General features: G+C 42.4%; 1 protein-coding gene and 1 long non-coding RNA gene across 5 annotated transcripts; one reads left to right on the top strand and one right to left on the bottom strand.

Annotated features, from left to right (window-relative positions):
- Nucleotides 1-574: 574 nt before the first annotated feature.
- On the top strand, nt 575-1,565 carry LOC309703885. The gene is made up of 2 exons (XR_014276069.1): nt 575-1,363; nt 1,457-1,565. It is a non-coding gene; the product is annotated as an uncharacterized lncRNA (long non-coding RNA).
- A 10,746-nt stretch (nt 1,566-12,311) lies between these two features.
- serpinh2 (serine (or cysteine) peptidase inhibitor, clade H, member 2) lies at nt 12,312-61,713 on the bottom strand. 4 transcript variants are annotated; one of them, XR_014275894.1, is made up of 7 exons: nt 61,444-61,713; nt 60,901-61,123; nt 59,605-60,260; nt 54,642-54,734; nt 53,807-54,039; nt 25,580-25,791; nt 12,312-12,378 (listed from the first exon to the last, which is right to left on the bottom strand). XR_014275894.1 is itself a non-coding variant. In XM_082528209.1 (6 exons), the coding sequence occupies exons 3-6, from the start codon at nt 60,251-60,253 to the stop codon at nt 25,678-25,680; spliced, it is 1,089 nt and encodes a 362-aa protein (XP_082384335.1). In that variant the 5' UTR covers nt 60,254-60,260; nt 60,901-61,123; nt 61,444-61,713; the 3' UTR covers nt 25,121-25,677. The 4 variants fall into 4 exon arrangements, 3 of the variants coding, with proteins under 3 accessions (XP_082384335.1, XP_082384333.1, XP_082384334.1); XM_082528209.1 differs by lacking the exon at nt 12,312-12,378 and having other exon boundaries at nt 25,121-25,791; XM_082528207.1 differs by lacking the exons at nt 12,312-12,378; nt 25,580-25,791 and adding an exon at nt 40,945-42,172.
- Nucleotides 61,714-72,089: the final 10,376 nt, after the last annotated feature.

The following is a 72,089-nucleotide window of genomic DNA, read 5'->3' as shown; positions in this document are numbered from 1 at the left end:
CGATTTGTGTCCACATCTTGCTTTTAAAGAATTTTGCTAAGTCTTCAGTCACATGGGACGTCTCCAGCCCAATTGTATTCCCTAAATGGTAGGCAAATTGTTGCTGGAGGTTGCTGGAGGTTGCTGGCTGTCAGTTGGGGAAATCGGCCACACAGAGGGTGCAGCACTGATTACTTTCATTGCCACAGTCAACCATGGCTTACATGGAAAGAGACGAGTTGACTTGTAAAAAGTGTAGCACCATTTACCACTTTGTAACAAATTTCACCTAGCGACAGCGGGCACCTTCCAGCAACCATTTGCTTACCGGTCAGGGAATAAACATTTTTACCAAGCAACGGTGGTTGCCAGGCGATAGCTACTGACAGGCCTGTGTGACTGTGGCTTAAATGGGTGAAGGAAGTATCTGAGTGGTGGCCATAAAAAGATTTAAACACTGTGAAAAGGTGCTTCAACACCTCCTTTCTTACCTCCTTTTCCAAAAGATACACCGAACCATCTAATCTGGAGGGAAGTAATGTTATCCCAAAATTCACAGCAACACACTCTCTGAAAAAAATGCTTAACATAACCATCTAGCTTTTCCAGAACTTGTTAACATACACAGGTGTGTTCTGAACAGTCAGCTTGACATAAAGTTTAGAAGTTTAACGTTATGAATAACGACAATGTTCAAATAATCAAAGTGAGATTACTATGTACACATAGTTAGTGCTGCATTATCAATCTTTTCAGTGTGGAGAGGAAGTTAGTGGCCAGCAGGGCAAGCATAATTTCTTAACGGTACTGTTACAGAGTATAGCATGGTGGAAAAGGATGGAGAGAATCCCCCACTAAGCTTTTGGGTTGGCATTTCTTTAGATTTTGTTTTGTATTAATTGCATGCTTTGGTGTTTTTTTTGTGTTTGATGTGAGGTGTGGGCCACACCCATGTGGGAGTGGAGATTCTACTCTAGTCCAGCTGCCAGCTATTTGGAGTTGAATACAGGGAGCAGCTGATTGGGGAGGATTGGAGCCCTTCTCTATAAAGGGGAGAGGAAACAGGAAGTAGGGGTTGTCGTTGTTTTTTTAGTAGGACACTGGTGAAGCAGGGAAGCCTCGAAGAGCCAGGATGAAGTGTGCACATTTTAATGGAGAAGATTTTTAACCTGGCCTGGTTTTGCTTTTAAAATAAACTGAGGATGTTGGAGGGAGGACTCATTCTTATTGGGATGTGAGTGGATGTGCTGGAAGGCAGGAAAACAAACACTGGACTGGAGACTCTCTGTGCCCCTGACAAGGAAACTGGACCAGTTTTGGGGAAGTTCCAGCTCCCAGGATGTGATGTGGAGACCCAGCCTCGAACGAAGTCAGGCCTGAAAAGGTGGGTGGCAAACCTTTTTGAGGAAGATGCAGGATTGATACGTTTTGGCTGCTTGTTCTTCCAAGTGACCACCTTTCCCCTGTTTGTAACCAGGCTAACAACCCTGACCGCGGTGGCTTTGGGCCTTGGATTCCTGGCCAGAGTTGTGTCTTCAGCCAGTAGTTTTACCCGGAGAAAGAACAAATAAATCTTGTGTAACCCATTACAGTGTGCGTGTGGTGGTTCGTTACTGGTCAATATTAGAGCTACTACTTTCTTGTACGGAGGCCATTTTGGGCCTTACGTAACAGTACCATTTCATTTTATTTGTGTGACCACTAAGCTGTAGTTTAGCCTGCAAAAAACAAATAAATACATTTTTAAAAAGCAGAAAATGTGATTAACTGTCCCGTTATTTGGATAAAGCTTGACTCTCTAAGGTTTCTTTAGATCCTTATTAAGATTCTTCTTTAGAGCCTTATTTAGCTCCTTATCCCCCCTTCACATCTTTCTTCTGACCTACACACTGTTTCCATCATTGTCAAGGGAAGGTACCAGGAAAAGACAGAAAAGCTAATGTTTTTGTCTTTTCACAGCCTGGTTCATACATTGTTATCACCTCCTTTTCTGACTTCCAGCCTGCTATGGTCACTGCAATCCCCCCCGCTCCAGTCTGTGGTTTCATCCTCCATTTACTCTGTTGAGACCACGATTGTTGTCATGGTCACCAACCTCATCGTTGTCACTGTAATCTTTCCCATTATCCACCTACAATGCGAGGAGTGACCACAGACCTCTGGCTGTTTTATTTTATCGCCTTTGATTGGGTTTCTTGTGATGGGAGTCCAGCGGTATATTTGAAATGATTAGTTCCTGATGAGGGGTGGAGCCTTCTACTCAAGTCCAAGTGCGAGTAACCTCGAGGATCGCAGAACAAACACAATAAAAAGAAGTAATATAAACCACAGCTCATATCAGCGTCACTCACAACCTTGGGCTTATTTTCTGGGTGTTCAATGGCTTCATAGTACATCTAATCTCTCGCCACGTGCCATCGTAACAAGATAATCAGTGTCATTCACTTCACCGGGCCAGTGGACTCGATGCTGTGGCTGCACTTACAGTATATTTAACAGCAAAGTGTGAAGGATGTCTCGCATTCATTTCAATCACACTGAAGAATTGCAGGGCAAAAGAAACAAGAAGGGGGGGAGGGTCCACATCTGTGACTCTGCGTCTCTAACTGCAGATGAAAGGAAGTCGTTTGAAGTTGATGTGGTGCTATTTCTCAGATGACTCAGATTAAACACTAATGCCCATTCGGAGCGGCGCATTCATCACTTCAATGATACTTTTAGTGGCCGCTCCCATGCTCAGGCGGAAATTAACAGCACTCTGGTGCCCTGTGTGTGTGCGCATAAAGACAACCCTCTCATTCACACACACACACATATGTACACGAGCACAATAATGCACAGTTCTGCTTGTACACAAAGAAATGCAGACTGTGTGTTACAGCTAATTTAAATTCAAGGAACATAGGATTATGATTTTTTTAAACCGCGTCAGCCTCATCAAACTCATTTACCGGAGGAGGTCGAGACTCTTAAACTATGCCATTAAAACATTATGATGACTCATTTATTTACCAGGTTGATTATAATTTAAATGACAGATGATCCTTCAGACAAATTTTAATGATGATATGCTCAGAGAAAATTAGTGTGCGCGGGAAGAGGCGCTGGCTAAAAAGAACTGAATGTAAAGACGGTGTGCTTGTGCTGACATTTTCACCGTCATTTTGAGATTAAAAACTAGTTTAGAGCCAACGTGTAAGAGAAGGCCACGCGGTCGCAAATTCAATCTCAGCCTGCCTGTCAATTTAGGTTCTCACAAAGAATTTAGGGCCGAGTAGTTGTAGCTGTGGAGTGCACAGTGACATGCACCTCGTGCACACAGCAAACTCAATAGAAGGGCGCAGCTCCACGGTGCCTTTAAGCTAGACAACACAGCAATGCTGCAAAAAAACAGAGAGAAAGAAAAGAAAGCGGATGCTGAAAGTAAAGGTGGTGGAATGAATTCTTCTTTGCTGAGAGTAAATAGAGGCTCGTGTATTCATTTGCCACGAGACAGTCTCGTGTACTTTACTTTGTGTTGCCATTTTGAAAGCACACACAGTGATATTGAGCCTAGATGGGGAACAGCTTTCACAGGAAAAATAAAAAAAGCTCTTTCTACAAGCCAAATCTCCAAGTGACGACGGTCTAAAACTACATTTCATCGTAGTGGGGGGGTCGTAAGAACAGAACTAAAGATACAGTGTTGTGTATTTACATAAGGATACATTTTATTAATGCTCATACAGCTGTATTTGTGTCATTAAGGTATGCTTTAGGCTTTTCGAAGGCATCATGGGCATTAACTTGACCCACGTGTTTTTTTTCTCATATTAAATTAAAGCATGTCAATAAATTACATACAGTTTGACCGATGGGATCCCCGTCTCTCGCTATGACACTCAATGCAACTGAGTTCAACGCTCGTTACTCAAAGCAAGCATTAAAATTCTGCCAGCTACAAATCCACTCCTCCATATTCAGGACAAATTTTGCAAACACATTCATTGCATGAAACATGGAATATAACTCAGCAAAATATACTAATTTACTCTCAGGCACTTGTGTGTGGTTGGCTGCAGAGAGAAGCCCGGCCTCTAGGGGTCTCTATTGGGATGTCAAGGCTCTTGCTGATGCTTGGGAATCAAAAACACATTTCCAATGTCTACCATATGACAGACTAATATGTATGCGTAACACTGTATGTGTGTGCAACATTAATTTACCCATGCATGCAACACAGACAGTGCATAGGAGAGTTAGTTAGCTATGCAGCTAACTCTGAATCAGTGTAATTTGATCGGTGTGGTCCTAACCTCATGGGATAAATACTCAATAAAAGACATTTTAGAGTCTGGATAAGCATAAATCCATCCAATTTAAGGCCTAATTAAGTAGGACTTACATAGCACCCTGGGACAGTCTGTTATAAGGGACAGAAAAATGACCGGAGGCATCAACGTCTGTGCCGTCTCAGGAGAGCACTAGATCCAATAAGGATGGAAATAAGAGAGGGGTCACTGTGGCTTACTTTGGTATGGAAGCACATCAGCAGAATAGACTGACAAACACAGCGGTGTGCTTGCACAGGCTCTAGCACAAAGACGAGACACTATGCAGTTCGGCGAAGAAAAGAGAAATGTTGACAGAGCTTCAGGGGAATCAGAGATGCAGGATTAAAGCTGCACTAAGTGTTTTTTCCTGCCATGTTTTCGCCTCACCACAGAGAATCATAGCTGCTACTTAACCCTGAGCAGAGGTTAAAATAATACTTTTCCCTCAAGATTTAGAAGATAAGAGTATATATTTCTGAACACCTAAATGGCTTCATTTGTGTATCGCATTAGATGATCGAATCATGAGCTGCAGCAGCAGTTTAAATCGAGCCCAGCGTAGAAGGTCGAGCTCAGCCAGCAAACCCAGCAAATCAGATGATCTCAAAGCCAGCACACTCCATCTGACGGCTCATCTGACACCCTATTAAATATCTAAATGGCAAATGTCAAATGGGATGTGTTACCGATGCTGATTTAGCTGCTCTGCAACCCACCTCTAGCTCCCCGTTACCTGACAGGGTTAATACTGCTCTCCCTGCATTTTGGGTTTTTGCATATGTGCCCCAAAAGACAAATAAATTATTGCAGACGGACTAAGAATAATATTTTGACTCAAGTGGTCCTGACAGAGCTGACTTTAACACAATATTCCTCATAAGCTCAGCTTGTTGCTTCCACTATAAACAGCTGAGGTTCCCCGCAAACATAAAGACCCATGATAAGCATTATCTAGCAATGATAAAAAAGTTGTGGCAAAAAATGTGGCTGTTTCTGTGCGGACAAAGATATACACGAGTCACGTCATGCCACAAAACAAATTAGTCTCTGTCAAAATCCCTTCACATGCCTTCCTGTGCATTTCCTGATTTCACAGGCGGCGCAAAGAAAAAAAGAAAACTCCTCCTGCGATAGAGAGACAGAGAGCCGTATCGGGAGGTCATCTGCGCTTCAAAAGGGAGATATATTAAATTCATTCATCTCAGTCAGTGGGAGTGCCAGTACCGAGGCTTCCATGTGATGAGGGATAGAGAGATCTCCCCCTCTCATTCGGCCTGCCTGGCTCCCCGCCTTCACAGGCATTGTCTGGGAAAATATCCTCTGTAACAGAGCCAATGATTAAATAAAGACAGAGAGGTGTGTGCGCATGACTGTATTTGCCTGCGTGCTGTGCATGGATGCACGTGCAAAGACCGCAGCGAGTAGTCGATGCTCGAAAGCAGTTTATGAGGTGAAGAAACAAAAGAGTAGAAAGGCTGAAAGTGACAGGGGGAGAGAAAGCAGAAGAGAGGCCACCGGGAGGTCAGAGAGGAGGGACGGGGGACTGTGGCCAGCCTCACATTCATCATGCGTTAGTACGCCACACACACACAAAACTTACACTGATAGTATCGATACCAACGCTGGTATTGATTCGGATCGATACTACAGTAACATGATAGGACAGATACTTTATTTCTATGCGCTAAGTTTAGTACGTAGCCCACTCAATTGTGTTAAATAAATATTGTTTTGGAAATGAAACCCAACAAAAATGTCTGAACCTTTTTGTACTGACTGCCTAAACCAGGGGGGAACTCAAGGGCCGGTGTCCTGCAGGTTTTAGATGTGTCCTTAATCCAACACAGCTGATTTAATTGGCTAAATTACCCCCTCAACATCTCATGAAGTTCTCCAGAGGCCTGGTAATGCATTAATCCTCTGACTCAGGTGTATTGACCCAGGCTGACATCTAAAACCTGCAGAACACCTGCCCTCGAGGCCTGGAGTTCCCCACCCCTGATCTAAACAGGCAACCGAAGTTGATCCAAAATAAAAATCATAATGATTTAGTGTTTATCAAAATGTGTTCACAATTCATCTCACAAATCATAAAACACTGCTCTCCCTTAAAAGTAACGGTATGGTATCGGTATCCACAATACCAAAAGCATCAGATTGATACCAAAATTTTCAGACATCGGAGGAAAAAACATGATGAAGAAGGCAAAAGCAAAAATAAAAAAGGCGACAGAAGTAAGTCCGAATGAGGAAATGAGGAGAAGAAATAGTGCGAGCCAGACGCACGTGCTTTATTACCTTATGAAGAGCAGGTGTTGTGTGATGATGTCAAAAGACAGACAGCCAAGCGCAGCACGAGTCTGGCTCGAGTAGAGATCATCAACATAACTCCTTAATAACCACATCTCATAACGGTTCCTTGAAGAAATTATAAAAAAATTAATAAATAAATAAACCCAAAAAAGAAAACACACATATCGGCACCCATTAATTTATACACATGACTATTACCAATGAGATTACCAAACTGACTCTCTGTCCATGAGTTAAACTGACTAAAGTGAGTTGAAATGTCAATTCTTCAGAAACAGACCTTCATAAATAACTAAATAAATAAATAAATAACAGATTTACTTAACTGCAATTACAGCCTGTTCTGCTGTGTTAATGTGCACTTAATACTGCGTAGGAGGGACCAAGTCATCGCTGCAGAAATATGAGAAAAAAATCGTGCGTGTCTGAGATGTGCTTTAAGAGCAGGAAGGTGAGAAGGACGCAAATGCTAGAGTCTGGCTACCGCGGTGCTGGGGACAATTTGCCAGTTCAATTTATGACTTTATTAAGCAGCTCGTTCCATTTGCCACAGAGGAGGCCGCATTCCCCGATGTATCCCTAATTCTGTGACAAATTCAGAAATAGCGCAATCCTTTGGGGACTGATAAATAGGTTTCCGAGCTGTCTGGATTGTTGTGTTGACATTGCATCTGATGTCACTTCACCTGTTTCCTAGAATTGTGCTTTTTACTGATTATTAACGCTGCATCCATTTACTGCCGTCGTCTGTAGCTCTATTCCAACGCTTCCATCGTTCCAAGACAATTTCTCTCCTTCCTCTTCCTGCATTTCATTCCTCTACCACCCATCTCTTATTTATGCGTGAACTCTGCTGGCAGCGTTAGTGTGTTAGCTCTTTATTTATTTTTTGCATGCATTTACAACATAACATAAAGGGTAGAGATTGGAAAGCCGCGGGTCGGGGATGAAACACGCTGCACTGCGAGCTCAGGGCATGTGTCCTGTTGCTCCGAGTTCCTGGGACACGCCACAGTGGCACATTTTTTCCCTTTCTCTTCGTCATTTCATCCTCCCTCCGTCCTCTCTGCTTTCTCTCCCTGCCCTGTGACTGAACTCAGTGTGTGGACTGACTGTGATATTGGCTGTGTGGGTGATGTGATATCTGAAGGGGAGAAAAACATATCAGCGTCTCTTTACTTAACACCCTTCCACTTTCACCAGCCGCTGATGGAGGAAGGACTTAGTGGAGATAGCAGGGAATGTTTTTCATTTATTTTTCAAACGGTGGCTATCTGTCTTGGAGAGCATTTTTGAGTTTAATGTTTCCTTAAATTTCAGTGAGCGGAGAAAAAAACTGATGCAAAAGGTAACAACTCTGAGTTTGAAATGTTTGGAACTTCTGATGTGTTCTCAACCTTATAAATCCCTCCTACACATCATTATACAGACCATCTACCAGGTTTTTCCATGCATAAACTGAGTCGCAACACCCGACACCGTGATTTAATTCCTTACCTTGTACTTGCATTCCTCTGCTAGTGAGTGCAAAAATAAAACTAAATTACCAGGCCACTCTTACTCATTAAAGCCTTGCAGTGTGTTCCTGTCTGCAGGGTTCACTGACTCAGACATCTCGTGACGACTTAACCTAGACATCACAATAAACCACTGGCAACAACCCGTCGTACAAGTGGAATTTGTCAGGCCTGCAGTGCATTATGAAGTTCTTCATTTCATATTTAGCAGTGAGCTTAGCAAAATTCAGTTGAGTAACTTGCGTTACACATTACACGTGGAACAAAAGCAAATGGAGAACGCGAACTCACATTCACAGGAGGGATGATGGATTTCAAAATGCTTACATTCGCAGCACGTTAGAAGATGTTAGAAACACGAGATTTGTGTGTTTCACAAAACAGCCTTTTGAAATCAGGTGATTCTTTTTGCTGCACTCTATGCACAAGTAAATCGAAAGAACTGGAATTTATAATAAATGTATAGTGAATATTTTTTTTTAAAAACATGTAGATGTACACCCTCTGGAGTCAACCGACAGGCCAGCACGTCCAAATCACATGACTGAGTTAAGATGACCTAATAGTGCCTGTTTCAGCTTGTGTCAAAGCGCAGACGTCTTTACCAGTTTTTTATTAAGACTGTCAGCTCGATGCATGTAATTCCTGCACCACAAAAACAGATCGAAGCCAACAAAATAGCCATGCTAATGCTACATAAAAAGCAAAAATGATCTGAATTGCATTTAGTGTTTCATATTAGATCACTTTGATATTTTTACTTTGATACGGTTTGATACGGTTGGTGCTGCTACCCCAATGTGTGAGGTAGGATTAGAGTTAGCGCTCGATGACTTAGACATCAGAGAGTTAATTATGTATGTGTGATGATGTTTCGAGGAAGAGGACATGGGTTACATACATGCATAAACATGCATATGCTGCAATCGTTATAGTAAGAGATCCTATTGCACGTTGACTCAATGAGTGTATAAGTAGTGAAACAATCACAGTTTCACTAGTTTAAGATAATTCCTCCAGAGAGAGCAGGTGAAGCATTTGGTACATTAAATGAGATTTTAGGGTGAAAAGCTTTACATAGTGACACCAAATAAAAACTTATTAGGCCATGGAGCGGATCTCCCCAATTACCCCCTCCCCCATTCACATACCCACCCACATCTGTCCTCATCCTGCCCCACACCAACCTCAGCCATCGATCAGGAACTAAGCGCTGTCTTTAATTGGTTGGACGAGGTCGATTGCCCGTGCAGACAGTGAGAGGCCCAAAGGGGTATTGGAGATTCTGGAAAGTGTGTGTGTGTGTGTCTGTGTGCGTCAGCCAGTGAAAACACTGCGAGCCCTTCAGACTCTCTCTTAGGGCAATCATAGTAATGAAGTGAAAATCTGCAGTTCAGAAAACCACTGACCCGCTGATTAACTGACAAGTGAAAGAAACAAATAACTTGAAGTGCTCTTTCTTGGTTGTCGTCTTCCACTGACCCGGTAAAAATGCTCTATTCTTTTTTGTATTGCACTGCATTTGCATTTGACTTTTGTTGGGAGTTTCTGAATTAATAATGTCGGGCGTCTAGTTTTGTTCTTCATTACTAGGATAGCTCGAGTGAGACGATGTAAATTAATGCAAAGACACAGCGAGGAAAGTAACTAGCTGACAGGACCGCTGCAGTGGATTTGACATCACTTTGAAGTAAGCAGGCATTCACGTCGAATATCACTGTGCACAACTGTTCTCTTACGCCATCATTTAGTGAAAAGAATGCGCCGTATCTGTCAATGCTATCAGTAGAAGAGGTGGGACAATTTTCCACATGGGATCATGAATTCGAGAATGTCGCAACAAGGCGAGTAACCGCAGATGCATGCATATTTAGAACTGTCAATACAGCCAATGCAAAGCTGCGAATTGCTTTAAAAAGGGAGATTCAATTACTATGGAGTGTCTTGACTGAAATCACATTTCTATATAAAGGCAGCATTGAGGCGGGCTTATTCTAGCTGCAACCTATTTTTATTGGGATAGGTTTTTCTTTTATCTGCTGAAAACTGACTTCCTAATTTAGAGTGCTCCTTCTCTTGCACTTCCCACAGATGGAAAAGTATTCTGTTCTGCCATAACGAAATAAATGACTGTTAATTAAATTAAATTAGCCTTTGGAATGAGTTGTTGAAGCTGGCTAATCGGACACACAAGTTTACTCCCTGAAAATCTCATGGGTGATGTGATTGCTTCCATGCTTTCAGAAAATCCGATGGAAAAAAAAACATAATCAAATTAAATAAGCATAAACACAGCTGATTAAAGTACTGAAATAATAAAACAACAGGAGAAGAAAGGTTCTGCATATGTTCAACCCCGTCTGTGCAGGTCTAGCCTCGTGGACTAGACCTACGTGTTAAGTAGCTGCAGATGGAACCGCACTAAACTATTTCAAATCCCAAAGGAACCCAAATTATGATTTTCTAGATTATCGTGTCTGCAGCAGCCTGCACAAAATAGGGCCAAGGACAGCGAACACATATTAACACTGACTTCAGATTCAAACACAAATCGTTTGTCTCCCAAATGAGGCTCAGGGTCAAACAACCCCACCACCACCAACACACACACAATAAAAAAAACACACTTCCAGTGAATCAGTCTGAATGAAAATATGTTGTCTTATATTTAGCTGAATGAGGAATAGCCCGCCCAGCAGATAAGCTGATCTCAGTCCTGATGGCTCAGCTGATACCCTTCCACAGCCAGCTGCTGTACAACTGCAAGCCGCTTTGCAACCCATCTCCACCTGACTTCCTGCTGTATCTAAAACCGGCTGTGTTTTGTGCCTTAGGGCCTCTCTGCTGTTTTGTTCCCAGAACAGTCCTACCAACTATATATAATCTCTTTAGGGGTCACCACAGTGGATCATCTGCCTCTAATCTCACCCTAGCATCCTCCTGTGTCACACCAACTATCTGCATGTCCTCCTTCATGGTGTCTCAGAGTAAAACCGCTATATAGAAACTGTATTTTCAATATTTCAGCGCACTTAAAATATATGTTGTCTAAATAAGGTTGTAATAAAGTAGATGAACAGTCTGTCGTTGATGAGTCGTTTGTAGCTGTAATGTCAGGATTGCATTTACTTGTAATGTTTAGTTTTTAACTGTTGAAAATAAAGTGTTACCATGCAGTGATTTGTAGGGTTTTATATATCAGGACATAATAAAACTAATCTGGTGTTTAGCAGGTCTTAAAATTAGGTAAATACTTCCAGAGATGAACTGCAGAACGTGACAGATTCCACTGTGTCATTATTTCTTTAACGAAAACTGCACCAAAGTGTGTGAAAAACTAAACGCAGATTTAATAGCTTGTAAAAAAACCACCTTTAGCAGCAATAACTTGAAATAATCATTTTGTGACTTTCTCATGGCAGCCTCTCATGACCCGGGACAGTTTATGTCCAGCTCTCACCTTGGCATCTCAGCCTGAGGTCTGGGTCACTGCAGCTCCTTGATCCTTGTGCTAAATTCGCAGGGACGTCTACTTGTGGGAAGATTGAGAACTGAATGTTTTCTACTGTGGATAATCTTTCTCGCTTGCGAATGACGGGCTTCAGATTGTTTGGAAATGGCTCTATAACCCTCCCCAGGTTGATGGACAGCTACAATTGCTTCTCTAAGATCATTACTGATACCTCTCCTCCTTGGCTTTGTGTTAAGAAACACCTGAAGGCTCCAGAACAACAAACTGCTAAAACCTCTGCTTTTTTTAGAGGTCCTCACACTCGCTCATGATCAGTTAATCAAGTGCATTTGATTAGCAGCACCTGGCTGCTAGTTAGCGTCTTAATTCCTTCAGAAACGGTAAGATTTTCACACCATGCGTCTAGATTTTGTTAAATAAACAGTACCGCAGCGTAACACCTCATGCCTTCGTCTTGTATTAAACAAATACGGAGCGGATCATTTTTATTATGTCCTGATTTAAACCGGTTTGTCCTTATTACCACTTCAACAAGCGCTACAATTACTCCATTAAAATGTATATCATTTCATTTATAGAAGTACTGCGAACGTGTCACATCCTGTGACCGTCGATCATTTCCTCACTTGCGGTAAACCTGTGAGGCGTGCAGGTAACTTTCCTTCCAGGAGTGGAATCGCTGGATGAAATTGCTGAGGTTTTGCTTGCTGGGGATCACATAGCCCTTAAAGATCTTGTCCAGGGAGATGCTTTGGAAGCACAGGCGGATGATCTCATTACTCATCTGCAACATAGCAGAAAACAAACACTGTCTCACACACTTGTCACAAATAATGAGCTTCGGGGGACCAAGTTACAGACACTGAGATTTACATTTATTACACGCTCAAGTGCTGAGCTATAATAACAAGTCACTGTTATACAAAACCCTGGATACGAAGTAGTCTTACAGTACAAAGTCATTAGCTGCAAAAAGGGGGACAAACAGCAAGCAAAACCAAGGTATTAGCTTATTCATTACTCGCTCCAAAGCACACACTTTGGTTTTTCTAAAGCTTTGCTGACGAGACAGAACTATTACAGCGGTTAGACTGGACTAACTCAGTATGAATGTTAGGTCTAGCTCCATTTAGTCTCACTGTTAATTAGTAAGTGATCAGGGTTCCTACTGTTGGCAAAAATGAATAAAAGTTTCCCAAAAGTGACATCACAAAGCGACACGGCTCAAAGTTTGAAAAACAGATCGTTTTGTATTAGAGTGAACATAAGAATGGCACACAGGCTTCACAGGTGACAAACAATGTTGTAAAATAAATTCTACTCGCTAATGCAACTAACAATTTGCCAAAAAAAAAAAAAAAAATACTGATTCAAAGAAGTAAATCTAACAAATGAAAAAGCGAAATGACAAACAAACTTTGAAAATAAGTCAAAGAAATGTGCCAGGCTTTAATAGGATGCATTCATTTCATTCCTCAGCCACCCTAATCATGTGTGTTTGAGAAGTGTAATAGGCTGACAACAGCACGGTGAAAATACAAATGCAGAAATCTAAGTCGTAAGAAATAAAAGGGATCGGGCTAGCTCGACAGCTCGGATCTGGTACCTCTTGACTTTCGCACTAAAGGTCACATATGGCATTGACTCAAAATGACAGACCTTAAACTTGCTTTACACTTGAGGCCTTGCCGTGTAACACTTAGCTTGAACTCAATATTTGATCGTATTCATGAGTCTCAAGGCCCAGATTGAAGCGGTTAGCTGCAAATATCCCCTGCAGGCTCGGTCGCACCGCCAGATGTGGGCTGCGCAGGGGTAGGCACATCTGTATCGATTCAATTCAGACGCTCGCAAATGCATGCTAATATCGGTGCGCGCACACACACACACATACACACTCTCAGGTGTGGCTTTAAACTACAGAGGGAAAAAGGGTAAGGCTTAAAGTGAGTATAATTCAAGCAGGCGCACATTTCATAAAAGGCCCTATTTGATGTGCCTGGTGTCAGTCAAGCGTGTTGCCTGTGTCACACACACACACACACATGCACACAGGTAGGAGGTTATAAGAGTGGAGGAAGCGAGGCGAAGGAAGGAGAGGGTGTAATTATTGAGGATGATGTGTATAGAGGCCTATGTGGAATGACAGCTTCCCTTTCATTTCTCTGATCACTGGTTTAATCCTGACAGAGCTGCAGCAGGCCACGGAGCTGCTCTGTCTGCCTACCTGCTCGGGCTCCAGCACGCTGCCTGTGTGTGTGTGTGTGTTTGCATGTGTGTGTGTGTGCGTGCTGGTACACCTGTGAGCGTGCATGTGATAGGGTGACACAAAGCATATGTAGGCGTGCATAGCTTTGCCTTTTCTTGTGTCAAACCGAACACTGTTCTTCTGTTTATGTGTGTGTGTAGGTGTCCGGGATGCAACGGCGTGCGTGAGAGCGCTCGCCGCCCTGAAAAATGTGCTGCACAGGTTGATTGCAGCGGCAAGCAAATGCTGCTTTTAATGAGGGAGGGGCGGTGGGGGGGAGAGGGAAACGCAGGAAATTAAATTGATATGTAAATGATAGAAATTCTCATTTGAGCTGAAGGTTGAGAGTGCTACAGCATTAACCAGCTTATGAGTTAATAATGATTTCTTTTCCTCACCCCCTTCTCTTTTCCTTCTTGGTCTGACTCCCTCTATCTCTCTCTCTTTCTCAGGAAAAAAATAAAGTATGTGTAGGAAGGAGAGGAGGGACACGATGAAGACAACATATGTCCCTGAGTTGTAACTCTCCAGGGATTTCCCCCCTAAGCTCTTGTATAATCTGTTTCCTCAGAATCTGCACCTCTTCAGAAAGACATTACAACAGCCGAGTCTTGAATTTCGCAAAAAAAAAAAGTACATATCCACTGGACCTTTAGTTCATCCTCCTCTTCAAACCAGACATCACTCCTCTTTGGTTTTTCTCTGCAGAAACAGATGGTGTTGAATACATCTCAGACGGACATGAAGGAGATGAAGGATGTCAGGCAGCTTGTAAAAGTAGCGTCGCTCCGTGTAGAAAGACAACATCAGCCGCAGATACAGAGTGTACCAGAGGCAAATGAGTATAGAATCATCGCCGTGGCTATTATCAACCAGTAGGGTTATTATTTTCTCTCGCCTCTCTTTGGTATTAGCTGGAACGAAACAGCCCAGTCAAAAGTCCTTGCCCTGCAGCCCTTGGTGATTGGAAAATGATATTAAACCAGACATTGTGTTCCCCCAGTGCAAGGAGAGGAGAAGGGGAAAAAAAGAGAAGAAACACAAAGCTGCAACAAATGAAGAAAATGGTTGAGGCCCTGAAGGGGAGAGAGGGGCAGTGGCAAGTCTCACACACACACACAAATCTTGGGATACAATGCCGACTCACACAGTTACAGACCTGAAAAAGAAAGGAAAAAACCCACACAGAAAACACACAAAGTGAATGCATTACACACTTAAAAAGAGGCAGATCTCCACATGGTATCAGGGCAGAAATTACCAACCTTGATTAGAAAGTATTAGCCAAAATACATACATACATATATATCAGACACAAATGAAAACCACATCAGCAATCTGGTTCTTCTTCAGAAAACATGAAGAGGGCCCGATGCCCTGGAATGGAAATAATTCATTTCAATCACACAATTGGGGGGAAGAGAAAGCCTCCCGTCCACCTGAGGAGATGGAAAACATAAAGTAAGCAATGCTGCAGGAGAGGCTGTCGCTGTTTTAGGTGCGAGCCACACAGGTTTCCATTCCCTGCGTTACAAATAATCACGTGCGCCAGTGCAGAGGGAGCGGCCTGGCAAAAATACACATGTGGTTGTACTTCAAGATCTGCGGGTTTTGTTTTTTTCAACCTGCATACTTCAATATGCAACATGCATAGTTTGGGGTCAGCGGTCGGGAGTAAATACTGCGACCCTGCAGGGCAACTTTATTGCATTTAAGCACAGTCTCTGCAAGGCATCTAAGTGGCTGTGAATTTCTTCCTCTTCAGATATCAACAACTATACGTGAGTTTAAGGACTCGGAGGGCTCAGTAATGCCTTTTGTGGCATCACTGAAGAGCTATAGAAGACATCAAAACATTATGTCAGATGATGAAAATCTAAACGGATGCAATGCTCTCGAGGCTGTGATTCTGATAGACTAGGTTAGAAAGCCAGCGCGTATTCTCGGCCTTCTCCTTTTGAGTAAAACAATCCAACTGTGAGCCATTTAACTCCTGTGGTTAGTCCAAGGTGGCAGAATCAGCAACGTGCTCTGCCCTGATGTACTTTAAAGGTGCGTATCCCTTGGTTTGAAAGATTTGAAGTCTGGCCCTGTCAGATCAATGAAGCCACATCCACACTTAGAAAATAATTACACCAGCAAGTCCTGATGTATTATCAAAGGCATAAGAGAGAGAGGGGGGGCAGAAAAGAAGATGATGAGGATGATGCCAAAATGCAGGCACACATAAAAGACTTCAAGAAAAAAAGGAAAAAAGTCATGCAACAGGGCAGCAAATGATTGTAACAATGAGGGTTCAGGACATAATTATTTGAGGTTAAACATTTTTCCCCTGGACTGCGGAGCTGTCAATTGAAATGAAAAGAGCTGTGGTAATGAAAGTTGTGATGGGGCCTTTTATTCGGTGCACTCAGTCGCAGGGTATTGTATCTCTGCTGTCTGAACACCCAGGATGAGCGGGAGGGAGCATCAGTGATGGTGTTGCTTTATCAGAACAAGACAAAACCCTAATCCAAATGGAGAGCTGATCAGCTGGGGAAAGGACATTCTGACAGCGAAAGGTTATCTGCTAATATTGCACCGCCGACTTATCTGCCGCATACAGGGTTGCTCGAGTAAAGAACTTTGAAGTATCACATCTCCAAATTTTCTACAACAGAGATGTTTGAAATATTCATGGGGGGATTGTTGGACAAGCCTGTGTATATGCAAAGATGTCTGTCTGATCTGCGTGGCAGACGTGTTTTAAACTGAGCTCTGTGACAGGCATCGCTGTTAGCATCCAGAGTTCACTGTTATGCCTTCAGTTCACACTATGGGCAACCAAGGATTAGCAGTGCTCGGCGTAAGTGCACGTATGGTCCCAGTGCAATAGGATGGTTAAATGGACGAGGAAGTTTAAAAGTTGTGTTATTTTTCCATTTTCTAAGATATGCTGCTGTCACTATCCATGTTTATTCTTTTGGCCTTTATGTTTCAAAAAAAAGTTTTGCAAATGGAGACTTAAAAAGAACTTTAACTAGAGGTAAGACTTCCTGCTAGCATCATTATTTAGTAGATAATGAGGTGTTTCTATGTCATGTAAAGGCATATTGTGTATATGCATTTATAAGATGAAATGTTTAAGTGTTATATCATTAATAAACATTTATTATCACATAACATTGCATTCATTAACATTATTAACACTTTTTTCTTTTGAAGCAGAAACAATGCGAGCAATCCTATTTAATACACATTCCAGGTCATCTTAAGAAAACATTATTCTCAGTTCAGATTTGGTGGCTATAAAAAGCTTAATTAAATGTTACTTAATGCATTGTTAACTGGTAATAAGGAAGGCACATGGTGGTCAGGGCTGAGCTGGACATGCTTTACTGGAGGGCTGCTACAGTATAAACAAGGACATGTTTGACTGAACCAGAATAAGACAGTCCTGGCCATCCCATTAACACACACACACACACACACACTCACACACACACATGCACAAAATCCCTCAAAGGTGAGTACACAGAGTGTTGACCTACCCACTCGCTGCACTGGATGGTAAAGTCAACAGCAGAGTAAGAGTAAGATTTATTCATCCCCATCCGTCGCTCTTTTCTGTAAACTCGTTTCTATATAAAGTTCCCGTATATACAATAATCTACAGGTTTTCTGTCTGAGAAATGCCAAATGTCATATAAACTTCATAAAAAAGAGACCTCACTGATAGAGTCTAGGGTCCTTCTGCTTCTTCTGAGCCTTTACCTGGCATCTTTGTACTGATGCACACTAAACGTTTAAAAAGTAAGGAACACACTGGTATTCTGTAGACACCGAGCCATGTGTATGTGATTTGACCATGAGCCAGTGTCATCAGTCATGCAGTGCCTAAATTCAACATCCAAGCAGGTGCTGTTGGGCAGAGTTGGCCCTACAGTGTTAAATGGACTGTTTAGCTGGCTAAGCCAACCCAGAGCTGTAAAGCGCAGCGGCTAAAGCCTCAATATTCTCAGTTTGCCCATAATTCATCATACTGTGCTTCTGTGGTGGCTTTACACCAGCCAATATGCTTTGCTGTCCGAAGCCATGTGTTGTGTCACACTGCCCCGAGCAGAAAGCCACACTCTGCATGCACTTTGGTAGCTGTCCTGGAAATAAAGCAGCCTATCACTAAAATGTGATAGCTTACCTACAAGTTAAAATGAAGGCAGCTTCAACTCAGCTAAAGCTGCATATCATTTGCAAAACTAAGGATGATGGGAGCCGTTTTCTGCAACTTACAAACTGACTTTCCTTTTGCATTGAAGTTAAAATGTTTTGGTTGCTAATTTTGTTTAAATCAGTTAGTTTACTGCTAAATAACACTGTCTTTTCACCTGGGCAACCTTAGTTGTGACTCTACACTGATCAGGCACAACATTTTGACCACCTGTCTAATATTGTGTTGTTCCTCCTTTTGCTGCTGAAACAGCCCTGACCCACTGAGGCATGGATTCTAGTAGACTCCTGAAGGTGTGCTTTGGTATCTGCACCAAAATGTTAGCAATACATCCTTTAAGTGCTGTAACTTGTGAGTTTCTCAATGGACTGGACCTGTTTGTTCACCGTTTCCCAATGACTCTTGATTGGATTGAGATCTGGGGAATTTGGAGGTTGTTGTTGTGCTGCTCATATCATTCCTGAACCATTTTAGCTTTGTGGCAGGGTCCATTATCCTGCTGAAAGAGGCCACAGCCATCAGGTAAGACTGTTTCCATGAAAGGGCGTTTATGGTCTCCAACAATGCTTACAGTAGATGGATGGAAGGAGCCAAGGTTTCCAAGTAGAGCATTGCCTAAAGCATCACACTGACTTTGCCAGCTTGCCTTCTTTCAACAGTGCATCCTGGCTCCATGTGTTCCCCTGGTAAGCAACGCACCCAACGCACCCATAATGTAAAAGACAATATGATTCATTAGACCAGCCACCTTCTTCCATTGCTCTGTGATCCAGTTCTGATGCTCATGCGCTCTTTGCCCACCCACGCTCCATATGCAACAAACTACAATGCACTGTGTATTCTGACATCTTTCAGCATCACATTTTTTGGCAATTTCATCTACAGTAGCTGGTCTGTTGAATCGGAACACACGGGCTAGCTTTCATTTCCCACAACGAACCTTGGCTGCCCATGACCCTGTCACTGGTTCACCAGTGTTCCCTCCTTGGACAACCTTTGATAGATAATGACCACTGCAGAGTGGGAACACCCCTGCAGTTTTGGAGATGTTCTGACCCAATCATCTAGCCATCACAATCTGGGCCTTGTCAAATTCGCACGATGGCTCTCAATTGCCCATTTTTCCTGCTTCTAACGCTTCAACTTTAAGGACAAAATGTTCACTTTTTTCCCTGATATATCCCATCCACTAACAGGTGCTACGATGAAGAGATAATCAGTGTTATTCACTTCACCTGTTAGTGGTCATAATGGTATGCCAGATCGGTGTGTACGAAATATGTTTTACACCCTTTGCTGCACCGTTCATGGAGCTCTTTGGAGAATTTTGATGCGGCATCAAACTGGCAGTGTACTCGACCTCTGGCTACACTTTACCTCTCGCTACCGCAGCTGCTCATCCAACAGACTGGCACAGCAGAAGGCCGCTTCTTGCACAAAAACAGATGTGTCCATCATCCTCATCAATTTCTGGCCATTAAGCGTAATTCTTTCAAATGTGAAAATAGGGAAACGTAAGAAGTCGAGACAAAGGCAGTAAAGAAGAAGGCCGGACCGACTTTAGAAATGGCGCACAATGGAAGGTTAAAATAAAAGCATGGACTGAAAAAGATTGTTTAGAAATGGAATTGAAGAGATGATGGAGGTACAGAGAGAGGGAGAGAAGAAAAAGAAAACAAAGAATGTGGATAGTTGAAGGTGAGAGGTGGCGAGCCCAGTGCCTCATTAAATAAAAACTCTCAAGAGTCAGAGTCAGGAAGCTGATGCTAGAGCTTCAATGGTGTTTTGAACAGAGAATCACAGATCAAAAGATAAAGTCTGTGTGACCTTTCAGACAACGTCCCCGGGGAGGCGAACGGAAAGACAAAGGCACCCACACACACATTCTCTGAGCTGGCTTCTTATCCTCTGTGGCGTCCTCAGGGCTGTGCTGTAGGCCTTCCATTGGGATATACAGCGCTACGTTGCCCACCAACTTGCACACACAATATCTGTTCAAAAATAACATACAAGACATTCCACATCACAGAGCCGCATCGAGGCTTTCACTGGATTACGCTTAGGCGTGACATAACGCAGATCATGCAGAAAAAAGGATTTCCTTTCAAAACACAGCAGATGCTGTAAAATCATATATCTCATCTCGAGAGAGAACTGCTCTCTGATGTTTGTGTACCTACAAAGTGCAAGAATGGGAACGGCAAGAAAAAGAGAGAGAGTGGCACTCATAGGTTCTCTGTGTCTATAAAGCTCATGGAAAACAGCTGTTGAGTCACTTGGAATGAAATGTATACCCTGCTCTTTGCACTGAGATTAAATACATTTCAATCTGCATCCCGAAGCAGGACAAGTGTGTGTGTGTTCAGTATATGCCGCTTGGGATCTGAAAAAGAGGTGTGCAAGGTGAGAAATAACTTCATGTAGGAAAAGGTATAAAGCGACCGGTCATAAATCAAGAGCAAGTAGGTGGTTGAAAGCAGAGGGGAACGGTGTAGGAGCTCATAATGGATAATGAGGGACTTTAAAGGCCAGCGTACTGGTGAGACAACAGCTTCACGGTTCACTTCAAATTTATCAGTTCTAACAGCAGGAACAGTCAGGCTCAGCATAGAGCAGGTAGCTGGCCATCATCAAAACAGTCTTTCATACGCAGTGGCAGCAACATGCAGCCCTCCATTAGCCTTTAAACAGAGAAGATAAACAAGACAAGGACAGAAAACGATGGAGGAAAACAGTAAAATAATGAGCAGTTTCAGAGCACTGAAGGTTAAGTGTGCGCCAAAGAAACCTGCGTGCTATTCTTCAAACTTGTGACGCTGTTTTCGTCTCAAACCTGATCGTGCTGTATGCGAAACGATTTTAGCGTGCGCTTCAATGCGTATGCTTTCGTGGGTCAGCTGACCTTTTTAGGAACCTCAAATGAGGGGATGTAAGCAGCGTTTGAGGCTCAGCCCTGCTCAGAGCAAAAGTGCTTTGCATGATTGTTACCACTCACTCTGGCATGGGAGTGAAATCTGTATGCCCAGGAGCTATAATAAAACTTGTGTTCTCTACTTACATCCATATTTATGCTCTAACTCTCCTTTTCCACAGTCACGGAGAGTAAATTATTGTGACTTCATTGTTAGTCAATCTGGAAAGTTAAGAATACAGCTTTTAAAAAAAAATGTTTACCCCCACAGGCCAGACTTGACAGTCTAGGAATTTTAAATCCTTGAAATGCATTTGATTGTTGGTGTATTGACTGAAAATGATATTGCAAAATGAGAATTTGCAGGGGGCTGAGGGAATGAAAAGGATTTCTGTCAGGATTATCCAATCTTTGTCTGATTATCCAGGAAACATGGAGCGGTGTCAGGTAGAGGAGGTTGTAATTGGGGGGTGTGCAGTTTCAGTTTCTGTATGAACATGCATTTGTGCTTCGAGTGTGTGTTTTTTCTTTGAAAAGCAGTGGCATTTTTGCACACTGATTGAAATAATTAGCATGAGAATTGAACCATCACAAAGCAACAGTACGCTGTATGATTACTTCTGCGCGTGTTTGAATTCAAGTTGTCTGTTAGCGTTTACCTTTCGAGCTTTGCGAACAACACAGAGCGTTTCTTTGGCTGCGATGTAAAGAAAAAGTCTAAAAAGGCATTTCGCATGAGGCAGATCAACTGTTGGCTGTCAATGTGACACTTTGTCAGAGAGGATTTCACCATATCCATTATTGTGATGTTCTGTCTTCCTCTAGAGGAAATGTTTTGCACGAGTGAGTGGGTAATTTTTAGGTAGCTATAGTGAAACTGATTAAAAGTGACGTTGTTAAAGTTACAGTATGTTCACCACTAGGTGTCAGCAGATTGCATATTGCAGTGGACTGAGTTTTCTTATCTTTCCAGTTCAAGTGCATGCTTCCTAGCTATGGTTGCTGTAGGTCAAACACGTTTTAGTCAGCCAAAAGAGATCAAAAACAATCCATTTAGACTGCATAACGGATCCGCCTTCACGAATTTGCATATCTGTGCATACTGTCAGTCCACTGTTAACCTCAGCTGTCAATGCAAGTGTGAAGCATCAACCTTTTATTCACTCGGCAAGAGGCTGTAAAAGGATTCCACGAGTCAGTGAATCTCACTTGTGTTTTCAGGGTGTCCTGAACTTTTCTGTTGGCCCTGCTGTTAGTGTCGCTGTTAGCCTCTGCTAGCTACTGTTAGCTACTGTTAGCCGGTATTAGTAAAACTTTCTTTGAAGTGGATCTACAGTTCAGCTTTGATGCTTAGTTACTCATACAATATAAAAAAATGTAGTCTAACTGTTTATCAAAGGCAAAGTGTGACTTTAAGGATATTTGAGCCTAACATCAGCTGGCGTAATCTTAGCTTATAATCAGCTGTTGTTGTTTTTGTTTAGCCAGCTCTTGTCAGCTGTCTGGAAAATGGATGGCTGCTAGTCTAAACTGCTGACAATAAGCAACAATATATGAAATAAATAAACATGTTCGCACTTTTTCATGTGCTACAGCCCTGATTTGAGTTCAGGATATTAACCTTTATTCCACCTTTATTTACTCTGGAAGTATTTTTCTTTTTATCTGATGCTGCTAACTGGCTAGGTCTCATGTGTATGTCTTGCTTTTCCCTTTTTGTTAGTTATGACCAGGCTGCTATTTTGGTGATAGCTATTGCTAAATTAAACAGTCTGTTGGCAGGGTGTAGCCTTTACTTGGATGCAGATGGGAGAGGTGGAGCTGGATGTTTTAGGGGGCAGCATCATGTCAGATGGGTGGCACACCTGTTGTGCATTGGCTAATCACTCTTTTGCCCTATTTCAGTAGCTCGTCGGAGGAGAAATGCATTACAAGTCAGTCTGCAGAAACCAGGTAAGAAGCCTTGAAAGTGAACTCAGAGCCGAGCTGAACAGCAGGGCATCTTCGTTAACATGCTGCATGTGTGTGCATAAAGAAAAAAGTGTGAGAACTGCACAACCTGTGTTGGCATTCAGTGCTGGAGAGCCCACAAGTGATTAAGTATCATGTCACATACAACTCCTTATTTCTTTCCTTTATCTCAAAGTCATTGCACTTTTGCACAATAAACAAAAGCGATGATGCACAGAACCAATATCTTCTCCTGCATGGTTGACACAATGATAAAAGAGAAATCTGATTATTCAGTTATAATAACTTTGCCATGCACGTGTAAACAGTAAAGTCAAATGGCAGTAATGTTTGCGTAGTTACACCCCAATACAAGTATCTCCCAGACATAGTAATGCATATCACAATTGGAGAAGGCAATTAACTTACTAGTGAACAATTTCCCCACTCTTATTTTTAACATTCAGTTGCTTCCAATTAACTAGACCGGCTGTGAGTGACTGTCTTACTTCTCTCAGTGTTAGGCTGACCAGGTTGCTATTGTGGTGATCCCCAAAGATCCTCTAATTCAGCAGTTGGATGGACTCCAACTTCTCCATCATGGCCTGCAGCCAGCGGCAGTAGTTCTTGTCCTGCTCTGAAAATGTGCTGCAAGCTTCAAGCACTCTTAAAAACAAACTGCAGCAGGTAGAGAACTGGTTCAAGTGTCGCTACATCAAACTCACTGAGACTGTAGTGCAGAACAATAACTACCATCACAAAATAAGGGTAAAGTTAGAGTCTATTCACAGTGACGAATTTACTCGAGAGACAGCTGTTATGTATTGGCACAAACTGTATATTGTAATATTTATTAGTCTGTTTTGTCAAGAATAATCAGACCGAGAGGAGTTGACCCAAAGTGCATTAGAGTTGATTCCAGCGTATTAACATCTTACATTACAAAATTAGTTGTCTTTCACCGTTCTCAAAGCAATTTTCATTCACTACCTGAGGGTGTGTTGACTTCTTTTGTAGGCACAGAGTTTGGTTTAAGTTGTTGCTTATAAGCAGAATTTGTGAGCTCTTCTGGTCGAAACATCAAACGCACCGGTAGAACAAAGCAGTGGTTCTTTTAGAAGTCTGTCTATGTCTACATGTATTTTCTCACTCTTGTCTCATCTTCTTATCACCAGCAAAGCTTTGAAGACTAATATCACTTCCCCTTTATCATTTTAAGTCAAAATTACAATTACAGTGAAATTACAATGCAAAGCAGTGCGGTGTAGTTTTTCTTTATGCATTATGTATTCACTCCGGGCCATTAGAAGCAGCAAGTTACAATAGCTTTGGAATACAACAATGAAGTATGAGTCCAAAAATGCTCCCTGTCAAATTTTGACAGCCATCAGCTGCCAGTTTGTCCCATTTCAGCCCCAGCCCATCCAAGGAATCGGCCTCCGTGATTGAACCACTTCCTGTTGTAATACTTTTCATTCAGAGCATTACTGCCAGCTCCTGCATCATCTCAAACTTGTCCTACATATACAGATGAGTGACTGGGGTGTCATGGTCATCACAGGTGTCGTCGAGAGCTAAAGAGAAAAAGCCAAAATTCTCCGCTTTACTTTTTAACTGAAACTCCAGATTTACTACAATGTGCTCGGTCCATCTTGTTACTGAGGGGTGCATTCTCAAATAATTTTTCTCAGTTCATATTAGCACAACAGAGGCTACCAGACACTCTTTGATAAACTCCCCATCAGAGAATAGCTTCCCGTTCTTTGTGATTTTATGGGAAGTTGCAAAGCTGGTCTTGACTGCTCCGTCCTTGGATGTGCAAAGCTCGGTAAATAAAAAAAGTCCTTGTTTCTTTTGGAGCTTTGCTAGCAAACATTCAGATATCCATTCCTGCTCTGCGTCAGTCAAGTTCTTGTATTTCTCCATGTGCTCAGTCTCGTAATAGTGATTCAAATTGTAAAGACAGCAAACTAAGAACACAGCTTTACCTTGAACTTGAGTAAATAAATAGCAAGACGCCCGTGTCTTGCGATCTAACGTTGGTTATAAACTTCAGATGCAAAACATTTACAGTGAACTTGATTTCACACAAAATCAGAAAGAACAGTAAGCCAGCAAGGAAGCTGAAAGAGGGCAAACTGCATGATGTCAGGGACAAAAGAAGGACCTGATGTGGCCTGTTGGCTGTACAAAGCCCGGATCTGCCTCAAATAAAAATGAAAAATCTGCACTTTGAGAATACAATTGTAGTTTGGTTTCAAATCCTCTGTGGTCGTGTATAAAGGAAAAAAGCATTATGTTGATCTCTAAATACTGGATCTATTCCGAGCTGTCTAGATTTTCTGAATCGTTAAATAGCCATATGATTATTTCACATAAACCATATGACTAAATTCTCAGTGCTTTGCAATTATAGACTGAAAAAGCAGATTCTGAAGTAACTGAACCATCTGCCCACAAAGCCTTTCAACGAAGCATCTTGAAAGATTCAGTCTATCCAATACAAAAACTTTTTTTGTTGTACTTGTGCTGTTTCCAATTAATTGCAGGCTTTAAGTGGCCTACAAATTTTCTTCTTTCATTTTACACAGCTGCCAACCTTTTGTAGATCTGCCGCCTCGTGTCATTTGACAGCCAACCATCTCCCCCTCTTCCCCTGAGGAGCCCACCTGCGAGGCCGTTGAGGTGTGAGGTGAGCCGTCCTTGATGCTCCTTTCCCAGTCGGTGCTTGGGGCAACCAGGGGGCTATCCAAACAGGTCGTCTTGCTCAGCTCTGGGTGGGGTCACCCTGCACTGTGCCAAATTGCACAGCGGCGTCAAACATCTCCTCTGTGATTACTGTCTCTGACACATGGCCATAGTAGGCCAGCTGCTCTGCCACCTGCCCATGTAAAAGAGTGAAGCAGAGGAGGAATGAATCAGAGCACTGGTGGAGAGAGGCAGCAATATAAAAGAGAACACAAGGGTACAAAAAAAGGAGGGGGCCGGGCAAGACAGAAAGGACAGGGGATGAGATCTGAATGAGAAATTTGAAATAAGAAAAAAAAAGAGGAAAAGAAATGGAAATGAGTGCTGAGAGAAAGTAAAAGAAAAATGAAAGCGTGACGTGGAATGATGGGGAAAGACAAAGAGAGGGACCAGAATGGGGATGCAGAATTTCCAAAAAGGAGCAATACATCCAGAGACACCTTGAAATACATAATTAAATTGTGGCATTCAGTGATTTTCTTTTGTGATCTCTCAAAAGCAGGAAACCACTGCGGCCATGAAATTGGAGACATTTTTATTAATTCCTGTGGGTCTCTTTAGATGCAGCTCACTTGGTATTCAGGGACATCATTACTAAAATCTACAAAAGCTCTTATCAGTTATAATACCGCATAGCACTCTGACTGTGTGCGTGAGGGTGTGCGTGCGTCTTTGACGAGGCTTGGCAGCAATCTCGGCTTCACATCTTTTGGCTTCTGAGGAGAATGGGCAGTCCAGCTTTTCTACAGTGTTTTTGACATTTCCATTAGTCAGGATAAAAGCTAAACAGGTATCAGACAAGCTGGACAAGGCTGCATAAAGAGCCGGAACAAAGGTGTTGGAACACCTTTCTCTGATGGGGCCACGTAGATACATGCATACCAAACTAACTACACAATGCCAATTTTTTAAGGCATCATTTAGTCACTGTTTTCTCTATGAAAGTGTGTTTAGCTGCTTGAACCTACTCCCAGGAATTAAGCTGCTCCTCCTGGGATTTTCAATGTCAGAACATTCATTATAGGGCTCAATGGGGCACAACTCTTTCATTAAGAGCTCCATAACACATCTCACAGGGCTTGAGTCGTTATCTGTTGTTTCCATACTCCGCTGCAGCCACATTTGGATAGGAGGGGGATGGGAGGTCAGTGAAAGCTGTGAGGGCAAAGAGGTTCTTCCAGTTGCTGTTTTGTTATGGCGACCTCCTCTCTGAAGTCACAGAAACGGTTCGGCAGAGAACAAAAGCAGCTAAGTTATGCCATTTCTGCAAGAAACTGAGGTGGGATTGTTTCTACTGGTGGATTTGAGCTCTAGCTTGCTTCTAGCACAGATAAAAAGTTGGAGGCAAAGATGTTGGGTAAGAAAGCTGAAGAGAGACAGCTCATAAACACTGGGCAGCCACTTTAATAGGCCACAAGAGTGCTGTACCTGAGATAGAAGCTAATCTGCTACCACTGGGAATTGATCCAAGTGGTCGTAATCATCTCTGTCATACAAGCTTTTCCACAGTTCAGGGACATTTAACCTGTTATAGTAAAGCTGTCCCTCTGCAATATGGAATGATTTGGTACACGGGAAAATGTTTACAGTACAAAAACTAAATCATGAAAGTGCATGATATACTTGAACTCACGACAGTATGTAAGTGAGAGGTGAGCATGTGGTAATACTGCCACTGGGCCACTAAGGCTACGGTCACACACACGGCCCTCAAAGCGTCCCGCATGCGCAAAAGAAGGCGTCACACGCAACCCGCTCTGTTTATGGAAGTAAAAATAGCGGCTACAGAGCTAGTAGGTGTTGTTGCAGCAGTCTATCAATTTCTGCACAGTTGTAACCGACAGGATTTTGACAAATTAGTTAGAGAAAGAAGGACACTGAGAAAAAAGAGAGCCCGTGCTTTAACAATGGCCGCCATGCTTTCTTGTTTGTCTTCTCCGGCACTGATAATCCGGTCGTTAAGTGATGACATGACGAATCCTGCATCCGGGCCTAAAGTAGTCTGCGTTTAATATGGCTTTTGTGTTGTTAACATGTTTAATGTTTTGTATTTTCTTCTATTTAATCTCAAAAAGCTCCTAAAACAGTCAGTGATCACTGTTGACCTTCCTCGGCTTTTATTACCGCTAATCATTTATTTAAGCTCAGTTTTTAAAACCTTAGGATGTAACTACAGCCCAGCCCATGCAGCAGTATATGAATGACTAACCTCGTATTGTGGATGGATTATCTCAGTTGTTCTCCTGGCTGAAGTTTGGTCCTTTTACAGCATCCTGCCATGCAATTACATTTGTTCCTGACCACCGAGAACACTCACGTTAACTTTTATCCAGTGGAAAAAAAGTTAGCTTGTTTATATTATGCTAACATAGCTGTGTCGCTAGCGGTCACGTAGCACATCATTATATACCAGCTAGCCAAACTTCAGTAACCCTACAAACGTCACTGCTGTTTAGCTTTCTGTCTTCATTTATGTTGGAAGTGATAACAGAGCTGTACGTTTTAATTTGTTTCCAAAACCCTGCAGTCAGGACATGCTATATTGTATTTAGATAGAAGCTAGCGAGCTAACTTCCTGCTAACTTCTAACTCCATTAAATGTCATAAATTCCGTTTTCATGGATGCCTGGATGTTAAACTCAATTGTTACACCTGGTAGAGCAGAACGCTGATCATTTTATTAAAGATTAAAGACTTTAGACAGTTTTTCAACTCTCAGTAATGCCATAGTGATTGTTTGATATATGGACCTGCAGCGGAGTTTAGGCCCAGACACGGCTAGTGACGTCAGACTTAACAACCGGATTGGCATCTGTGTGGTGTCAGTGACGTAAAAGACAGATTTAATGCGACATGACCATTCAAACAGCAGTCGCTTTCTAAAACATCAGGTATGTATCGGATTCAGTACCACATACGAAAGTGACCCAGGTCAGATTTGAAAATATCGGATTTGTGCTGTTCGCACTGTCATACCATGATTGGATATGGGTTGCATAGGGTCAAAAAAGTCGGATTTGATGTGCTTTAGCCTGCAGTGTGAACGTAGCCTAAGAGTGAGAGACAACTGGCTCTCCAGTCAAAGTCAATGGGACTTTATCATTTCACTATTTCAGAAACTGTACAAATTTAGAAAATCTGAATGCTCGATGGAGCTGAGTGAACAAGTGAGAGAAAGCTGCTTATTCAGTTTATGATGATGTCAACACGTAAGGGCAAACACCGCAGTCAAACGGCAAAAAAAGATTTGCACAATTACACCCAAAGACACGCATCCCCCAATTATAACGATGTATATCATAATTGGAGAAGGTTGCATTCTAGCTCCGTGAAGCCCCACACCCCTGTTCCCACCTGGCCTCCATTTTTCACCAGCAATTTCAGCACAGAAGCAGGTGGCGCCTAAGCTAGCTGCAATATTATCCAAATGATATCACTATGCAAATTACACAGGGAGCTGTCTTGTCCAATAATGCTAACAGGCAGGTACAGCAAAATGTGCGTGTGCCATTGTGTGACTGTAGGTATGTGTGTGTGTGTGATCACTGTCCATGCTTAGCAGCTGTTCTTTTCAAGGGTAAGGTGCATGAACACACACAAACGCATAAACACTGCAGAGAAGGGATTATGGGTCACCGCATGTAAATGCCAGCAGAGTGTTCCCAGGCAGAGAGTCATAATTAATTCTGTTAATTCAACTGATGAGAGAACAGTGACTGTGCAGGTTCACTGAGCACATGCCTGCAATCTCAACCTGGCCACCATATTCTCAGAATCTGGCATTTTTTTCTCTGCCGCTTTCTCTTCACTGAAATTGCTTGCATAATTTATGCTAGGTCAAAAAAATGAAGGACCAACGCTGAAAAGGGACAAATATGAGTGAAATTAGGAAAATTAGAAGATGTCAGAGTGTTTTCTTAACTCTGTAAAGCCCGAACCATCAAATAATTTTCTTTTAAAATTTTTAATATTTTTTTTAACCTTACCTTACCAAAAAAATAATAAAAATAATAATAAAATAAATTTGCATATTTAACTTTAAATTTGTATCTTTTTGCTTAATCTGGCATTTCTGTGCAAGTTGTTGCTTAAAAAATGTATTGTGCAATTTATTCTGGTTTTTCAGGAAAGAAAATCACACTGAGGATGTGGAGTCAAACACTCACATAGTCTCATGTGTCAAGTATGATACAGTTAAACTAGTCTTCTTGCATGGAGCACATTTAGACCAAACACCGAATTATCTTGACCATGTCTATTATTAACCTACACTTATATATAGCCTAAATAGGAACGGAGCTAGTCCCGTCAGTTTTGTGGTGGCTAATTGTTCACAGACAGCGTGATGAAGAACTAACAAGCTTTTCTTAAGTTGACCAAGGTCTTAAAGGTCAACTTAATGATTCATTGCTAGAAAACTGAAATCCTTGTAATTTAGAAACTATGCTTCTTACAAGTGGTGTGTATTGTCAGCATGTAAAAAATTATCATGTTACATTTGACCTCTGATTTCACTTTTATGTTGTACATCTGCCTAAAATGTGTTACATTATTAAATAATTAATCCATTTAAAAAAAAAAAAAAAGAATAATTCTACTCAAAAATTATATTTAAAAGTATAAAATGGATTTCAAACAGGGCAAATAAGAAAAGCCTGTACATTGCATATGTTTCCATTGCACTACAAACTTCCTAAAGTGCATTTAAAAGGTGGAAAAAACAGAATGACTTTACAGAAAATACAATACTATTCCCTCCCTATTTGCGCACTTCTTGTGTTAAATATTAGTGAGGGTTGTCAGAGCATAGGTCGGGGTCGGCACTCGGGCTAGGTATCAGTGTTGGTCAAATTACTTGAAAAAAGTAATTAGTAACTAATTAATGATTACTTCCTGAAAAAAGTAATCCCATTACTTTACTGATTACTTATTTTCAAAAGTAATTCGTTACTTAGTTACTTTTCAAAACAGGATTTACACCCTAAATAAGTAATAAAGCAATAGATCTTTCAGCCCAATTCTACTGTTTCTGCATAATCCATCATATAAAATGTAATAAAATGAAAAAAATCTCTTTTTAAAACTGGTTTTATCAGTTTTAATCTTTTAACTTTATGCATCAAGCAAACATTAAATTATATACAGCATTCTCTGACTGGAAGAAATTTGTTTAACTTTTAAACCTATTCTCTACACTTTCTAGCACATAAAATATAATAGTTTTTTGTGTTTGCACTCACTCTTTCAAATAGATGCAAGTAAAACACAGCAGAAAATAAATAAAATCAAAGACTCAGCGGTCCTGTTGCTCTATTTTCACCTGTATAGCAGGAGTGGGGCAGGCGGAGGTTTACCCTGGTGCAGGTGTGTCGCGGTGGTCAATGGAAGGATACGGCAGTTTCTCTGTGAATTTCACTTTCCAGCGGCAGCGTATTTGGTGCTTGCTCGGAAGTTCAGGAGTTTTTTCGATGGAAAAAGAAGTTTTCTTCCCACGCAGTGAACAGCGGACGCTAATGTTTTTGTCACTTTTTACAGAATCAAACTCAAAGTAAGGTCAGTACTTCCACGCTTTAAACGCTGCACGCTCATACTCTGTCGCACTTGTTATATGATCCATTTTTGATCTGCACACAGCTGTTGCCACGAACGTCGCACTCGCTTACGTCACTGTCATGAGACACTCTCGCAAAAAAATCGCGATTAGTTAGTAACGTAGTAACATAGAGTGCTTACGTGAAAGTAACAGTAATGTAATTACCTAATAGTAATCCCTTACTTTACTCGTTACTTGAAAAAAGTAATCGGATTACAGTAACACATTACTTATAACACGTTACTGCCCATCTCTGCTAGGTATAATACTTGTGGAAATTTTCTATATTAATATTTAAATGTTGTTTTTTATCATTTGCAGTCATGCTAAGGTGATGCCTGTAGCTGGATTTACGACCACTGCATAAGGGGATTAGTGCAATCTTTCACGAATTGGTTACACTTTTTTGCCTGTTTTCCCTTCATCTCCAAAAACAAACAAAATAAGAAAGAAAAAAAAACAGAAGTATATACTGTGCACACTGTCTTGACCCAATGACCTGCCTGGTATACTGAAATCAGGACAAAGCTACAATAAATCTAATAATATATACTTTATTGATCCCTGTGGGGAAATTACTTGCTTTTCTCTGCATTTGACCCATTCACTCAGTGAAGCAGTGGGCAGCCACTAAGCAGGCGCCCGGGGAGCAGTGTGTAGGGACGGGACCTTGCTCAAGGGTACCTATTCAGTGGATTCGAAACCCCGACCTTGGGGCGACCACTCTAACTACTGAGCTATCCCTGCCCTAAAACAGGGGGCACCTGGATTTGAACCAGGGACCTCTTGATCTGCAGTCAAATGCTCTACCACTGAGCTATACCCCCTCACAATTAGGACTGCTCGATTATGGCAAAAATGATAATCACGATTATTTTCACTGAAATTGAGATCGCGATTATTTGACGATATTTATTTAACCCTTTAAGACCTACTATAGAACCAAGTCCGCCAGAGCTTATATTATTTTTTTACATGCTGTAGTGCCATTTATGGGAGCATTTCAAGTTGCTATACAACTGTTATAGCCCATATTTTAATAATATGTATGCATTAAGTCCATAGTAACTACATTAATTGCAAAAAAGTGCAATAAACTACAAAAAAAAATTGAAAATCGTTTTTGTTTGTTTTTTTACATATATTTCTACTTGGAGAAATTTAAGAGGTTTATCCCTCAAAACTTTAAATACAAAAAAGTTGCAAAAAATAGTTTACAACAACAGGAAACTTATTTTGAGTGCGTTCATAGTTTTATTTTGGAGATACACCAATTTTTATATACTGCAGGAAAAACAAAAAAACAATCCTATGATGCAAATTTTCAAAGAAAACAGCAGGTGCATCAAAATAAACTATTTCCAGCAGTGCAATTGGAGTTCTAAGCATCCCAGAAACTATTCAGAAAAGTCAAACATGACCAGTATAGGCCTTTAAGGCCTACAAGTAAAAAAAACTACATTTCCGCGAAAATGACGTCACTTCCGGTTTCGGCCAGGAAATGGCGGACATGTGATAGTTCGCACTGACGCCTGTTTCACTGTGGGAAGTGTTACGAACAGCTGATCGGATCAGCGAAGCGTGTTTCTGGAATATTATGTTTTTGTTCCTGCAAGCGCTTTTTATGCAATTTTTGCAAAGCTTTATGTGGAAGGAAACCGTGACCGAGGACAAGCTGATGGCATCAGATGTAAGTACAACTCCTCTGGTTTCATATGCAAAACAAATTATTGCGCTAGCTTACACGGTCCAGGTTCTACAAGGATTTAAAAATAGTTACACAAAACGGAGCGTGCTGCTCTGACGGCTTTAAAGGGTTAACAATGACTTTAAAAAAATAATATAAAATAGTGTGCAACACCACTGAAGTTTTTTTTACCTCTCTTTTCAACCAACGGCAGTCACTCTCCTCTCCAAATAACTTCTGCTTAGCTTTCCGAGCTTCCCTCGGGTCCTCTTAATCAGCGGTCTCCAACCTTTTTTGCACCACGGACCGGTTTATGCCCGACAATATTTTCACGGACCGGCCTTTAAGGTGTCGCGGATAAACGAGGGAGGGGCTAATAATCGGCTCAGTCATTTTTAATGATCGTTGAAAGCCCAGATCGTAATCGTGATTAAAATTCGATTAATTGAGCAGCCCTACTCACAATCCCTATTTATTATTCTATATTGAGATTGAACACATGTTAGATTGCATTTGTATTACTGACAGGTTGGGTGATGATGTGGAAGCAGAAGCTATTGTATATACTGCATACAATATTACAATATTGCATATATGTAGTGCATCAGAGAAAGGAAAAAAAAAAGGGAAAGAACAGCAATCGCTTTTACATACTGGAAAAAAGTTTGGTTGAACACTGGTATTGTCTCTATTCAAAAATCGCCTTTAGCTTTAATAGAAAACATAAAGCAAACATCTGCCGGCTCACAAAATCTGATTTCCACTCACTGGTTATGAAGCACCGCTGAGGCAGCGAGTCTGCTCGACGCAGCAGGTAAGTCCTGGAAGTGTGCTATTTCTGGCTTTGGATGACAGCTGTTCATGTTCACAAACACTGGCTGGATTGAGGTAGAGCACATACGGTATGTCGTGATTTGAGCGATATCCCAGTCTAATGTTCATCTGCAATCTGAATAATGTTGTTCTAATCCTGCAGAGAGAGTCACTGTGGGTGGCTGGGAAGCCATGACCATCAATTCTTCACCGCTGACAAGGTTTCCATTTCCAGGTTGATGGCTTTACCAACCCAGTGTGAACATTCTGCACTTTCAATTTGTCTGAGGTTTACAGCATGTGAGTGGAAACGCACACACTGAATATGCAATGACAGATGCAGCGAAAAGATTACAGTCGCGCTGTCAAAACAGTCACAGCAGTCCGAACTTTTCAAAACTGAGCTGCGAGCTACTTTTGTACAAATGAACATTTTGACTCATGAAATATGAACTGTAAGAAATGCATTTCTTCCCAACATTATCACAGAGTTCCATATTTATGCATTTTTTATGAGTGATCCTTGTTTAAAGATTTGCTGGGGAACGCATCAGAAGCAAATTATTGGTGACAGCGGTCATGCTGTTAAGTCCTTGAGCGCCTGAAACGACTAAATAAAAATAGATAAATAAATAAAAACAAATAAATCACTCGGAAAATATACAATTAAATGCACCAAAATTAATAGTACATGTAAATTTACATGAAGACTAAATCGTTCATAAGATGTGACAAATTCTTGCATTTGTTCAAATTTGCTTCAGTATTCTTTAACCCTTTCATTTTTAATTGTGCTAATAGACCACTCTGCATTGAATCATACTTGTTATTAATCTCTGTCTCTCTTCCACAGCATGTCTTCTATCCTGTCTTCCTTCTCTCACCCCAACCGGTCGCAGCAGGTGGCCCCGCCCCTCCCTGATCCTGGTTCTTCCTGTTAAAAGGGAGTTTTTCCTTCCCACTGTCGCCAAAGTGCTTGTTTATAGGGGATCATATGATTGTTGGGTTTTTCTCTAGGTATTATTGTAGGGTCTACCTTACAATATAAAGAGCCTTGAGGTGACTGTTGTTGTGGTTTGGTGCTATATAAATAAAATTGATTTGAACTGAAGTCTCCTATCCATATATTTATTAATTTTGCGTTTCTCTTTGATTGTGTATTCAGAGTTTGTCTGAAAGTGTAGCTGAAATGATTGTATGGTATTATAATAGCTTTTATAGTTTTATCAAGCTCTTTCTGAGTATGCATGCACCTGATCTCGCGACAAACTTCCAGCTCCCATCTTCCCTACAAACCCCTAATTCTGGGATTGACAGCTAAGGCCTGTGGGAAGTGCGATGAATAATTTGTAGGCAAAAAGAGCTGCAGGCGGGTGGAAAATTCTTAGCCAAAAGTAACAAAATGGTGGAGTCAACAGCTTCATGAACTATTTATCTTTCTGGAACCGATATGTCCTTCTTCAGTCTCTTTCTGTACTCCTCCACTCCATCCACCTTACTTGTCAAAGCCTGCAGCAGTCCAGGCTTTATTGAAACTTTGATTCAGTTTCCCAAGTTGTCACTTTCTAAGGACTGTGTGCAATAAAGTAGACAGGTTATTGGGGAGAAGAACAGAGAAGGGGACTAATGAAAAAAGAAGCTTTTACTGGAAAGAAAAAAGCAAAGAAACTGCACACCCCAGTGTGATCTGAGGTTGGAAGAAACACAAGAGCTGACAATGATCAATAACATTAATATTGGCTGCCGCAGACAGCCTGCTTCGGGCAGATTAACTATCTCCTGGTGAGAAAGACAACAGACAACAGTGACAGAGTAAAGCTATTGTTTTATATTTTGCCTTGAAAATACTTTTATGGGCTTGTGATTTGAAAGGGGGATCCCACCTTTCAATATTTAAACTTGACATATTTTTATATGAAACCATCTAGTTCAAACAGTTCACATATTGACACACAGAAAAGCTTGACTTGACTTACAGCTTCCTCTTGGAATACTGCAGGGAGAGTGCAATGACTATTCTGGCTAGCTTAGCCCCATTGGTCAGTAAAACTCCAACCTGCCTGTCAGGGCATATTACTGTGTATTACCCCCATAGGCACAGGTGTAAAAATCAAGCTCCAAGCCATGCAGCCTGTCTTCACAAACATTTGAGAAAGGATGGGTTGTTCTATAGAGCTCTCTGACTTCAAATGTAGGCAGTTCATGTCATTTTTCCCTCCTGGATATTCCACAATCAACTGTAAGTGGTAATTTTGGAAAGTGAAAGTGTTTAGCAACCACAAGGTTCAAGGTTCTTTATTCGTCACATGCATAGTTATACAAGTATAGCACACAGTGAAATGTAGCCTGACACGCTCCTCGACATGTGCAAAAATTGGGGGGGGGGGGGTGTAGAGGAAGAACATATATATATATATATATATATATATATATATATATATAGTATATACATTGGGTGAATGTGTAGTAGTAGCAGCAAGCAGGTGAATTCTGTACATTAATATGAATAGACATCTGACTATTTTACAGGATAGACAATATAAACATATTTAAAATTAAAGGAATTGAAATGTACATTGTGCCTTGGTTTAGTGTCTGGAAGAGTCCTGTCTCAGTCAATTATAGATGATGTGAGAGGGCGGGTGTGTGTGTTTAGGGCACGGATGGCTTGGGGATAGAAGCTCCTCTTGAGTCTCTCTGTCCTTGCCCGGAAGATGCGGAACCTTCTACCAGATTGCAGAAGTTGGAACAGTTTGTTGCCAGGATGGGACGGGTCCTTCAGTATCTGCGCTGCTCTAGTTCGGCATCTCCTGGTGTAGGTGTCCTGAAGCGGGGGGAGAGCAATCCTGCAGCAGCGTTCTGCTGTACGGATCACTCTCTGGAGAGCTTTTTGGTCCTTCACACAGCTGTTCCCGAACCACGATGTCATGTTCTGTGCGCCTGTATAGAAAATCCTGAGGATCTTTGGAGAGACCCTGACCTTCCTCAGTTGTCGTAGGTGATACAGGCGCTGCCTAGCCTTTTTGGTCTGGACCTGAATGTGGGCAGCCCATGTCAGGTCTGAGGAGATGTGGACACCAAGATACTTGAAGGACTGCACCCTCTCCACTGGAGCTCCATTGATGATAATGGGCTTGTAGTCTCTGTGCTGACCCCTTCTGAAGTGCACCACCAGCTCCTTGGTCTTGCTGACGTTCAGCTGGAGGTGGTTGTCCTGGCACCACGATGCCAGATTCTTCACTTCATCCATGTAGGCCGTCTCATCGTTGTTGGAGATGGCACCCAACACCACTGTGTCGTCAGCAAACTTCACAATGGTGTTGGAGCCATGGGTGGCCACACAGTCTGAAGTGTAGAGGGAGTAGAGCAGTGGCGAGAGGACACATCCCTGAGGTGCTCCTGTGTTGATGGTGATGCTGTTGGAGAAGCACCTGCCCACCCTCACCACCTGAGTTCTGCCAGTGAGGAAGTCCAACACCCATGCACACAGACGGCTGTTAAGTCCCAGATCCCTGAGCTTCGTGAACAGTCTGCAGGGCACTATTGTGTTAAACGCTGAACTGTAATCAACAAACAGCATTCGCACATAGTTACCCTGTTTCTTGTCCACATGGCTGAGAGTGGTGTGTAGGACGTGGGCGATGGCATCCTCTGTGGATCTGTTGGCGAACTGCAGCTCACAACAGCTCAGCTCAGACCGCCTAAAGTCACAGAGGTTTGCAGAGAGATGAGTCAATGACTAAAGACTTCCAAACCTCTTCTTGAGTTAAAATCAGCACAATAAGTGTTTACAGGGAGCTTCCCTCCATGGGTTTCTTGTCAGATCTACTTGTCTGTCTGTGTCAAGCTAATCATTTTGACCTGGAATCCTTCCCTGTAAAACAGACTCCATCAGCTCACCTGCCTACTCACGCTCTGTGTATCTGATATTCCTTTGCTGGTGTTGTTCATGGATCATCATAATTAGTGTTTGCATTGGAGTACATTGGGTGGGTCGGGCTTTTGAATGAGATCAGAGACAGTTTTAGAGTCTTACATGTCTTGCTCCTACAGTTTAGTTTTGGGTATAGAGTATAGCCAAAGTTAGTCAGAGCAGAGAAACCTCTGACCCATGTTGTAAGGGACAGGGTTAGGGTTATGACCTCGGTTGGGTTTACAGCTAGGGTTATAGTTATGTCAGATTTACACAGACAGCTAGTTTCACTGTATGAATCCATTAATTGCCTGTTTGTACCCAAAGGAGCCGCTTAATAGCAGGCTGCACTGACCATGTTGGATCACTTGAGAGCTTAAAAGCTAAGCTGGGTAGGGCCTGGTTAGTACTTGGATGGGAGACCCCATCTGATTGTCAACTGTCTTTTTTATATATATATATATATATAAAGAAAGTCATACATGTCTTGTTTTTAAAGTTCAGAGTTGGCATCAGTGTTAACTCTTTATTCACAGCAGTGGATCCTCTGACCCATGAGGTTACAGCTAGGGTTAAAGTTGGAGCACATTGGGAGGGTTGAGTTTCTGAGTGAGAGCAGAGATGGCCCAGTGTACCATTTGAGTCAATAAAATGCCAGTCTTTGCTCGACAGAGCAGCTTATGGCCAGATTACCCTGACCACCAAGTAAAGCAGGGTAAGCTCTGGTCATTTTGGATGCGAAAATTGAAATAACAAGCTCCTTTTGTTTTTTTTCTGAAAGCCACACATAACTTGTTCTTAAAGTTCAGTGCTAGTTTAGAGTTAATTCTTTAATCAGAGCAGAGAAACCTCTAACCTGTGGGGTTAGGGCTAAGAAAGCTAATGAAATTTTGAAAGCAACCTTCAGTCCAACCCAGTGCAAGAAACGTGTAAAAAAGTAAACTTTTATTAAAACTGATACACAATCACTTATTCCATCAGTTCCCTTTAAATCCCCATGTGAATAATCTATAAATGGTGTGAAGTTGACCACCTGTGTGTCTTTTCAGAATGTCAGAAAGCCATCCTTCCAGCTCACCACATAAACCTCTCTTTCCATGTACAACATGCCTGCCTCTTACTGATGACCCATCTCAAGCTTTTAACAAGAGCGAGGCGATACACTGAGAAAGTTGACCCACAGTTATAAAGAGTCACTTCTATAATTTTCTCTAAAGGGTAAGTACTGCACCATAACTGGCATGGCTCTACTGTGAGTGCTCTTTTGCTCTAAACGCTCTCTTCTCTGCCACTTGGACTGTCCGACGGTTGAACCCATCGCGTAGGCCAGCGGAGGAGACAGGAAGTTCGTGTCGCTCTAGCACATTATATTTTATTTAACAACGGGCGATTAAACATTAAATGTTCTCAAAACCTTTTTCTGTCACGTGACGGTGAAATGGTTGAAAGGAGACTACCATCGGCAATGGTGTCAAGCTATCAAGTAGTGCTCATGAAGCAGTTCACCTTGACTTCCTGTCCAAAATATTGCTGCTCTGTATTGCCAGAGTGGTCCCAGAGACACTACTCTGAGCCAACTGAACATTTCTTTCAGGTGCTTTTAACTTGAACTAGTTATCATGGACTGTTGCTTTAAAACACTGGAAATTTTTTTGTGAAATAATTGGGCACTTGAAAAATAAAACGAGTCAGAAATGGGACACAGAATTAATTCAGACAGGCAATAACTCCATCTTGCCAGCCCTCACCAGGTGATGGTTTTGATAGCACACTTCTACATATCCATTTGGCCACTGTGTATGAGCATATATGCTATTTGAGCTGATTATACCTGCCCACTTGCACCTTTACAAGTCACTGCAGCCCACCTTCACCTGAGCTCCTTCTTCTATCCCGTGTGTGAATTAATCAGTGTCACATGTTGTACAATATATTGTCACTGATGCTGGATCACTTCTGTGCTCGGGGTCTTTATGCCTCCCACTTTCCATGTCCCTGCCTACTGCATTTCACACACAGGAGTGTGTCAAAATAGAGCCATACCACCAAATTTACATTAAATGAGATGTAAATATCAGGTCCTAACTACACTAAATAAATGGAAAATCCTAAAACATCTTTATAAAGGGAGGATAAATATTATTAGTTGGCAGAACTCCCTTCAAATCACAAATTACTACATTGATTTATGCTAAGTTGAATGCTACAGCTCCACATCATTGAGTTACGGCTTTCTTACCCTTTTCTTTAAAAATCTGATTATGTCTGGCTACCTGTGAGCAGATGTGGAACATGCATGCGGTTGTAGGTGCTCCGAATGAAATGTGAAGGTGAGCCAGCAGGGAGCCGGTGTTAGAATAAGCAGGATTGATGAGCTCACAGCAGACGACCACTGATCCATCATCGGCTTGTCTGAATCGAGTCCACGGGTTATTCAGTATGAAGTATACCCGCTATATAGTGCCCTTTAGAAATCTGTGCTGCACAGACGGCCACTGCAGAGAGGATATTGTTATAGGTGCACGGCTTCACAGGAACAGTACACATGCACGCCGTGCACTGTTGCCGAGCAGACCTGTACAGGTGGCTAATTTAGGAACAAGGATGGACTAGCACAGTGGTCCTGGGAGGGATTTTGTTGAATGCTGTGAATCAGACAGTCCAGCTGTGTGCCTCTAGACCACTGCAACAAGACAGATGCATCTCACATTTACATTTTCGGTGTTTGACGCTAGGCTTTTAACACATCTGGGATAAAACCATCACACATCAAGTATTTTGTTTGTGCAGACAGATGGGCGGCCGGTGCAACGAAAAAGTCTCCTAAAATGTTCGGGTGCTTTAAATAAAACACTTCAAACACCGAAGACACCAAAACCCGAACGCTGTTTTAAGAGGAACGGCAAGCAGGGACCTTCGTTTTCTTTTATTCAACCATAGATTTGATTTCTCAATTATTTATCGGTGGAAATGGAAGAAACGCATTTTACCTGAGGTTGTTGGAGAGCATTCTGTGACTGTGTTGACAAAGTCGCCTGCTACACTTTCAATGCACTGCAATTCTATCATGTGTTGCCACTAAAATTCAGTAAGTGATTTAGTTTGGGGCTTTAAATCTACTTCCATAGACCCTGGCGGCGCATGCAAGGCCTTTTAGTTCAGGGTTGAAGTTGAGGAAAATAAATTACCTGCAACAGACATCTGACATATCAACAGGACACTTTTGTTTGTTTTGAATCAGTGATCAGGTGATGAGACTGACAATAAAGAATTCAAAAAATCCCCCCAAAACAGCCCTTTATTCAAACATTGTCCTAAATTTAAAAAAATATATTCAACATGGAGACGTCATTGAGTTTGTGTAATCTTTCTAAATATAAACTTGTTACATTTACATCAAGTAATGTAAGTTACATTTGTTTCCAACAGCATAATGGTGTCATTGATCCCCGATGGCATTAAGAGATTAAAAGGTTCCCCGTCCTCTCCGTGTTGTTGACAAGCGTTGTAACGCATTACAGTCATTAGCATTAAGCTGGCTCATCAATAAGCACTTGGCTGAGCCATCAGTCTTCCTTGGACGTAGCCCTGGGGACCCCGCCAATGGTCCCTGCCAGCTTAGAGACTGGCCACAGGGGTACCCTTGATGTGTCGGTCACTGCGCAAACACACAAACGCGCACCTGCCCTGACAGCAGAGTTTCAAGTGTCACTGCGAGCTTCTGTTTGTTGAAGTTCTTTGTCGGTTGCTTATGTTGTGTCAGTGTAACTACTTGTGCTTGTCAAGCATGTTGGTGTTTGTCATCTCGTATTGTGTTGACTTGATGATAGAGTCCTTGTGCGTGCGTGTGTGTGGGGAAGGAGGGGGAAAAAAAAGGCAAGTAGTCTCTCAAAGTTAGTGTTTTTGGTGTATCCGTCAACTTTAGTAATGTCTCTTACAGTATTTTTGTTCTATATGCCATGTTGGTGATACTGTGCGAGTGTGACTCTGTCGAGTATGGCGGTGTCGGTGTCAGTGTCAGTCAGTGTGAGACTACGCGGTGTCAGTCTGACAGCCAGACGTAGTCTGATGCGATTGTGTGCAACAGTGAATGACAATGTCTCCACTCAGAAACCAGTGTGCAGTCTTTTGAGAGGGGGATGCGAAAAGAAAAGAAACACCAAAGATGAGAAAAGAAGGATAACGCAACAGGAGGGAGGGTGCTACAGTTCATCGTGTAAGGGCTCTCCCTCCACGTGGTCCAGAGCTCCCATCAGCAGCAGGGCTCCCGTGGCGCTGTCTCTGACGAAGAGAATGAAGGGGTGATCGGCATAGAACAATTTAGGCCGATCAATGTGTTCCTCCTGTAGGTCAGCATCTTCTTTCCCTGCCTGAGCAGCCAGCTCCAGGGTAGCCCAGTGGAGGACGCCACCAAGGTGAAGCTTTCCTTTGCTCTTGGCTGACACCCCAGAGAAGTCAGCCAACTTCTGGTCCCAGGCATCGGTCAAACCTAAAGTAACCAACTGTTTCTGCAATTGGAGGGAAAGAAAAGATGATAAGACTTCATGGCTGCCTTGAGTAAGTTCTCAAACAAGTTCTCAAAGCTTGGTGCCATCGTAGATAAACACGCTCTCCAAGTGCAGCTGCCAGGACGCTGATCAATTATGCATGCGAGGGGACCAAACAAGGAGCAGGAGGGAAAGCAGATTTTAAAATTTCATGATGCTGACATTCAGAAGTTTGGGACGAGCGGTGCCCTAACCAAACCCTGCAATATGATTAACTTGCACATAAAGATGTGCTTAAAAACACTCAATGAGTAACTTTTCACAAGCAGCATTTTCTTTACTTACCATAATATTTATCTACTTTATATACCCAAAAATTTGAGATAGAAAAGAGGCTGACAGTTGCCCTTGTTGTGAGCTGGCAGAACAAAGTGGACGACAGGCAGAGAGGAGACGGAAGGAGGATGCAGAGGATGAATAATTTAAGAGTGATGCCCCGTGACCTCGGCACCTCCTTTGTTTTGCCTCTGATATGAATTCCACAGAAAGTCGTCGCCATGACAGGTAGTTTATCCTCCCATGGCAGAGGGCCACTCACAGTGACAGGCTTCTGCAAGGGCCAGATGAGAGCATGTGTGGGTGTGGACGTGGGGCTGTACGGACTCATCTGTGCGGATGCGCGCGAGGCCACGGCTACAGAATATCTGCAGGGGAAGATGGGTGGGTGACGGTACTGTTTTCCGGCATTCTTTAAACTTTAGCTGACAAAACTCCTTACTGGAAACGTCTTTTACTAGCAGACAACAACTAAGATCTTCCGGCTGTTCTGTGGGTGCTCCCTCGCTGAACCAAAACCACACTGTTTTTGCTCACGTCTTAAAACCACAGACTAATAGAAAACTGCAATAAACCATGTAGAACATCTGCTTTTCGTTTAAAAGCTAAGATGTGCATGCTCGAAAAAAAACATCACCCCGATCATCACAGGTTAAACCTAAACACAAAACAAGTGCATGTATATACAGTTGTAGGCATCTGTCACTCCCATTCCAGTGTTTTCATGCATTTGTGTCCACAGAGAACGAGCACCACCTCCTTCTCTAATGCACTTCTATTGTCCTCATCCATTATTCCTCTACTCTTCTCTCACCCCCACCCACCCCACACGGTTCCACTACATCACTGTCTTCCTCTGCAGCTCTGACACTCGCCCAGCGTCTCCATACCTCATCTGGCCCACGTGCCTCCATGTTATCCCATTCTTTTTCTAACTCGATCCTTCTCCTTTTTCTTGGGCAGGCCTACTCACCCCGCTTTACAATGTTCTTGCAAACTGTCAGTCTCCATCGGAGATCATTTCAATTTTCTTCCTCCCCTAAGTTACTTAACAAGAAACTACCTGGCATCTCTCTCTGTCACTCACGACACATTCTTTCCACCTATGTGCACAACTGTGGACATATGTATGTATGTATGTATGTATGTATGTATATACACACACACACACACACATATATATATATATATATATATATATATATATATACATATATATATATATATATATATATATATATATATATATATATATATATATATATATATATATATATGTATGTATGTATATACATACACACATATATACACACATACATATATGTACATATATCCTGTATATGTGTGTGTATGTATATACATACATACACACACATATACATATCTCTATATCTATCTATCTATATACATAAATAAGAGGACCCAGTGGCAGCACAATAAGAAGAAGCAGGCATGTCAGCGGAGCCCACTGAGGCCTTGTGCGCTGCGGAGGTGTGGCACTGCATTATACGGGGAGAAAAACCTCTGGGAGGTGCTCTTTGGCTGCCCTTTCTCTCGGACGCACCGCATGAATCTTAGATGGAACAGCACTGGGTGGACTGCTGATTAGGGGTGGGTTTTTATAATCGATTAAAATCGATTCTGGCTTGGATAACGTAAAATCGATTCATTAAAATCCTGAATCGATTTTTTTTAATATACATTTATTTTGCCCGAAATGCCAGAATCTCTGGTGACATCTCACAAAATTTCAAGAACCACCAAACAGTTAAGACAGTAAATGAGAGCAGGAACTGATTCTGATCTGTCGGCGGGTCCGCGCTTTGTGTTCACGCCCTTTATGCGCCGATTCTAAAGCTGTTAGTTTGATCTCTCTCCAAACAATATTGACCGAACCAGCAGCAGAAGAAGATCCAAACGCTTCACATAAACATCGTCATGAATTCACTCTGACTTTTACTGTTTTGCTTCCACCGCGATGCACAGCTCTCTCTCTCTCTCCCTCTCTCTCTCTCTCTCTCTCTCTCTCTCTCTCTCCCTCTCTCTCCCTCCCTCTCTCTCCCTCTCTCTCTCTCTCTCTGTCTGTACTTCAAGAACAGTTTCCCTTTCTTCATTATTCGCTTGCTTGTTACACAAGTCTACTGTTGTTTACAGCGCTGTCAGCCGCTGTTTTTTTCCCTTTTACATTCTTCCGAAAAGAAAACCTCATTTCTGCTGTTCAATACTGAATAAATTTAAACTTTTTAAAATTATTCAAAATGCAAAACGCTTAACCGTGTCTCTAATAAAACCGCTGTAACTTCAGAGGTGATGTTCATATGTTGATTAATGGTTTTCTTTCGTTTTTGATGTACTGCAGAATATTTTTATAAAATCCCAGGCCAGGAAAATCACCTTCATGTTTTTCTGTGTTTTATCTTCAGCTACTTTGACACAAAAGCATCTGCTGTGACGCTCACACCTTTGATAAAGTCTTGCGAGTGTCAGCTTCCTTTTTATAGATACAAAAATATGTAAATGTACTGATCTGAATTATAATATTTCTGACTGTCAAAATTTCCCAGATTTAAATCGAATCGTGGATCGAATCGATTCGGGACCTTGTGAATCGGAATTGAATCGATTCTAGAAATCAGTGACGATACCCAGCCCTACTGCTGATGCCTCGCGCACAACATCAACGAGCTATTTGTCTGCGAGTGGGAGCCACAGGCATTGTCACCTGGAGATTTCATCTAAGAGTGTATGTGTGGCCAGGGCTACCTTTACCTACAGCAGTGCAGTCTAACCAGGCCCGAGGTAGCATGGCCCTGAGGCATGCAACACTCAGCATCCCATTATTTCACCTCGATGGTCGGGCCCACTAAGAAGCTTGTCGGGTGTACCTGTGGGGGGTTTTAAGGTTGTGGCGGACATGGACACGTTACAGCTCTATCAGCGAGCAGTTGTTCTGGATGCTTTAAAAAAAAAAAAAAAACAGACCAGCTTTAATAATGATGAAGTTAAAGAGGAAAAAAGATGAGAGAGAAAAAAAGCAAAGATCAAAAGGGAGGTCGCTGCTAGGCAGCGCTCCTTTCAGCTGTTGTATGCAAATGATGCGATTTGAACTTGGGGAAAAGACCTTAAGATGATTCAACTCTATGAAGACCTCACACCACACCAAGACTATTTACCTCGACAGTTAAAATGGAAAAGAAAAAAAAGAAACAAGTGGTTTGTCTGTAGTGCTGAATGTGTTCACTGCAAATTCTTATTTTCTTGTGACCTTTTATGTCTGTGAACTGCATACTGTATCTAATATTTCAGAAACTAAATAGTGAAGCCAACGTTTCTCTTCTAATCCTGCAAAAAATGATTTTTTTAGTTGACAATTAGAGAAGAAAAGCAGGTAAAATGGGAAAAAACCCCACTTCATTTGGATCACACAGCAGGTAAGGAAGAGGGACTACAGAAAGCAAAGGGTAGGCGAGAGTGAGGCCGATCTGTGCCTCTGGACAAAAGATAACACACTGGATAATAAAACGATTCTCACTGTGCAATCTAATTTACTTTGTACTAAACTAACAACTTTCACTTTTAGAGTCTTTGGTCTAAAACTGTTAGAACACAGAGAAATAATGAGGTTCACTATTCAAAGTTATTTGAACAACAACAACAGTAGAAAAGTGCTGGGACGACACCGAAATCCTGACAAATGAGGAGCTGGCACAAGCAATCTTTGGCATTTTTCCACCGTAATCACCGAAATAATTCATCAGTTACTAAAACACTAACTTCTGTCAGTCAACTATGCATTAGTGTGTTATTTCATTTCTATTTTAATGCTCCTCATTATCTTTTCACATTGCCTTTTACACTTTCTCCCACACTATAGCAATGATTCCACTTTCCCATACATTTTAAGTGAGTGGAATTGTTAAAAGCACATGCTACATGAACACTGTTAGCTGGAGTGCTTTTTTTTTTTTTCACATCATCCTCCTCACTCTGCTTTTGTTTCCTTCTTGGCTCAGCTCTATATATAGCTCTATATTAAAAGGCAACAAAGCGAATAAATAAATAAAAACTAAAAGAATTTCTAATTTTCTATCATCTTATACTGTTACAGTACAGTGGCTCCATGTGGTTAACACTTTCTCCACACACCTGAAACGTCTGTGGTTGCACACCAGGAGGGCACACAGACTCACAAGCTAGTAAACTACTAGCTGTTCCTGTAAAAGCGAAGCTTGTGTTAAGAAGGGCAATGGGCATAAAATCTGTGCCAAATCACATGCAGATCCATCTACTATGGCAACCTTGGGAAATAAAGGACCAGCGTTGGTGCTGATTTCCCAGATTTTGCCACCTTAAGTAACTCCAGACACGTTCTGCCTAATTCAGTGCTGCCCTAAACATCCCCACGTGGGTGGTTTGAAGTGTGCAGTGTGCGGCACTGGCATCATCGCAGCACCATTTCATGGACACATTTGATGCAGGCTTTAAAGAAAGCCTTTTCTTTTTCACACATTATCGGCTCTCGAGGCTTCAAAGCCTCACCATCGCTTTATTAAGGTCTCATCAGCATCACTCCTACTGGTATCTTATTTACATGGGCTTTTACCTCTTCTACACAGTCAATGTGCTCTGTGTCTCATTCACACAGACACATGAGTAGCGCTTTATTCTATGAGACCATTTTACTGGAGAAGAGAAAAAAAAAAAAAAAGGAAAATAAAGCCTTAGCTTTCAGCGAGATGTTTAACTAATGGCCATGAAACACATCTGATTAATTCATATGATGCAGGGCTATGGTAGCTGTGCTAAAACAGCTGCCCCTTGACACTGTATACTGCAGAGTGCGCTCTTGTAAATATTTGATGGCCTTTTGACCTCATTATCCATGACTGAGTGAGCTCTCTGGTGAACACTCATATGTCTTAGTCACCAATCGGAGATATAGCCACCGAGGAGCTCAAGTTTGGCCATTAGTGAGTGTGCGTGCATGTGTGTGGCCTGGTCAGCAGTGGATCAGAGAGAAAAGGAATGAGTGTGGTTTATTCTGTGACCTCTGGGCAAGGCTTGTTAAGAGGGTTCTCCGTCTCTGGCTGCAGACCCCGTCACACTCCTATTCTTCACCGGAGAAAAACGCCACCACCGACAAGACAGAAAGGAAGAGAAATGCCACACTTTGCTGCTCTGTATGGGTCTTCGTGTGCTTCCCACCTCGTCCCCAAGCAATCATTGACCCCTCTCGTTCTCTCCCACCTCTCCTGCTCACTTTCCCAGCCAGTGTCACTAGGGCTGGGCCATATCATAAAGTTCACGGTAATACCGGTATAATTTTGGGCAACGATAGAAAAATGAAATATCGCGATAGAATAGGGGTAAAACGCGCATGCGCAGTGCCTTTTTGCTGAGCACACGTCGGAAAAAGCATGGCGGCGAAAGCAAATCGTTGAATGAACCAGATGAACCAGAATCAGTTTGTAAAAATGCTGCAACTTCAGTGGTGGAACAGGTTTAGCTTTCGTCCGTCAGACACACAACAAAGCACTATTTTTGGTAGAGCATGCTAGCGGGCCGTCGTTATTACCATGTTTTTTGGAAAATACGGCACACTTAAAATCAATCCTTTGATTTTTCTGAAACTCGACAGTGTCCCTTATAACCCCGTGTGCCTTATGTATGAATTCTGGTTGTGTTTACTGACCTCGAAACGATTTTATGTACACGGTGCTCGAAAATCGGTCAAATGTTTTAGTACGACTTTGCTAAGCTACGAACCCGCACCGCTTGATGGATTGTCGGAGCGTTGCGGCTATTGTAGGCAGGAGCCTCGCGGAGTGATACGTACTGTGCTTCAACATAGTATTACCGTATTGTGTGTGTATAACCTCTTTAAGTTTTGTGGATATTATACATCGTTATGCTGAGGATTAGGGATGGGTATCGTTTAGGTTTTATCTGATACCGGTGCCAAATCGGTACTTTTGAAACGGTGCTCAAACCGGTGCTTAAAGAATGGAGAACACAAACTTTGTCCAAAAACCTCTCATGTTCAGCTGGTTTTTTTGTAAAAAGATAACAATGTTAGCCTTTTCTGCAGCTATGTGGCATATATGGCATCACTCTTGGCTGGAAGCAGTGCTTAAACAATGGAAAAAACACAAACTTAAAACCTCTCATGTTTAACTGTTTCCCACTTTTTCTTTGGTCATTTTAGCCTTTTTGGCCAGGGTGAAGGGAGTATCTGCCATCAAACAAGAGGACAGCTGCATGTAGCTATGATGATGTTTGCTAGTTCACCTTACATGCATTAATGTAATAACATGGTTAGCCTACTCAACATAAATTACACACGAACAACATTTAGCTACTCACGCAGAGAAGAACGGCTGCTGCTGCATCATCATCCTCATCATTTCTGCTACACTGGCAGGGCTAGGGGCCAGGACTCTATTCTTCGGGTTTTTGGGGGATGTTGCTCCGGGTCCGATAACAGGCACCACACCCGCAGTAGATGTGCACGGTGTGAGGTCTCGCAGCAAGCTATCAAATACGGCGCATTTCTCGGCTTTTAAAAAAAACGCTATGCGTCGCCAGCTGTTTAATCGGATTCTTGGTGTTACCTCCTTTGACAGTATCACAGTATCAGCTTAAAGCACTTGTTGCAGGCTGCTGAGTTTGCATCTTTTGCTGTGAAGTACAGCCAGACTTTTGACCGCTTCGCCTTGGACATTTTTAATCTGTAGCTCTGCTCTAACAGAACGTACGTACCTGGCCCCGCCTACTATCCTCGGAAACGTAAAATGATTGGCTAGAAGTGTATCACAGCTCAGGAAAAAAAAGCACCGAAATAAAGCACCGAAATGTGCGCTGCTTTTCGGTCTGGTTACTACCGTTTATGTCAGAACCGACACCGGTACCCATCCCTACTGAGGATATGTCGGCCAATTTCCATTGGAAATGCCTTTTGGTTAAACTGTCAGCAAGGAATTTGCATTTGCACTGTTAAAGTTTTATATAACTTTAACGCACATAAAAAACAGCTGCTTGTTTAAGTGAAAATACATTGATGTTTTTTTTTTTGCACTAATAAAGTTGTGGAATTGTAAAGTATTTTGTCTAGTGTCAATTATATCGTCAGTTATATCGTTATCGCGAATTTTCAAATGTATATCGTGATAAATATTTTTGGTCATATCGCCCTGCCCTAAGTGTCACTCCCATTTAGGTCAGCGGAGCCAAGGTTCAGTCGCTTAGCAATGGTTTACAAGAGGCACATGTTTGACCTACAAAAAGGATTTAGATCCCTGTGACTGATACGACGGGGAGGACTGGGGTGAAGGAGCGAACGATGCCTTTGGATGTGGCAAATCCGCTCAACATGAGTCAGAGGTGTGCGATTTTGTTTGTGCTCATTTGCTACGCACACAAGATGAAAGTCTTAGACACACACACACACACACACACACACACACACACACACACACACACACACACACAGCTAAGATCATCGTTTTTTCCAAATGCTGCCCTCTAATCTAAGGATTCCATGGCCATCCGTGGCACTGACAGACAAAGTGGTAAACAGCATTAACGCACGGTGATGAGCAATTATTTGGCTGACCCGATTGGAAAAATGATTGTCAGTGAAGACACGGAACTGTCGCTGGCCAGAGGGTTTGGGAAGACAGACGCAATGAGATCAGAGTGGGTAGAGGGTTTTGTTTGGAGCTTGAGTCCTTTCGCAATGATTTCTCAAATGCGCTTATTTTTCTTGAGAGAGCAAACGGAGGAAGACAACTCATCACGAGTCAAACGGGGCCAAAACGTGCTCACCCATAATTAGGTTGCATAATGAGAACACTGTACAGCTACTTTTAGTTATTTAAGACCATTAAAGGTTTTCTGTTTTCTGTTTTTTCTGTCCGTAAAACTGCCTCGGAGAGACAAAGGAGGGTCTGTGCAACAGGATGCTTTCTGCTCTTTCTCTGGCAAAGTCATAGGCGTGTCAGAAGCCATTTCAAGCTTTAGTTCTAGATTACATCCTCCTCCCGAGAGTCTCCTGACAATGTTAATGTCAAAAGCTTGTTCTCCGGGGCGCAGCTAGCAGAATAGCATGGTAGCACAGCTCTACAGAGATGTTTGCTAAAGTAAAACGAGGGCAAAGTGGATTTCATCAGTCCATGATGAGGTTACAGCATACATATGGATAGGACGTCGGCAAAGGTTGCAGTCGGTGTCCACTGCCCTGGGGAAATGGGTTTTACTGGGATGCTTCTGCTTCTGTCAGGTTAAACTAACCTCCCCCCGTTACTACTTCTCTCTAGCTCATCCACAACTGTTGTGTTATCAACTGGTCTCTGGGTGTAGTCAGATTGAAGACTAAGCAATTTTTCAAAGTAGAACAAGTCACTGAAAAGATGCAAGAGGAATGAAGAAAAAAATAATTTAAGTAATAAAAGTTTGAAAAGGTAAAAAAAGCAACCTCCAGAAAAAATGGTGCCAGAAGCTGCAGTTCCTCTAACAGCCACTTGAGAGTAAACTCCATAAACCGATGTTACCGATGCTAGAAATCCACTACTGAGCTAAATCTAGGAACATTTTAATGGCTATCAAGGATCTTAAATGCCATTCCTTTCTTTACTCTCCTTATTCTTGCTTTGCTGCATGCATACCTAGATCTCTGTTAGGAAATTCCTTTATCCTACATCTCTTGCAAAGGTGCAAAGATTCTTGTAGCAGCCTGTCATTCTGAGCCAGCGCTCAGCATAGCTGTTCTGGTTTCAATGGCAAACTTCTTCTTTGAAAGGCTCCATCAGTTGTCAATAATAATAACAACGTAGTATTAGTAATAACAGAGCACAATTAAACTGGCTGTTTGTCACAGGCTACTTCCTGTGCTTTGCTCAAGATACTTGGAATTAGCAATCTCAGCCATGTTCCTCTATTTGTTTTTTCAACAGTTTACTTGGAGCCACAAAGGAAAATCAGAGTTTGATTTTTTTATAATTACAAGATGCCACGTGGAACATCACATGGAAGAACAGTATTTCACAAAGAGAAGTGAAAAGTATTAAAGTTAACCTATAGAACTGTGACTGCAACTAATGTCAATTCCATAAACCTGACCAGAAAGCTTTCCTTCCACTTTCACCCCCTCAGCAGGAATTTCCTGAAGGTGAAAGGCCCGTGTGATTCTAGCAGCTTGTATGTTTCTGTGTCCCTGTTAGACACCTCTCGGCCTGGTAAAATACGTGCTCTTCCACCAGCCCGACAACTCTCAAGCCTCCCAGTCAGCAGCCTCCAGTTTGGCCTGGATGAACCTTAACAACCCTAATGCACTCACATTAGCATCAGCTGCCACTAAGCTGCTTTCTGTCCGCTTGGCTGTCCTATTCACTTCTCAGTACCTCAGACCAGCTACCTGCTGGCCCTGGGAGTAGCAGGAGCAGAGATCCACATTACCAGCTGGGCTGTGGCATAACCTTTGTGCTCTTGCAAAATAAGGCCTGTGGGAGGCACCGGGACCCCACAGAGGAGGTACAGGTCATGGTCATCTTCAGGCCCCTCTTAGCCTCCGAGCAGGAAGGTTTGGGTGCCCAGGTTTGATACACCTGGGCACCCTTCACCTCAAGAGTGAGAAGAGAATAGTGGAAAGGACTGACATTTGAACTCACCTTAGCCAACGTCTGCACTGAGGCTTCAATTACAGCCAGTACTAAAAAAGAATAAACAAAAGCAGTCGAAGAAGGAGGCACAAAACTAAGTAAGACACAGTGGTCACGTTCCGAATGGAAGGAGAAAGTAAAAGAAGGAAAATAGAAGCGAGAAACACGACACAGCATAGAGGAAGAGCAGGAAGACCAAAGGATGGGGTGGGAGGGGGTGCCAATATGTGTGAGAAAAGGGTAGACAGATAAGAAGAGTGCAAGACAGGAAAAGCAGCCGGCCAAGACAGAGGCAGGGAATAATGAAGAGATGCGGAAAATCCAGAGAAGGATAAAGCAGGCAAAGAAACAATGAGAATGATGACTGCATTGCTGGGTGAAATGAGAAAGCGTATCAGGTGGAGTGAAAAATGATGCAGTGCGCAGATACAGGGAATGAATGGAAGAAGAAACTAGAATTGAAGCTGCACGCAGGGATCCACTCTGTCAAATTCAACTAGGGTTTGAAACAGCTGCACAGCTCCCACTTCACCGCACTTTAAACTTACTTAAAAAACAACTTGGTCTACTGGTCTGCGTATAAATGCAAAAAAAGAAAGAAAAAAGAATAAAAAAGGAAAACAGCATCGTGACCATAGAAGCTAGAGGAGATTGTGACCCAAGAAATTTGGGCAAAGTTACACCTAAAGACAGCGGTGCCTCCAGAATTACTTTCATAGGGGTGGCCTCTAAATATACTGGGCTGGCACATCAAAAACAGTGATCTATCCAGGGATTGGCACCAGCTTTACCTTTACCTTTTTTTAATTATTACCAACGTAGGACAGGCATCCTCCTTGGTGGCGCCCCTGTCTAAAGAACGTAACACTTGAAAATGCCAGTTCACTAATCATCATCAGCACATCTTCTTCATTCACCCCCTCAATGCATTAGTGTCCATTACAGCAGGGCCACAGATTCCTTCAGCAACAATCTATGGACGGAGGTTGGAGGGTTCTAGCTCCTAACTTTGTAACCAGTTAACATTAGCAAAACTACCAGACCTAAAAATGACTAATATTAACAGCGGCAGCATCAGCAGCCTTCTTTTCTTGTAGGTTAACATCAACATGCTTGTATTGTATGTGGTTACACACAGCTCCAGTAGGCATTTCCTGTCTCGGCTGTTCATTTTCTAGATCAAAACACTGCCCGGCTATAATGACACAGGATGTCATTCTTCCTACTTCAAGCCTTGCTACCTCGGTAGCCAACGGTAATTAACAATCCATAGCAACGATGACATCACTCGACAACAGCTTTAATTATGAGGTTTTTTTAAATAATGAATAAAATAAACAAAACACAAGTAATGCATAAAAATACAGTTGTGAAATATTAGGAAAATAAGGGAAAAAAAACTATCCAAGCCTACTGATGTCTCTTTAACACATGGAAACAGTACAAGGTGTAACCAGGACTCCTACATGCGTTTCCAAGAAGTAAGATTAACTCAACCTTCTATTTAAGCACTTCAGAGCCATACTTATGCCATACTGCATTAGCAGGACCCGTTTGAGACTTATATGACAATGAAAGGCAGTATGAGCTGAATTTAAAGGACCTGACTCACAGCAAGAATCTTTTTATGCCACTGTACTAAAACAAACTTTGCTGAACTAACCTGCAGACTGAGCGTGCTAGTGATGTTTGCCTTGGGCAGAGAGATGGCCACACTGGTTACACTGGCCTTCTCCAGCCACTTGGACAGCAGCTCCAGGGTCAGCAGCTTTTCCAACTTAGCCAGATTTTCGACATGAAAGGGCAGCAGGAGCACGACGCTGGCCCTGCCTCCCCACAGAGGCGCCTCTAGAACTTGCACCATGTTGTCAGTGTCTTCATGAAAGCGGTACAAACCTGTAGCAGGGGGACAGCAGGGGGCAGGCAAAAAGTTGAGCAAAGATCAGAGAGTCAAGGAGAGAAGCAGTGCTGTGAAGTAACGTTTTCTTTTTTAGCAGTAGTTTAATGCAGAAGTTCTCTTGGAAGTTGGTTCAGAGCTGCACTTTCAGCCGTGTCGCTGCAGTCGTTCGGCGCCACCTCCCTCTATCACCGAGTGAACTCGCAGAAGGAATGCTGGAGTTAGTTTCGCTTCATACATAAAGGAAATGCAAGCTGCGACAGGCCGACAACAAGCCAGCCGTAACACAATTCTCACTCGTGAGTTGAAAGTGACATTATAGATGAGATTAAAAGAAATATACATCCGGTCTACGTCTCTTAACTGTTATCCTAGAAGAAACTCACCCTGCCTTGTTGCTGTTTTAAGACAATGCATAAAATATGGAAAATGTGCTAAATAAATCATTAGGGACACACTGATAAATTAGAGCGAGGCATATTGGACCTCACAAATATTCACGTCCCTTTTAGAGCTGGATTCCTTCTCGCTGCATTTATTCCCTGGCAGGAATAGAGCAGTGACAGACTGCGTACAGCTTTTTATTATTATTTTTTTTTACCTGCTCTGTGCATCATCACCACTTTGGTGTATTTCTTTCCCAGGAAGGTACGACGATCTGTGCTTTCCTCGCTGAAATCTCTCTCCCACAGCCCTGAGCAAAGAGAAAGAAAAAGCAGTTTTAAATACAGCATGCTTCATATAGATGGACTGCATGGGGAGGGAGAGGATAAAAACAAAATCAATGAAACGGGAGAATAAGTGAACAATAGGTTAAACAATGCCATGTTCATAAAACACATATACAGCGACACTGGCTGGCACTGCTCATGAATCATCTGTGTGTACTGCCCATTAAAAAAATGTATACCCTCCTGAAAGCTGCTGAGGCAGAGTGCTGTACTGCAGCAGTTATGAAGACCTTAAGGCTACTGACCCCTATTCAATGTTCAACACATCCCCACTTGGCCCTGCTAACCTCCTGACAGCTGTCAATTTAAGAGGAGCTAAGAGTGGAGGAATTACCGTTGTAATAACCTCACAACACACTCTGAAAGCTGCTGGTCCATTCAATAGGGCAGGGGACATTGGATGGGGCGTAGAGGTCGGCAGATTATGACTTGTACCCATCGCGCTCTTTGTGAATGACACCTGAGGCCGGCTAGGGCTATAACTAATGATGATTCTCATTATCGATAAATCATTTGAAAAGGTCAGCGCTCTCGTCACACAAAGCTAAGGTTCAAGGAGGCCAAAAACTATGAAATGCCTCAATTGGCAATGTGAAAGCCTGCAGACTGATTGCTTGGTTTTTATTATTAAGCACCTCTATTAAGAACTGTGCACAGACTCGTCTTTTGTCTGCGCTGTTTTTAATTCCTCTGAAGAAAAACAGACCAAGTTCTCAGAGCACAAGGTGACACCTACAAGCACAGGAACTTTAAGGAGAGATCAATACAAGACACAGTGCCCCATAATTTACCTTAAGACAAAAAGATATACCTCACATGCCATAAGTTGTGAAGACAGATGACAGGGGAAAATAAATCATGCTCAGCCTGATTTAGTCAAAACACTCCTCCACACTGCTAAGATAAGTATACACTGTACTGGGTTTCACTAACAAAACAAGACACAAGGAAACTGCTTCTGCTCAATTTTGTGCAATTTTGTTCTCATTTTCCCAAGAAACTTGCAGATATGTGTATTTGACAAAAACAAACTACAGTTACATGTGACTAACACACCCAACCAATAAGCCTGCACTCTGGTTTCTGATCATACAGTCTGTAGATGCACCTTTGCCAGTTAAGCTTAACTGGTTGACATCCTGACACGTCACCGTCCTTAAATACGGTGACATCAACTCCAGCTGCCTGACACGGTGGCGGCTGAAACAGGTAGTGCTATCCCACAATTCACAAGGACGCCAATCTGCTCACTAAAACGATCAGCAAAACTGCCAAAGTGCCAGATGTACAGATTTATCAGTGCATTTTACATGATATGGTCTCAGCAGTCTGTAACAGGCTGTGTTACAGCTACATGTCAACCATCAACATCAGTCTGTTCCAGTAAAAGCATTTGAACTTAGAACATGGGTTTAGATATACGTGTGTAATAAAAATAAGAAATCACATGTTGAGTATTTCAGCATCTGCTGCCCATTTTGGAGAAATTACTTTTTCCTTACAGAAATATCAACACCGTCAACAATTATCTTCTATTCTAAAGACCTTTGTGAGCCTCTCACCTTTTCACCAGCAGCAGGTCAAGATAACAGTGCTGTTTGGTACTAAAGTGTAGCGGAAAAGCTAACAAATTAACCAAGATGAAGCCAGATAAGCAACATAGCATCGTCACTGCGTTACCTCACTGGTAGGGAACACTTATATACACAAGACATATTCAGCCATCATCTATTCATCCACTGGTTTAAAGTCCATTATCTGCAAATCTCTTCTCTAATCACAAGAAAACAAAACAAAAAAAAAACACTCACTTCATTACCAAAGTGTTACAAAGAAACACCGACTCACTTATGTATGAGGATCACAGAGTTGGTTGGCTGAAACTTATTCTGGAAAAGTAAAATAAGTAAATAATCATAAAAGCAACAAACACCATTATGGTAAACCTCAAAGATGTTTGGCTCCATTTATCTCCAGACTAGAAAGTTACAGAGACGAGGAAGACTGTTTTCACACACTGTTAGGCCTCGTTACACTTTGTCTACATTTGGAGTTTCTTTAAACTGTTTAACTTATTATTAAATTCCACACTTATTCTTTTTTTTTTTTTATTAATAGCTGCCTGACTAATTGTTTCAACACCATGGGTGGCATCTCCAAAAGCCAACCAGACTCGAATGGAGCGCAGCCAAACACAAATCGCAGCAGAAAAGACGTGTGATTGTCCCTCCCGGGCATGCTAGCACACATCACAGGCATTCAGTCCGCTTCCTAGGAAACACGCTTTGGAATTCCAAAGCGGCCGGCTGAAGGTTACCTGAAGCGGCAACCGTGTTGTTGAAATGATGTCACGACGATGAACAATTTTCTCCACGGTACACACGTGTAAAAACAAGCACGGGGGGGTTAATGACCTGCTGACCTCCAAACAGACCTGCACAGCAGCAGCAGAGCGACGGCTTTAAACCTGAACCTTTTAATAGCTGTCAGCAACAAACAGCGAGACGACTGCGCGGCGCTCACACAGCTACCGAGTCGTCCTGTTAACTTAAAGCGTAACCCAGTGGAGAATCGATGCGGGCTCGCGGCTCGGTCTCTTCCCTCATCGACTCGTGATGGCGTGCAGTTGTGCTGTTTCAGAAGCTGTTATTAGAGTTTAAATAAGCTGGGGCTTCATGTGCCGCCTCTCCTTTTTCAGTCCCCCAGTGCTGTCGCATTATCTTGTATAAGTTTCACTCCACTGTTTTTTTCCCAGTATTATTTTCCTCTGCTGTCACTGGTGTTTGTCTAAAGCAAAACAAAGCATGAATTAATTAACCAGAGTGGACTGGAACTCCCAAAGGCAGACCCTTTTACAATCCCCTCCACCATGACAGTCCATCTCTTTCACTCTCAGCAGGCCAACCTCTCCCGCTTTACTTTTCTCAGTTTCCTCCAATCACTCCCATCTCTTTGCTTTTCTTCTGCCCCTTTCCACCCAGAAATCTCCCCTTTTTATTCATTTAATTTTACCCTTTCTTTCTCCCCCCCTCTCTTTGGCCCTCTTTGCTTTTCGCATCTCTCCGCTATAAACATGTTCCGCTACTAATTGGCCCTGGCCTTCCTTTTCTTTGAAAGCTCTGTACAGACCGAGGGAGGAGCGACAGCAAAGAGCTTTTTTCCTTTTTTTTTTAAATTCTTCCTTCAATAATTAACTGAAGGGAGGGAGAAGGGAAACAAACAAAAGCGGGGAGGGGGGGGACGGACGGATGGAGATGCCTACTCAGTGCCATCTAAAATAAAATAACACCCGAGACCTCTGAAAACATCCCATTAATAACACATCATCAACTGCTTTAAGTCCTTGGAATCCCAAACATAACGAAAAAAACAAAAGTTGGAACAAAAGCAGGAGCTGCTGGTTTGAGAAAGGAGCAAACTATCGACCACGCTGAAAATTATAAATCAAAACTAAAGGAATCCAATTTTCCGTAATCTAATTTGCAGCTGCAATCTGCTGCATAATCTAATTTGTATATTTGCTCCACGAAATTAATGAACCAACCAATGAGGGTGGGCTCGCAGAAAAAAACAAAAAACAAAACTAATTTTGTAATGAAGTCAAAAAACATCAAACAAAGAGAATTAATTAAATTGCTTATCAATGTATAGTCTGTCAGGGAGTGTTATTTCTGAAGGGTTGTCTATCTTTGCCAGAACCCTGTTTTCACTTCAGGAGCCTTGCCTTCTATTTTTTTCTACCTAATAAAAAGAAAAAAAAAAAAAGCAGTACCTGCAGGAGGAAGGAGAAGGAACAGAGGCAGATAGACACCGATAAGGAGGATGTGAACAGGAGACATGTGGGAAGGAGAGGGAGAGGAGACAGGGGTAGATTAGACATGTGATAGAGAGTGACAAAAGCACAAAAACAGAGACCAACGCTGCAAAAAAAAGGAACAAGCGAGACAGAAGGATATATTTAACACATCATCATCATCATCTTTTGTGGAGACCGCAAACAAAAAAAAATGAGAATCTACGTCAGCGGGCATTCAAAATGTTGGCTGTGCTCTGAGACACGAAGGAGGAGATGGTAGATTCAATTCCACAATCACACAAAAAAAGGAAAAGAAATGAGAAAAAGGAAAATAAGTCATTTCCTTGACTCATGATAAGTGCGGATGAACAAATATTGCCGACCCTCGAAAATAAAATGCGATATTTATTGGCACATTTAGCGTGCCATAATGAACCTCAGATAAGGATTTAGATGGATATGTTTTTGGGATGCAACTGTTAAATCACAGATGGAGCTTCTAACCGACTGCGTCCGTGCAGAAATATTGACTGCTTTCCACCACTGCAGCCTGTCACAAAGAGCAGAGCCGAGCCAAGCTGTGCCGCCGCAGACTTGGAGCGCTCCGAGCACAGATGTTAGGCATGACATCGAGGGAGAGAGAGTCTGGACACTTGTTACTCAATTATTTAAGATGACACATCACCCCCCAATGGAAGATGAATAAGCTCTCAGTGATAGACCCCAGAATCATCCTTTATCTGCTGTGTCCACCAGCTGGAGTCCAACGCATGCACGCGCACACACACCCATGGAGATGCAGGGTGCACACAGGTGGGATTGCTGGCACGCGCCACAGAGCGAGCAAAGACTTGTGCGGACTGTCTGTGCTGTGTGATCACTAAAAATGGCGCACGCCATACTCTCATCTAAAACGGGAAAAGACATCAAGCTTTTTCGCTCCCACAGTTTTAAAAGCAAAATTGGATGCTCACTGTTATCTAATATTTCAGTAACCCTGCACTAATTTAATTTACAATAATGTTGTTTCTACACACCTTTTAAACGCACTGCATTCGCCAGGATCAAAGCTCCAGCCCTGGCCTTGATTTCGGCCTCCAAAGGAGCGCCTTCCAGTCCACTAAGGCCGGCCTTAGCCCAGTCCTGAAGCTGCTTCAGGTCAGCCTTGGAGTCTCCTTTCCCCAGATTCTGATGCTGCACTCTGAACCTAGCCTGACTCTGCTTCACAAAGGCCTGGTCGACTGGAGAGACCTGCTTGGTAAACACAGCTGAGGATGCGTGCAGGTGAAAGCTGGTTCCGTTGGCTTCACTGAAGCTCTTCAACGCCTCGGCAAGACGTTCGGGAACCTGCGTCCCCGCCTTGTCGGGGGACGGTGGGTTGAGGATACCTCGGACCTGGCTGGAGGTGTTACCGACTGAAGCTTCCCCCAGTGCTCCGAGAGAGGAGGCCACCAGCAGAGGAGAGAAGATGACATTTACGGAGCTCGAGTCGGAGCGGAGGGCCTGGTAGAGCCGCAGACCTAGGGTCCAGCTCGGGTCACCCTGAGGTGGAGGAGGCAGTGGCGGCGGACGAGATACTGGACCGGCCGGGGCATCGGCACTCTTCTTGGATGAATTATTGATGCTCCCTTGCACCAGGAGAACTGGCAGAGAAATTAGGAGACAGAAAGGGAGCCTGGGCAGCATGGCTGTTCTGGAACAGAGAGCACGGGAAGGAGAGTCAGTATGAGGATTTGCTCACACGAGATAATCTGTCTGTGTATACATAACAGCAAGAGGAATGAGGAGAATGCACCCCTCTCATTCTCAAGGCAAGCAAAGCCCCCCTCCACAACTATTCATTGCGCATATTTTGACCTGATTTTTAATAGTGTAATACTCATACTGCAACACTCATAGTTGAGATAAAGCAATATAAACACAGCCTGAGGGCTCCTTTTTTCCTGTAAAAGTGTCATTTGTGTAAACTGCTCCTACAGAGCCACAGCAGTGAGAACTTGATTTTCTAAATTCCTCCCCACTTGGATCCACGGTTATTATCTCACCCGCTGCGCGAAAGAAGCAACGTGCGACAATTAACGCTGATGAAGTTTTCAGGCTGGGACCGAACAAACGAATGAGAGGGGGAAATGTGCGTTTTCAATCTTTCCTTTAAAAGAAAAAAAGAAAAAGGCAAAAACTTCGACTCCTTACTTTTGCCGAAATTCAACAGAAGTGACGGCAAACATCTGTCGTCTACTTCAGCTTATACTCTCTCAAAATTAACCAAAAATGTAAAAAGTCTGGAAGACAGGGAAAGAGAGAAAAATGTCGTGTTCGTTTCATTAATTTACCGTTAATTAATTCACGTGTGTCCCTGTCGTTTTTGCGCCGCGGTCCTGGCTGTGAGCTCCGGAGGAGGTGCTGCTGCTGCTGGAGCTCAGACGTAGCAGAGGAAGCTTACCGTCCCCGCTAACTTCAGCTCCCGGTTAGCTTTCTGCTCTTCCCGAAACTTCCAGGCTTCCACGAGGAGCTGCCACCGTGAGCTTATTTAGCTTTGGGCTGTTTAGGTGCGGGCTCCATGTTAAACAAGCATTTAAAAAAAAAAAGAAAGAAATTTAGTTAACAACCTAAAATAGGGCACACTTAGCACACAGTGTGAAAAAGAACTATAACGCTGTTTTCCAATGCAGTTCTATGAATGACATGTAATCCAGTCTGAACTCAGTTTTACTATATATGACAGGTAAATATGCAGCTAATGGTATAAAAACGTTTTAAACCCATTAAACCCTGCCACTTTGTGTCAGTCCTGCTATTCAACTTTTTTCCCCCCCACATTTATACTTTACAAAACCATAATTAAACATGGCTAAGTCATTGTTGGGATGGGATACCTTTCAGCGGTTCCCTATGGGCTTTTCAGGGATTATGTGGGTGCAGTGTTGGTCTTGGTACAGGTTTTCAAAATGGACAAAAATCCACCGGTTGCAGCAAATGAGGCGTTTCTCCATTCTAAAGAAACCCTTGTGGGTTTGCCGGGATAATAAACTCTCTTGTTCTGGACTCAGTGGGGGTTGTAGTTCCCAAAGGCACTCAAGCGGGGTCGCTAATGGTCTTCTCATCGCTCCAGCTCAGTGACCCCGTGAGAGGCTGCCTCATGTGGTCCAGGGCCTCCCAAACTTGACACCCAGGCCTCCCATTGCGCAGGACAATAGACCACAGCGCTGGCAGTCAGATTTTTTTTTTTATTTGGTCAATTTAAAGATGTTTTTTCTTTTTTTAAACTTGTGATTATGTCCTAAATCTGACTTTATCTTGACATGTTGATTACGGAGAGCATTTTATTTTCTTTATAAGTTCAAGTGCTTTAAGTTGAGTTTCCAGGGAAGCCCCCCTACACACATACACACACACACACCTCACTTTTCAGTAGCCTACTATGAAGGAAAACTAGGGCACACTATGAAAGGCTGTATTACAGCTGACCCTTCCGAATGTCCTCATTCTGTAGTCTCCTCATTTCGCCTCCTTAAATTGTACCTGCCCTCCATCTACAATACTACAAGGAGTGGAGAGCAGATAACTTGTAAACAGTGCTTTGGCACAGGGATTATTGCCCAAAGTTAAGGATGGAGAATGACCATATAGGGTCCTAATCAATAAATATAGAGATAGACTAAGGAGGCTAGAGGAGGATCAGAGAGGGATATGGAGGAAGATAACTGCTTGAGACCACCAATGCTTAGCAATCAGGCCGAACATGACAGCTTGTAGACCCAACCAATTATTTACCCCAGCCAAATCAATAGAGCTCTCTCCGAAAGATAGCCATCAGCACCACTATCTGGAACACATTCGCAGCAGAAAGTACAAGCACACACTGAGCACTCTGCTCGCTGCCACTCTCGCTCTCTGTCTCTTTTGAAAACGCACACACGCACTTCCCTCAGAGACACTTAGTTATCAGGCTTCCTTAGAAATAAGACACCAATCAACTAATTATTGAGCATCCTCAGTGAAAACAGAAAGAGAAAAACAGCAACATATCAAACTACATCTGCAGCTAACAAGAAGGTGCATTGGAGGTGCAATGTATGTGCATTTGCACAAATGTCCAGTGAAGCTCCCTCGATGGCCTTGGGATGCACGGTGGTGGTGATGAGTCGACCGGTGCAACCACAAAGGTCGTAACCCTGCCAGTGGCGTCACCACCCATCCCTTGAGACCTCCCAGGGTCGCACCACAGTCAGTCTTTGCAGTAATGAGCAGCGACTTGCGTTACGGTGCGAGTGATTCATAGAAACTAGGGCTTGCACCTTCAGTTAAACGAGTCCCCGGGGATAATGCTTTGGAATGCGATAAGCTGCTCAGTCAGGACATTAACTGCGATGTGGCTGAACGCCTTCCCCTTTACCCGCCTCCAAAAGGCCCACCTCCATGCTGCCCTGCTTGCCCTCACCTATCCGCACCTTGTCCAAGTCCTGAGCCCCGATTCAGTTTCCCAGCTTCAGATGTCAGCGTCTCTAGCAGAAAATGTAGCAATATGCTTAACACATTATCCATTTGTGCTGCTGTTAGACCTGGCTCAAGGGCTCAGCTACAGAAGCTGCACCTTGCAATGAAAGCACTTACGGTCACTGCCAACTGGCCTCGAGCTATCCACTCACCCCACGCGCAGTTCTTGCTCTCATCTTTTTCTTGTGTTTCTCCTCAGCCCCCCCTTTGCAGTTTCACACACATTGTAACATTTATATTATTTTACTACTGATGATAAAAAAAAAAACTCCATTAAAAATTGACAACATAGAATAGTATTAAATGGAAAGGACATAAATTATTGATCAAAAAGCTTCAGTCAGAGTATTTGCCCTGATCCCTGCTTTTATAAACACACCTTTTCATAACATACCAAACAACTCTAAATGCACTGTTTTCTGCTTTGGGTGTTATCAGTGCAGGTCTGGATTGTAATGGTTTGAGGCATGTCATTTTTAATTTCTCTGAGCTGACTTGTGTTGCACATAAGTTTTTTAAATATTTGTATAGCATCAGTTCGCCCATACTGTCACACAGTATGGAACTATTAAAGAACAACACGGTATACAAAATGAATGTAAATCTAGGTCGGCCTATATTTAATTTTTATAGAGTATTACAACACGTTTTGTTTTTACATTGCTTATATTTCATCAACATAATGTCAGAGGTGTTTTCTTGGATTTAGGTCTGGCGAGTGTGGGAAGTCAGTCAGTGTTATCGGTTACTTCATCCTACAGGAACTGTCTGCATACTCTCACCACATGTGGCTGTGCTTTGTTGTTAGAACCCAGGACCCACTGCACCAGCGTAGGGTCCAAGGATTTCATCCTGATACCTAATGGCAGTCAGGACGCTGTTGCCCAGCTAGTAAAGGTCTGTGGATCTCTCCATAGATATGTCGTCCCAGATCATCAGTGACCAACCATGAAGACTGGTCATGCTGAGCAATGTAACTTGCTCTCATCTGTGAAAACTCAGGGCACCAGTGGTGGACCTGCCAATTCTGGTATTCTATGGCAAATGCCAATCAGGCTACATAGTGCCAGGCAGTGAGGACAGGGCCCAATAGAGCTTCTGATTGGTCATTATTGCTGGAGGTCATTATGTAGCTTTGGCAGTGCTTATCCTGTTTCTTATTGCACAAAGGAGCAGATATTGGTCCTGTTGATGGGTTAAGGATCTCCAGCTCTACTAGAGTAACTACCTGTCTCCTGGAATCTCCTGCATGCTCTGGAAATTTTGCTGGGAGACCGAGCAAACCTGGCAAAGGCACATATTGATGTACCATCCTGGATGTGTTGGACCTGTGCAAGCTCTGCAGGGTGGTGAGTGGTGACACTGACACTAGCCAAATGCAACACTAGTGAAAAAAAATGTCAGTGACCTCCACCTGTAAAACTATTCCTGTTTTGGGGGTTGTCTCATTGCTGCCCCTCTAGTGCGCCTGAGGTTAATTTCATCTCAACAGCAAAGCAGCTGAAACTGATTAACAACCTCCTCTGCTGCTTAACTGACCAGATCAATATCCCAGAGGTTTAACTGACTTGGTGCTAAACTCTGATTAAAAAGTGTTCCTTTCATTTTTTGAGGAAGTGTATTCTACATCAATTCCACGTTATGTTTCACCTGCTCAGCTTCCTTGCGCTACGTTTTGACTTCCTATTGTGCTTTTTGCTTTACCTCCAATGAGGGTTGGATTGGAGACGAGCACATCGACACATAAAGAAAACTGCAACCATTTTACTATTTCGCCAAAACTCAAAAACTCTTTCCTTATGAATGTGTGAAAATGTCCTCCCACCTCCACCTTCCCTGCAACATTTGCCACCTCCTCTTACTCAGTGTCAACCCATTTCCCCTCCGCTTCTCACCTCCTCTCATTTCATTCACTCCTACTCAATTCCCATCTCTCCTCTCCTCCGTCTGAATATCACCCCATGCTTCCATGTCTCACATATTTTGGAGTCTGTACAGAACAAACAGCATGTAACATGTGAGCCCCAGTTTTTCAGCTCTGGCCTGCCTGTCTGTCATCAGGTCTGGCCTGTTTCAGCCAATAGAGAGTTGGTTCAGACCCCGTCTGGACAGACCCATGGGATGCTGTTGGTTTCCATCAAGTTCCATTGTGGTCTTTTAAAATTAGGGGCTCTTTCTTAATGTCTGGCTGAGCTGCTAAGCTGCAATTATGATTTGTACTGAAGCGCTGCTTTAACCCCAGCTTCATCCTGGTTTGGGAATCTGGTGCCAAACCTTCTCTGTGAATTAAACCGAAACACATAACGAGCATATTTAAAAGTCACCAAGATGTTGGCTTTTGCATTTTTAGTATGAGTGGCTTCTAATCTTTGGGATTGCTCATTACTCGGTGTAATAGGTCGTAAACGGCCAAGGAGGAGATGGAAGAAACACAAGCAAATGCACAAATATGAAGCTGTAACTTCTGAAAAGATGTTTAGGTTTGCTTCACTGAGTATCTAAAAATACACATTTTCGATGGGGGTTTGGGGAGTGGGATATGTCAGTGTCCCCCCCCCCCCCCCCCCCCCAAACTGGGATGTTCTCCCTCCCCGTTATGGATCTAGGTCAAAACTTTATAAGGCAACAGGAGGTATGGGCGGGCAGATGGAAAGAGAAATATGTGTATTTAATCAATGGAGGGGAACGAGAGGGGCCAGCAGAGGAAAGGTGAGGAGGGCCAGCGGTATTCGGGGTCAGGTTCAACATGTTGAAAAGTGTCAAAATTACAGACGCATCTGGTGTTCATCTTAAAGGTTTTCAATAATCCTTAAAGGTTTCCTGCAACCATGTGAACGCCTGCTAATGCAAAATAGGAGGTTTGATGTTTGACTTTTTTGGGGGGGTTTGTGAGAAAACAGTTCAGAAATTTATATAAAATACTAGAACTTTGGTGAAATGCTGGGAAGTACAAAAGCAAGAGCGAGCAAATCATCTCCGCTGGCACACAGCTACACGGCAACAAAGGCAAATAAGTGGCTTTTAATGTGCTCAGTGAGTCAGACAAGAGAAGCAAATGCCAAGCACCCACAAGAGTACACAGCTGCTTCAAGCAAGTGTTGACAACTATCTTTATTGGAATTAAATATTACTCTGAGCCCCACCCCAAAGTAACCGGCACACCTGTGACTCAGATCACTCAGACTCCGACTCCGTGACACCAAATCAACACGTCCGCTTTTCTTTTTTTTCCACACTTAAGACACCCAAACCTAATCTGCCACACAAACACAACCCCAAGCCTGTCAGAAGTGTGGACGCACACACTAAAAAGACAGATATGTTGACTCCCCCACCCCACCAGCCCTCACCACACACACACACAAGCTCATAAACACACACGCACACACACATGCTGCTTATATCCTCTGGCTGTGAGTTTGCCAGGAGCCAGCTGGTACTGTCATGTCTGATAGGCTGGAACAGAGACAGAGACGGAGACGAGGCCGGGAGAGAAAAGAAGGAAGGAGGGAGGCAAGCTGGGAAAAACGTCTACAGCAGAATGTATTAGTAAGACCCTGTCTGTCTGGATGAGTGTGTTGCTGATTTGAGGAAGACTGTATCAAAGCCTGGCAACTCATTACACTGTCTCATTTGGGTCCGTGGGGAGTATCTCCTATCCCTCCATCCCAGTCGTCAGCAGAGCATTTGTCTCATTCTCCTCCTTTCTTAAATGACCTGCACTTTCTGTGCCCCCCTCCTTCCCTCCACCCAGTCGTTATTTTACATAATTCGCTAATTTTTATGCAAATAAATATTAGCGCGACGGCGATGAATGGTGCGCTGACAACCAGCATTAGTGAGAGAAAGTGTTTTTGTAGCAGTTCATGTAAGAAATGTTGTTTTTAATAAAAGGGAAGCGAGTCTGATTTTCGCTGCCCTGCAGGACAAAACATAATTAAAATGTTGTTGATCAAGACGAATCACTCAATTATTCTGCGATGTTCATTCTGGTTCAGAAAAAAAGGAAAAAAAAGCTCATAGTTGTAATAGACAACAAAGCTGAGAAGACAAAACCCTACCTCAGTATTTATCTATGTCTGCATTTGCGTCTGGATCGGGCTGTTCTTGCATTTAATCTAAAAATGTGGAGTTGTGTTTGGGAGAGTTAATGGCCACATTCACCGAAGCCAGGAAAGGTCATAGACTTCTTAATGTAAAACCAATTGTCCATTAAAGACAAATCGCCCTTTAGATCCAAAGTCAGTACAACTGTCCTGCTTCAAAGTTTGCGTGTTTTCTTGAAGATCCCGGATGATTTAATGTTCTGCGGTGATGTTGTTGTTAATATTATTATGCCTAACAAGCTTATTCTTTAACTTGGCTCTGTATAGGAAGTCAAAAAGAAACCGCTTCACCCATCATTAAGCCAAAAAATAACTCCATAACTCCTACACACAGCTAAAAACGGCACATGCTCTGCTGTGTTTTTGTAATGAAGATCAAACAACCAAAATCTAACTGTTTCTGAAATGAATCTGGGTCCAATTTGTTCAATTTTCTCATCGTTCCCAGAATGAAAAGTTTTAGGTATTTCTGTAAAAGCGTTTAATTAAATAACACTAAATGCCTCCAGCTGTGCTAGAAGCTCTGCAAACCGATGCGCAGACACAGCGGCGCTTCAATCTAAATGCTGATGTTTCGGCAGGTGCAATGTTTTCATGTTTGCCACATTCACTTAAAGCGTGTGAGATTTAGAAAAGTGCTAAACCAGTCTGTTTACCATTCATCTGGATGTAGCCGTTTCTGTGGGAGACTATAAATGCTACACCCACATGAACAGAATCAGCTTTCAGGGATTTCCTTACCTGGATGATTGAGCACGCATCAAGACAAAAATAACTGCTGAAGGAAAAAAAAAAAAAGAGGATACCTGAATTGACTTGATGATAAAAGTATGCATATCCCCAGAGCACTTACAGTTCACCTTGAGAAAAATGTGTCTGTAACAGCTGCCTCAGCATCCAGGAGTCCAGACAATCACTCAGCACAAACAGCAAACCCATCTGCTTGGCGACTCATTGAAAGTTGAGACAAAGTTAACTAATTTGAGGGCCAACCTGCTGCTTTAGGTCTCCCAAATCAAACGCAGCACCATTGACTGTTAAAAAAGCTCCAGATTCTTTCAAATCCTATAAGATTTTCTCTGATTTCTCTGGTATTACTATCAGCCAGCGGCGGCTATAATAAGAGGTGTTAAGAATGGTAAAAGTTAAAAGCTAGTAAATGGGTTGGTTATGGGACACCTGAAGACACTACACCCTGTCCTGGCTGATGCAATTATTAGTTTAGTATCATCCTGAGAACCAGCATATTTATTTGTGTCTTCTGTAATGGACATTTGTTTTCAGTCTATATCTTTTGCTTTATTTAAGCTAGTCCTGTTTTACTAAATAGACGACATCCTTTCTGTTGATATGCCAATGGAACAATCTAGTTCGATGGGACGAGTCCTTTTTTCTTGGTTCTCAGGGGAATATAAAGGCACAGAAGTACAGGTATCTTCTAGAAAAGAAAAAGAAAAAAAAGGATTAATTTGTTCCTAATAACTGAAGGTCAGCATATAGGTACGGCACCTATGTTCACACAGCTGTCAATTGCCCTGACACAACAGGAAGGAAACACTGAAAACGGAGAAAACTGCAGACAGAAATTTGTGAGATGACAACATCCACAACATCGCTACATGAGTTGATCATTTTACGATAAAAAAGCAAAGACCCTAACCTTCCTCCCTGTCATCATAATGAAATTTTAAGCCCGGCAGTGACTGTTTCCTGAAGCATTAAAACTGCTGTCTAAGACACACTAAGCTGTAGTATGTCGTCAGGTTTTAAAAGCTAAGCTTAAAGCCATGCTCCACATCAACATTGCTATAAAACCTGTAGAAGGATAGAATGACAGCTGAAGTGTCGTCTGGGGCTCGTGTCAACTCAAAAAACAAGGGACAAAAACACACTGCAACCCAAAACATGAAAGCCTTAGCCTACGTGTACGAGTTTGGACCTGGAAACAAATATGAAGCTGAAAAAGTTGGGAAACACCAAAGTCTTTAACATATATTATCAGGAGAGCAGCAAAAGCTTCGAGTGGTACATCTACAGGAAGTCCATGCTGACATGCATTATTGTGCAAAAGTCTTGAGCCACCCCTTATATCTTTATATTTTACTTCTGAGGAGCCAGACGTTACCTGGTTTTGAGTTCTCCAGGATTTCTGAAGGGCTTTCAAATTTTTTTGAAGCACTTTTTGATTGCTAAGCCACTTAACACTGACATGTGAATCCTTCAGGCATGAAAAAGGCAACTAACTCAAGTGATGAACTCATGTTGTGTCTCCCATGTGACAGGCAACTTATCAGTGAGCAAAATATAGATTATATCTTTATGCCCTTAAAGTGTGTTGGAAAAAATCAATCATTTGTAGCCATAGTTGGCCTTAAATTGATCAGGAGTGAGGTAGAACAGTGAGTGTCTACAGCCCTCTGTAAAAATGGTGGAGACTCTGTCATGGTTTGGGGATGCATTTCAGCCAGTGGTGTTAGAATTATGAATGCAGAATGTAAAGTCGGATTTTGATTCACAACGCAATAACGTTTGGCAAAAGCTTCATTTTTCAGCTTGCCATCCATCCCAAAACACATTACCAGTGCAGTAAAAACAGATCTGGTTAGAGAAACACACAGTGGATCACAATCAGTCATGTATTGGCCTCCACAGAGCCTGTATATCAACATTACTGAAACAGTGTGGGATCATTTTGACACAGAACACAACAAAAGACAACTAACATCCAAAAAGAAGAGATTTGAATGTCCTTCAAGAAGCCTGGAGAACTATTCCTGAAAACTACTTTAAAAAATTACATGAAAGCTTATCTAAGAGAGTTCAGACTGTTTTGAAGAATAAAGGTGGTCATGCCAAATATTAAACTCTAAGCTCACTGGAAATACACAAACTATACTATATACCAACATATTTATGTTTGGACAAATTTCTTTAAATTGCTGAAGCAAAACATACAAATGGGCGTGGCTTAGGACCTTTGCACAGTACTGTATTTCACAAGCAGAGCAATCATTTGGGCCTGTTTAGACTAGGAAAAGACTAGAAAACACCAAACTGATCTAAATCCACTCAGAGTGCCCAAACCAACTTTTGAGGTCAGCCAGATCAGATGGTTGCTGACAGACTTCAGTCTGGGCCAAAGTTATGAACCATCTAACAGAATTGTTAAGTAGGGCCAACATTTTTTAATTTCCTCAACTCATTCTTTCAAAACTAAAAACTAGAAAAGTATGATATCAATATAGATGCATCCCAGATATGATGATCAGGCTTTTCATAACTGGGAGAACATCTTATCTAGGTCATTATAAGCAGGTTATGATGTTTACACGCATCAAGTAAAAAAAAAAAAGTCTATCAAAACGAGTTATCCATGCAGAATTACAAGTACCTGAGCTGCAAATAAAAATCCTCAGAGTGTTGTTTGATGTCAGAACTTTTTTCTGCCATCTAATAATATAATTAAAACTTTTTGTGGTGACTGTTTAAATAATATCCCTGATATTCCTCATACGCCCAGAGTGTGCACATGTTCAACAGTCATTCTTATTATAATTCTTATCATACAGGACAGTCAAAGAGCACATATTCACTTTAACACAACTCACACGATGCGGTGACATTTGAACAAGATATTGTGAAGTCTTCACAATCACAGGCCGGTAACAGCCTCAGATTAACATCCATAAAGAGTACCATAGGCTGTTCCATGTTTTATTCACAACCCCTCTCTGTGCATTACCATACATATTTATAGATATAACTACATTTACATGTACACAGACATCCCTGGCCATATGTGTGCACACACACACACACACACACACACACACATACATAAAAAGACATGCATAGAAGTTCAGCATATCCCTGAGGGTTAAAGCTGTCATTTAAGTCCTTCACAGTGATTATGTGTATATTCTATGGTGCACACACCATTGTGTGTGTGTGTCTGTGAGATTCAGATTGACTGATAGATGATAGCTGCAGGGCAGCTGGGCATTGAGTCATTTGCGGGTGTTGGGAGGTGCATGGTTGGAGGGGAAATCGGTGGAAAATTTCAGAGGAGGGAGGGCTGGAAGAGACGAAGTTAGGTAGAGGTAGACTGTCGGTCAGGCTGCCACTCATGCCTCATGGGAAACTGGTTCCACCGCTGCTTAAGGGCACAGCGATCAAGGCAGGAAACCAAAATAATGTGGGAAAGGAAAAGATCCAAGGCTGAAGGGGAAAGGGTAAAAGGTCGAATGTCGTGGCACAGAAAAGAAACGAGAAACTGGGCATTGCTTTATTATGGGGAAGGTAGAGGTTGTGATAGATGAGCGGAAATCAAAGACACGCACATTAAGATGCAATCTCAAAATGGGGGAATTCTGTTAAACAGCGAGCAAAGTGAGAAGCAGGTGAGTAATGTCACAGGAATGATGAGGTGAGCATGTACGGGCAGAAGAAGAAGGCATATAAAAAAAGGGGGCAGAAAGCGTAAGAAGTGTTATATATCACCGAGGCTCTGCAATCAAATCAACAGGTGATGTCATGTGCTTGAGTGAAACCCAATCGCGCTGGGTTTAGGGTGACAAGATTGAGATTGGTAGAGGGAATGTAACCGCAGCCTTACAAAAGAGAAAAAATCTGTTCTCTCCATTCTCATTATCCTATCATCTCCCCCTCTCTCCACTTTCTATCAAAGCTCCTCTGTCTGTCTCTCTGCCACTCTCCCGCGCCTCCTAAGCTGCTCTGCTATTCGCTCCGGCGAGGCTTAAGATGGAGGGATTTTGCCCTCTTCTTCCACATGTCAGTTCATTTCCAGCACAGAGTGCTATATGCAGAGCCTGCATCTATCAGCAAGGAGATATAAGCTGCTATGAAGGTCAAGGGTCAACTTGTGATATTACTATGCTGTTAATGGCCCACCATGTTAG

Source organism: Aulonocara stuartgranti, assembly GCF_965226115.1.
Source record: "Aulonocara stuartgranti genome assembly, chromosome: 3".
Lineage (NCBI taxonomy): Eukaryota > Metazoa > Chordata > Actinopteri > Cichliformes > Cichlidae > Aulonocara > Aulonocara stuartgranti.
This window is presented reverse-complemented; position numbering and strand designations above follow the sequence as displayed.

Bases quoted from the DNA above. Each gene is read 5' to 3' on its own strand.
- serpinh2 (XM_082528207.1), bottom strand. From the start codon at position 60,253: ATGCTGCCCAGGCTCCCTTTCTGTCTCCTAATTTCTCTGCCAGTTCTC. The intron at 54,040-54,641 runs GTAAAAAAAAAT...CCCCTGCTACAG, and splicing joins GGTGATGATGCACAGAGCAG to GTTTGTACCGCTTTCATGAA. The intron at 42,173-53,806 runs GTTAGTTCAGCA...CTCCAATTGCAG, and splicing joins CTAGCACGCTCAGTCTGCAG to AAACAGTTGGTTACTTTAGG.